This window comes from Pan troglodytes, chromosome 8, assembly GCF_028858775.2.
Source record: "Pan troglodytes isolate AG18354 chromosome 8, NHGRI_mPanTro3-v2.0_pri, whole genome shotgun sequence".
Classification (NCBI taxonomy): Eukaryota; Metazoa; Chordata; class Mammalia; order Primates; family Hominidae; genus Pan; species Pan troglodytes.
Window position 1 is genome coordinate 41623481 of NC_072406.2, and position 71270 is coordinate 41694750.

At 44.8% G+C, this 71270-nt stretch overlaps 1 protein-coding gene, 2 non-coding genes and 1 pseudogene across 5 annotated transcripts; all 4 read left to right on the forward strand.

Moving 5' to 3' along the window:
• The first annotated feature begins 8717 nt into the window (after window positions 1–8717).
• Window positions 8718–39475, forward strand: LOC100611726 (EKC/KEOPS complex subunit TPRKB-like; annotated as a pseudogene).
• On the forward strand, window positions 32642–32767 carry LOC112204686 (U4atac minor spliceosomal RNA). Its single transcript, XR_002938354.1, has one exon. It is a non-coding gene; the product is annotated as a U4atac minor spliceosomal RNA (small nuclear RNA).
• An 8444-nt stretch (window positions 39476–47919) lies between the features above and the next one.
• Window positions 47920–48026, forward strand: LOC112204731 (U6 spliceosomal RNA). The gene has a single exon (XR_002938381.1). It is a non-coding gene; the product is annotated as a U6 spliceosomal RNA (small nuclear RNA).
• Window positions 48027–57526: 9500 nt separating this feature from the next.
• Window positions 57527–62862, forward strand: BAMBI (BMP and activin membrane bound inhibitor). 3 transcript variants are annotated; one of them, XM_016962846.4, is made up of 3 exons: window positions 57527–58006; window positions 61342–61629; window positions 62072–62862. In XM_016962846.4, exons 1-3 carry the CDS (start codon window positions 57931–57933, stop codon window positions 62488–62490), a joined length of 783 nt encoding a protein of 260 aa, XP_016818335.3. In that variant the 5' UTR covers window positions 57527–57930; the 3' UTR covers window positions 62491–62862. The 3 variants fall into 3 exon arrangements, with proteins under 3 accessions (XP_016818335.3, XP_016818336.3, XP_009456442.3); XM_016962847.4 differs by lacking the exon at window positions 57527–58006 and adding an exon at window positions 58054–58401; XM_009458167.5 differs by lacking the exon at window positions 57527–58006 and adding an exon at window positions 58058–58377.
• The last annotated feature ends 8408 nt before the right edge of the window (window positions 62863–71270 follow it).

Here is a 71270-nt window from a genome sequence, read left to right on the forward strand (position 1 = left end):
TTTAGTAGAGATGGGGTTTCTCCATGTTGGTCAGGCTGGTCTTGAACTGCCAACTTCAGGTGATCTGCCTGCCTTGGCCTCCCAAAGTGCTGGGATTACAGGCGTGAGCCACCGCTCCTGGCCAGTAGTGAATTTTTAAACACAGAAAATCTAAAATTTTGTGGAAATATTTTAAATATTGCACCTTAATACAGACAAGGTATCCAGCTCCTAACCTTAACTAGGGAATATCTATTAAAATAAGCATAATGTTCTGGACTGGAGTATTCCTTATCTAGTTGGCTATGGATTTGAACATGTACCTTGGTTTAGATACTTTGAAAATAGAAATACTGAATAGCCTCTAGGGAACTTGAGTGGCCTTTCCCTCCGCCCCCCCCCCCCCCATTTTAAAAGATTAGTAGTCTCTATTCAAACTTTTAAAATGTCGTGGGGTACTGTAACTATATTTGATGAAAGAAGGTTAGAGACTCCCCTGAAGAACCAGCTTTCCTATGCTTTTTATTTTTCTAACTTGTCTAACCTGATTTTAAAATGACTGTAATTCCAGACTAAAAACATGCTTCAGCCCTGTTTCAAGACATTATGCTTCTTTTAACAGTCCAAATTAGTAGTTTTATTTTTCTTCTAAATCTTTGTTTCACACTTGTAAAATCTTGGGAAGGAGGTTCTTAAAACTTTGCCAGGAATTGTTACCCATTTCCAAAAACAGTTTATTATGTTCAAAAACCACCATATCTTTGAGGGACTGTTTCAAAGGGGAGAGGGCAACGCGGGAAATAATTCACTCTGCGCACCGGAACTATTGTAGTTCAGGACTTCCAGCTACTGTATTTAGATGTTGGGTTTGAATATACAGATTTCTTTTCAATACCTGTAAATATGCCTATATTCTTGTATTTGTACGGGAGTGTACAAAATGACACTGAAAAGTAATAAATATGTTTTGACTATATTGTGCAGTTATTTCAGAACTGTGTTTTGAAAGTCTTAGAATGCATAATTTGCATTTGAGTAAGGAAATTTAAAATACAGATTACTGCTGAAATTTTAATCAGTCGGTGTGTTTCAATAGTCTCTGAAACATTTTAGTGAAAATTATGACGTAAAATTGGGATTCTTTAGGTCCTGCTCTAATTTGCAGTACCCTCCTTTTCTTTTCCTGATCACGACCTTTGATAGTGCCCTGAAGTGCAGCCTGTCTAGAAGATCTCATCCTGGCTCTTGGCTCTAAAAACCCCTTCATGTGCTACTTTACATCCCGATTATCTCCAGCCCTGATCTCTTTGAGTTCCCAAAAACAGTCCACTTAGATGCTTTCCTTAACACGGCATGCGCTCCAAAAAGAACTCACGGTTTGTGCCTCAGATTACTCTCTTTCAGTTTTTTAGTAATTGACACCATCATTGTTAAAGTTGCCCAAAACCCAAATCAAGTCATCCTTTTTTTCTAACACTCGATATTTAATCCATCAAGACCCACAAGCTCTTTGAAAATGTTTCCTTAATGTTCACCTCTCTAGTCCAATCCACGATCATCTTTGAACCAAATTCCTGCCACAACGTCCTAACCTTTCTGCTTCTACTCAGATCTCCCAAGGTTTTCTCCACCCCACCTCCGCACACACACAACCTGTTCTCCAGCAGGCTGTTCTGTTCATAATCCTGCAATGATTCACACTCAGAATAAAACCCAGAGCTCATACCATGGCTTGCGTGTTCAAGCCCCTGGTTATTGCCACGTTTTCATCGTTGCAGTCTCTCCTTGCAGGTTTGCTTTCCTCTGCCTAGAAAGCTCGTGATAGAAATTGGTACAGCTTGCTGCCCCTTTATCAGTCTCCTCAAAGAGGCCTTTCCTGGGCCAGGTGCAGTGGCTTACCCTTGTAATCCTAGCACTTGGGAGGTCAAGGTGGAAGGATTGCTTGAGCTCAAGTTTGAGACCAGCCTTAGTGAGACTTTTTTTGTTTTTTAGCCTTTGCTGATGGCTCAGACCATCTAAAAGCACCTCCGTCACTCTTCACTCAGGTTTTCTTCGAAAGAACACCAGATGTGTTGAGTGAATTGTGAATGTTTAAAGGGCTTTGGACGAATCTGAACCTGTGAAGATGTAAAAGGTTAATGAATTTTTTTTCTTCGTTTTGATTTTGGTCTCCTCACCTTGAGAGATGGAAGAGGAACAGCAGGTAGCATTTTTTTTAAAAAAATGATTACACTTTACGATTGGTCACCAAAACCTAACTGCAAACCTGTCCTAAATTGTTAGCATATGTAGTCTCTAAGCAAGGGTAACCAACTAAAGCAGTAATCATAGCCTAAGAGGGACCAGTAAGCATATTCCTAAGAGGAACACGTTTTAGGAGTAAATAAGCCAATGAGAAATGAGATGCTGCTTCTGATGCGACAATCCTGGGGAGATGGACTGGTAGGAGGAAGTGAGCCTGCTTCTAAAGCCAGGATTGGGTGAGGCATGGGGGTTGGAGATTGGCCTGGTTTCACTAGGTCACCTGGTTTCACAGGTTTCACTTGTGGTTTAGAAGATGCTTTGACATCCAACCAGCCCCCTTCTGACTTCTAGAACAGGAACCAGGCACTCATCACATTCTAAGCTGTGTCACCAATAGAACATCTGTACTACCCATACCCATCTTAAAGGAAAAAGGCTAGGATGTAAGAATTGCCTGCCTTTGCAATGGATGGGAAGATTAAGATTGAACAGAACTTGATGCCATTGTTTTTCCCCATAAATGAGCTTCCTTTTTTAAGATGCCTTCTGTTAATTGCCCAATTTGATCAGCGTATCTAAGTGTGCTAGTATGAACTGTTTCTTACACTTTTAGGCAGTTCAAGGGCTTTATCTTGGGACAACAGAATGTAAGGACAGTGATTTTTGTCATTTTTGTGTCTTATGTATCCCCATCACCTAGAAGAATCAACACACGTTGGAGAATCAACAGATATTTGTCAATAAGCCTTTTAAATTTCACGTTTTGCCCCACATTTTGATGCCTTGACATTTTATTACCTTTATGAACTAAAAAAGTGATAAGCTGAAAATACTACCATGGTTGGTGAGGGCTCTCACTTTTAAGATGTCAGAGTCGTTTCAGGCTACACTTGTCTGTATCTTCACAAGCACAAGAGTTCCAAAGATACTACCTAAAATACAGTGGTGTGAAAAAATGCTTGATATCATTAATCAGGGAAATGGAAATCAAAGCCACGAGATATCAACTCCACTTTTGACTGTTATCAGATGAAAAATAACATGCTGGCAAGGACTGGAGAAAAGAGAACTCAATCACTGTTGGTGGGAATGTGACACTAGTACAGCCATTATGGAGAGTGGTATGGAGTTTCCTTAAGAAACTACAAATAGGGCCGGGCACAGTGGTGGATGCCTGTAATCCCAGCTACTCAGGAGGCTGAGGCAAGAGAATCGCTTGAACCTGGGAGGCGGAGATTGCAGTGGGCTAAGATCATGCCACTGCACTCCAGCTTGGGCCACACAGCAAGGCACTGTCTTAAAAAACAAACAAACAACAATACAAATAGAACCACCATATGATCCAGCAGTTCCTTTAGTAGCATTTCCTATACCTAAAGAAAAGCGTGTATCAGAGATATCTGCAACCCCATGTTTACTGCAGCAAGCACTATTCACAATAGCTAAGATAGAGAATCAACTTAAGTGTCTCTCAGTGGATGGATAAAAGTGTGGTACGTATACACAATGGAATACTCTTTGGCCATTAAAAAAATGAAATCCTGTCATTCCCTGGAGGACATTATGTTAAGTGAAATAAGCCAGGAACAGAAAGATACATACTTCTCATATGCAGAACCTAAACAAGTTGGTATCATTGAAGTAGAAAGTCGTTACTAGAGGCTGGGAAGGGGAGAGGGAATAGGGAGAAACTGATTAATTGGTTAAAGGATATAAAATTACAGCTAGATGGGAGAAATAAAAGTGTTCTATAGCACTGTAGGCTGTCTAGTTGATTTTTTTTTTTTTTTTTTTTTTTGAGATAGAGTCTCACTCTGTTGCCCAGGCTGGAGTGCAGCCTGGGCTCACTGCAACCTCTGCTTCCCAGGTTCAAGCTCACTGCAACCATCTCGGCTCATTGCAACCTCCACCTCCCAAGTTCAAGCAATTCTCCTGCTTCTGCCTCCTGAGTAGCCAGGATTACAGGCACCTGTCATTATGCCCAGCTAATTTTTGTATTTTTGTAGAGATGGGGTTTCACCATGTTGGCCAGGCTGGTCTTGAACTCCTGACCTCAGGTGATCCACCTGCCTCAGCCTACCAAAGTGCTGGGATTACAGGTGTGAGCCACCGCGCCCAGCCGAGGGTCCTCTTTTAAATGTGCAAAAAACTTTCCAGTTTGAACACAGTGTGAATTGCCTTCAAGAAATCTCACAGGGATGACGTCATAACAGTGAAGCCCTGCAGGCAGGCCTGGGACAAAAAGATGCAGATCTGGGGAAGGAGAGGCTTCATTACAAAATCCTTTTCACTGCTTTTCCCTCAGTGGGGTTTCCAATTATGTGAACCAATTGCAAAATTTTTTCAACATTTACTTTGGTTAAATGCATGTCTCCCAGAAGAATTTGTCAGATGACGGGAGCGATTAACTTCAGAAATGGACGCACTCTCTGGTTCCCACGATCCTAGTGAGATCTTTTCATTCTACTTCTTCCACACATGCCCGTTCCCCTCTGCCCCAACCCTGCAAGACAAGACATCAAGTAGCACTTTGGGAACTTTAATCGAGTCTCTTCACCTATTGTTATTTTCCATGTGGACTTTGCTGGAGCTAGCATTTCCTGCTTTAGTGTAAAAACAGAAAAGTGTTAGAAAAGCCGCTGGTAGAGAATGAAGCTGAGAACCTAGGAAGAGAAATGTGTCTGTGTCCAGCACTAGAGGAAGGAACTGAGCTGTTCCCATGTAGTTGAACCAGGAAAGAGGAAAACTGTGCCTGGGGACAAGGTCAATGCAAACTGCAGAGCAAATGTCAAGCCTTTCCATTGATGCCTTGGCAGCCATTCATCATGGGGACCCCCTTGTCTGCATCCTCTCTGCTTCCAAAGAATCACTGATGATGGTCAATAGGAGGTTCTTGCTGCAAATCATTCTGGTGAATTGCATTTAATGCCGTGTAAGAATTACCATGTTTTGTTTGGCTGGGGCCACTGAACTTCTCAGGCAGGGGAAGACTGCATATCTCCAAGAAGGTTTAATGCTACCATTGAGTTTCTTGGCTGGAATCCATCCCACATCATTCAGCTTGCTCGTTAGCACCATGCAGTGCCTAGGAGTCCCACTCATATGGAAGGGCACTCATGTCAGCTTTTCTAAGTGTGGATGTTTGACATTCCAGCTGTCCCTCCTCTCTCCTCACTCAACAGTGATGCTGTGACTTCTTATTTTGAAAAATATCAAACGTATAAAAAGTTGAAAGAACTATACAGTGAGCACCTACTCGTATATTCCCCATTGAGATTCAATGATTAACGTGGTCCTATTTCTCTACCTCTCTTTCTCTGTCTCTGTATGCTCTTTTGTTTGAACCATTTGAAAGCCAATTGTAGACATGGTGGGACATACCCCTACACACTTTAGTGTGACTCTCCTAAGAATAAGGCCATCATCCTACATAACTATAATAAGCTGGGCATGGTGGCTCACACATGTAATCACAGCATTTTGGGAGGCCAAAGCAGGCAGATCACTTGAGGTCAGGGGTTCGAGACCAGACTGGGCAACATGGTGAAACCCCATCTCTACTAAAAATACAAAAATTAGCCAGGTGTGGTGGTGCATGCCTGTAGTCCCAGCCACTTGCGAGACTGAGGTACAAGAATCGCTTGAACCTGGGAGGTGGAGGTTGCAGTGAGCCGAGATCGCGCCATTGCACTCCAGCCTGGGTGACAAAGCGAGACTGTCTCAAAAAAAAAAAAAAAAATTTACATATATACTGTCATCACAAAAGCAAACACAATTTGATGGAATTTGGGGACAAGAATAATTAGAGAAATATCCCTATGGAGGTCAAAGCAGAGGAGGTTTCACGTTCTATTGTGCAAGCAGGCTTTTCCAATTACTCCCTACAAGCATACTGAAATGTTTTACAATGAGCATGTTCTTTTGGAGTCAGAACGAAAAAAAATACAAAACCTTTTGAAGCAGCGGTCAGGAACACTGGGTCTCAGCCATGTCTGTGGTGGCCACTGGGCTTGTCATGGGCCTTCAACACCAGGTGGCGGTGTTGAGCTACATTCAGCAAGCCGGTACTAACCGGTGAGAAGCCTCCCTGGGAAACTAGGGATGGGGCAAGAGAAGGGTGGTTGCACTTTCAAAGTAAATGTCAGAACTTCAAGTAAACCCCTAAAGACATAGGAAGGGGAAAATGACGGAGAACTTAATGAACATACACCTCTTTTGGGGGAAGATGTTCTATACATTGTCTCAGGAGGCTGATCTACTGAATTCAAACCCTCATTCTGTCCCCTCCTTGTTGACTTGTCATGTACAAGCAACTTGACCCAGAGAATGCTGGGTTTTGTTTTATCCTATGTAGGATGACTGGCAGGGATACGGGTGACGAAAGCCCTGAGCACAGGGCCTGACACCGTGCAAGTGCATACAACGTGCTGGCTACTTAACCATGATGACTCACTTCTCTCCACAACTGAGCCACTGCTGGCTTTGTCCTCTCGAAAACCTCTTCTGCCTCTGCTCTAGTCACCTTGTTTGCAGAGCTACCTGGGTATGGGTGGACAGTGGCTTCTTTTGCAGAGTCAGGGAGGTGGACAGCACCCACATGTTGAGAGCAGGACTGCGTCACAGGCTGCAAGCACAGGAGAGTTATCCATTGGCCTCCAGAGTCCATCCTGTAGCATAAGTGTACTTACACCTGATGGACAAAGAATCTTGATTTTGGGTTCAGAATATATTGGCACAAAGCCACCCTAGAATGGAAACATTCAGGCCCTCGGCCGGCTTTGCCAAGCTCCCTCCAGAGCATGCACAGTAGCTGCTTTGTTTCATAGGACGGCATCAGCCTTCTCCTAAGAAGCAGGTTGGAGAGGACTCGGGGTCACTGGGTGGCTCATCCCAGCCAGCAAGCTGACCCAGAGCCCTCCCTCACAGCTCTTGCCACTGCCCACGTCCACCCAACGTTGCACTGATTTCTTCTATCTGCTGCCGGTGTGTGCCCTCCCTTGTCAGAGCTCCTCTTGCCCCTTTCTCCTGGGAATGCCCGCCTCTTCCTCTAGGTATCTGCACCCAGCATCATTCAAGAGCTGGGCAAATGCCCCTTCTTAGTGCAGATCCACTCTGCTATCTCCAGCTGTTGCCTCTGCCTGGAATGATCCCCCAAGAGTCTCAGGTGATTGGTTCCTTCACACCTCCTAGGTCTTGGCTGCAGTGCCCCTCCCCGGGGGACCTTCCCTTCCTAGTCTCGCTACCCTGTCACTCTGGGTATTTTCTTTTTCTTTCTTTCTTTTTTTTTTTTTTTGAGATGGAGTTTTGCTCTATCACCCAGGCTGGAGTGCAGTGGCACGATCTCGGCTCATTACAACCTCCACCTCCCAGGTTCAAGCAATTCTCCTGCCTCAGCCTCCCAAGTAGCCAGGATTACAGGCGCCCGCCACCATGCCCAGCTAATTTCTGTATTTTTAGTAGAGAAGGGATTTCACCATGCTGTCCAGGCTTGTCTCCAACTCCCGACCTCAGGTGATCCGCCTGCCTCAACCTCCCAAAGCGCTGGGATTACAGACGTGCGCTACCATGCCCGGCCCACTCTGCGTATTTTTTTCATGGCATGTGGCCCTCTCTAAGTCACTAATTTATCTGTGAGTATCAGGAAAGGTCATTTTATTTTTAACGTATTTATGGTTTCTTTCCTGCTACTCGAGTAATAAATAAACTCCCCAAGGGCAGGGACTTGGTCTTGTTTATTGACTGCTCGGTCCCCACACCTACAGTAGGGCCTGGCACATGAGAGATGCTCCATATGCCAGATGTGGTGGCTCACACCTGTCATTCCAGCACTTTGGGAGGCCAAGGTGGGAGGATTACTTGAGGCCAGGAGTTCAAGACCCTGTCTCTAACAAAATCAAAAATTATCTGGGCACAGTGATACCCACCTGTAATCCTAGTTCCTTGGGAGGCTGAGGCAGGGGTATCGCTTGAGCCCTGGAGTCCGAGGCTGCAATGAGTCATGATTGTGCCACAGCAGTCCAGCCTTGGTGACAGAGCAAGAGCCAATCTCTTAAAAAAAAAGTGCTTGGTAAAAATTACTGAATGAATAAAGACCCCGGCCCCCAAACTGGAAGCAGTCATACACTCTGGCAAACTCCCTCTTGCTCTTTGTCTGAACCTCTCTCATCCTGTGGAAGCTGATAGCTCTGGGGCTCTTCTGTCCAGACAAGCTGGAAGTGAGATGGGAAACAGCAGCCCCAGCACACTCAGCTTTGTGTCTTTGAGAATGCTTGCGTTGTGTATCATTCCTTGGCTGGTTTTGGCTGTCTTTTGGCCTCAGGTTTATCCTTTGGTGTTTACAGGAGTTTTCTGAGCTGGGGAGGATCCTCAAGTCTACCATTCTGGTGACCCTATGCACATGCCACTCAGATCTGCATTGATCCGTGAGCAGTGGAAGCAGTCTAGACCATGCCTAGGACATAGGAAAGGAATAAAGGAGCAAACTGTTTAGCAACATGGAAGCTGCAGGAAGCATCTGCCTGCCCTATTCTAACCACTCTGAAAAACCCAAAGCCTTGTGGCTGGAGGGATCTACTTCCCATTCACTCTCATCGTGTAAGCCGACTTGGCTTCTGTACCTCCATGCCATGGACTGGCTTAGAGGAGAAGGACATAGGGCTGCTGCGGGTGGAACAGGGTTAGCAGTGCAGGTGAGCAACAGCCCAAAGTGGACGGTGATTCTTTTTGTTTGTTTGTTTTGAGACAGAGTCTTGCTCTGTTGCCCAGGCTAGAGTGCAGTGGGACAATCATAGCTCACTGTAGCCTTGAACTCCTGGGCTCAAGTGGTTCTCCCACCTCAGCCTCCCGAGTAGCTGGGACTACAGTTGTGCACCACCATGCCCAGCTAATTTTTTAATTTTTTATAGAGACAGGGTCTCACTGTATTGCCCAGGCTGGTCTGGAACTCCTGGCTTCAAGCAATGCTCCCATCTTGGACTCCTAAGTACATGTGACTACAGGTGTGAGCCACCATGCCCAACTAACAGTGATTGATCTATACAGGAAGATAGCAGCCAGAGGCTGGCAGCAAGTGAGAGGGCAGGAGCCTGTACAGACTAGGAAAGGGGTTAGGTCATGGGTGAGGAGACCAAGGCTTAGTTCAACAACCATGGACAAAATGAGCACCTAGTGGAGGGGCACAAAGGTTCCAGCCCACATGGAACTCACAGCATGGATTTGTGCAAAGCTCTATGCTCAACAGAGTCTGGGTTGGAAGGCAAAGAAACTAAGAAAGGCGAGTGCCCTGAGAGGACTGGGGACAAGCTGAAACTCAGCTGGCACAGGAGGACCTGGGCTTTCTCTACATGTTGAGTTTATAGTACAGGGCAAGGTGGAATTCATCTCCAAAGTGAGCACCAAGTTGTCAGCCAAGACAATCAGTGAAAAGAAATGCAGTGGCTAGGAGTTCAAGACCAGCCTGGGCAGCATAGCGAGACCCCATCTCTACAAAAAAATTTAAAAATTAGCTGGCAAGGTGGTGCACCTATAGTCCCAACTACTCTGGAGGCTGAGGTGGGAGGATTGCTTGAGCCCAGGAATGAGGTCGGGGTTACAGTGACAATGAGCCGTAATTGTGCCACTGCATTCCAGCCTGGGTGACCAAGGAAGACCCTGTCTCTCTCTCTCTCTAAAAAAAAAAAAAAAAAAGAGAAAAGAAAAAAAAAAAAAAGAAATTCAGGTGAACCTGAGTTCAAATGTCAACCCTGCTCATTTCTAACTGTAAGACTGCGCAAATCAGCTCTCGGAGTGCATGTGAGTTCCTCTTGCCTCACCAGGGGACTGGGTGACCTTCTCTGGCTTTTTTGTTTGTTTGTTTTTGAGACAGGGTTTTGTTTTGTCACCCAGGCTGAAGTGCAGTGGCATGATCTCTGCTTCCTGCAACCTTCCAGGCTAAAGTGACCCTCCCATCTCAGCCTCCTGAGTAGCTGGGATGACAGGTGTGGGCACCACCACGCCCAGTTAATTTTTGTGTATTTTTGGTAAAGACAGGGTTTCATCGTGTTGCCCAGGCTGGTATTGAACTCCTGAGCTCAAGCGATCCATCCACCTCAACCCTTCAAAGTACTGTGATTACAGGCATGAGTCACAGTGCCCAGCTGCATAAGTTTCTCTGAATGGTGACTGTAAAAACTTAATGAGATCACGTAGGTAATGTGCCAGCCCAGTGTTTGGCCCATAGAATGTGCTCAAGAAATAGTACTTATTATAGCTAGGATAATTGGGTGAAAAGCAGGCATTAGTAAGATAGTGAAGTTTATTTTTCTAAGGAGTTAGCAAGAAATTAAAACAGAAAAACACGCGTAAAGAGACTGATGATATTCATATGGGCCTGCTTAACTCTGAGCTTTGCTATTTTACTCAGGTCACTTAGAGGAATAAAAGAAAGTAGAATTCAGCTGGGAGAAGCCAAGTCTACTGAATGACACATCATTCTTCTCTTTGCCAAAGACAGAGATGCTAGTTAGTGGGTTGAGCACTCACCAATGAGTAGGTGCTCTCTTACCTCTGCAGAACTGCAAGCATATTAATGACTGCTTTGTAACCAATGCCTGGGAGCTTTTTTTTTTTAAACCTTAAGAGGAGGAAACTTGAAAAATCTTCCTGAGAGAAAAGGCAATATAAGTTGATTTCACAGTTAACACCTGAGAGTGCTTAATTTGAACCAGGAATGTGTGCATACGTGTGTGTGTATACGTGTGTGTGTGTCTCTTTACTGCATCTTCATTTGTTGCTTTCTATAATTAGAAATCATGAAGAGGGGCTGGGAGCGTTGGCTCACGCCTGTAACCCCAACATTTTGGGAGGCCTAGGCGGGCAGATCACCTGAGGTCAGGAGTTCGAGACCAGCCTGACCAACATGGAGAAACCCCATCTCTACCAAAATTACAAAATTAACTGGGCGTGATGGCACATGCCTCTAATCCCCGGTACTCGGGAGTCTGAGGCAGGAGAATCATCTGAACCCGGGAGGTGGAGGTTGCAGTGAGCCGAGATGGCACTACTGCACTCCAGCCTGGGCAACAAGAGCGAAACTCCATCTCAAAAAAAAAAAAAAAAAAAAGAAAGAAAAAAAGGAAAGAGAAGTCATCAAGAGAATTAACATCATTAACTAGTCACTTGTTTTTGCATCAGTGACTGTGTGTTAGGCCGTTCTTACGTTGCTGTAAAGAAATACCCGATACTGGGTAACTTATCAAGAAAAGAGGTTTCACTGGCTCACAGTTCTGCAGGCTGTATAGGAAGCGTGATGCCGACATCTTGTCGACTTCTGGGGAGGCCTCAGGAATCTTACAATCATGGCGGAAGGTGAAGCGGGGGCAGGCATGTCACACGGCAAAAGCAGGAGCAAGTGAGATTGAGGGTGGGGGCAGAGGGAGGTCCCACACACTTTTAAATGACCAGATCTCGTGTGAACTCAGAGCGAGAGCTCACTTATCGCCAAGGGCATAGCCCGAGCCATTCATGAGGAATCCACCCCCATGATCCAAACACCTCCCCAGACCCCACCTCCAAAGTTGGGAATTACATTTCAACATGAGATTTGGGCCAGGGCAAATATCAAAACTGTGTCAGACTGTTTCACGCGCTACATTTCTCTTATCTTTCAGCTTTCCATTCCAGGTCAGTTTGTTTATTTAGCCAGGGCTACCAGACATGACTCAGATAGGAGCAGCTACCCAGCAAGCTGGTGGCGCCCAGTCAATGGTAACGAGCCTCGGAAATGCCCAACCACCTTGTAATGGCAATTACAAACATGCTTCTTGGGCTGAAAAGGCAGATTAAAAGGTTCAATCATTTATCAAATACCTACCATATATTAGGTGGTTGTATATAATAATCTCTATAACCAAACAAAGCCACAACCCTGTGGGGTTGTCATTCACCTGCCCAAGCAGTCATTGGGTGGTTGGGAGGTTAAGCCCGGATTTTACCGCCTATGTGTTCTCTGATACGGAGCCACATCAGAGAGGCTGCATTCAGGGAGTTCTCCTGCCCTTTCTCCTGTTTTCTTCCATCTTTGGGACCAGTTTAATTTCAGTCGTGCAATTATCTCTGAGATTCAGATGTACCTATGAATTAGGAGAAAGGAATATTTTCACAAGAGACTCTAGGACTCACAGGCAGGAGCACAAGCATAGTGGCTTCAACGCCCAAGTGACAAGGTGTCATGCCTATTGGTAAAGAGAGACGGATTTTTTGCTCATTCATTCAAAAAAAATTTTTTTTTGAGACCAAGTCTCGTTCTCTTGCCCAGGCTGAAGTTCAGTGGCGCCATCTCGGTTCACTGCAGTTCGAGATCAAGCGATTCTCCTGCCTCAGCCTCTTGAGTAGCTGGGATTACAGGCGCGTGCCACCATTCCTGTCTAATTTTTGTATTTTTAGTAGAGATGGGCGTTTACCATGTTGTCCAGGCTGGTCTCGAACTCCTGACCTCAAGTGATCTGCCCGCTTTGACGTCCCAAAGTGCTGGGATTACAGGTATGAGCCACTGCACTCAGCCCATTCATTCAACAAATATTAATGGAGCAACTACTTATGTGCCAGAAACTGTCCTAGGTACTTAGGATAGATACATCAGTGAACAACAACGGTAACAAACCCCTGCCATCATGAAACCCACAAGCTTCCACAGTGGGGAATAGACAATAAATGGTAAATATAATAGATAAGCCAATTATGTGGTCATTTAGGAGGTGGGAAATGATATAGAGTGGGACAGGATAAGAAAATCCAGATGTGCATGTGGCCAGAAGAACCAACTGCAATTTTAAATGGAGTGGTCAGAATAGACTTGGTTGAGAGGTGACATTGATGCCAAGACTTGATTTGGCCATTGCTAAGGGAGCGTCACAAAGAGGAAACTGCTTGGCACAGTGGCTCATGCCTGTAATTCCAGCACTTTAGGAGGCTGAGGTGGGAGGATTACTTGAACCCAGGAGTTCAAGACTAGCCTGGGCAACATAGCAAGACCCCATCTCTACAAAAAATTTTAAGAAAAAAAATTCAGCTAGACATGCCTGTAGTCCTAGCTACTCAGGAGGCTGGAGTGGGAGGATCGCTTGAGCCCAGGAGTTCGAGGCTGCAGTGAGCTCAGATTGCACCACTGCTCTCGGGTGTGAGTGACAGAGGGAGATGCTGTCTCCAAAAATAAATAAATAAATACGTACATACATACATAAGAAAAGGAGACTGCTGGCACAAAAGTCCCCAGGTTAGAACAGGACTACTAGTGTGTGGAGGAATGGAGTGACCAGTGTGGAGATGAGGAAGAGAGAAGGGGAGAAAGGTAACAGGGCACACATGGTGCAGATGGTACAGGGCCTGGAGGCCTGGTAAGAACGTTGGCTTTCACCCTAAGCAAGATATGCCCATTGGAGGCTTTTGGTCATGGCAGTGACGTGATCTAACTTACATTTCCAAGGGCTGTGTCTTGAGAACAGATTGAATGGGGGTGGTGGCGAGGAGAGAGGCAGGGATACCCTTCAGGAGGCTACTGCCGTAACCCAGGTATACCTGCTGGTAGCTTGGACCAGGGCAAGGCAGCAACATTGTGACAAGAGGCAGGGTCCTGGGAGATTTTGAAGGCAGCTCAATAGAACTGCCTGCTGAATGGGATGTATGGTTTCAGAGGAAGAGAGGAGTTGAGGATGACTCCAAGATTTTTAGAAGAATAAAGTTGGCAGTAAGTGAGATGGGAGGTTTCCCGGTTCTGCACAGGGTACCCTATAGCTTTGGTGCTGCATTGGAGGCTGTGGATGGCACAGGTCGCTCTTGGCACCTTGCAGCACCGGGGGCTGTGGGGGGCAGCACAGCATCAATGAAGGGCCCAGTGATCCAATGGAGGGACCCTATTTCCACCTCTAGTCTTGGTATCCCTCAAGCCATCGGGAGGAGCAGTGATGTTAGTCTTTCAGAGAAGCTCCTTAGAAAATGACTGAGTGTGGCCAGGTGCGGTGGCTCACGCCTGTAATCCCAGCCCTTTAGGAGGCTAAGGAGGGTGGATCACTTGATGTCAGGAGTGTGAGACCAGCCTGGCCAACATGGTGAAACCCTGTCTTTACTAAAAATATAAAATTAGCCAGACGTGGTGGCAGGTGCCTGTAATCCCAGCTACACAGGAGGCTGAGGCAGGAGACTCACCTGAACCTGGGAGATAGAGGTTACGGTGAGCCAAGGTCGTGCCACTGCACTCCACCCTGGGCAACAGAGCAAGACTCTGTCTCAAAAAAAAAAAAAAAAGGAAAGAAAAAAAGAAAGTGACTGAGTGAGGTTTCAGAGAGCATGGTCCAGCCTTAGACTGGATATGACAGTGCCCATGAAGCTGCAGGAGTGACCTCCCACGAGGCCCTGTCTGTACCTGCAGGCCTGCGCGGACTCAGGGCGGCTCATGTTGCAAGTGTGCATAGAGCAGGGTTTCTCTATCCAGGCATGCTACTGGGCTGTTCCGGTCAGGGGGTTCCTGCAACACCTGCCAAACACACAAAACCAGGCTTGTGAAATAAGATAAAGAACCCACCTTTGTTTTTTGAGCTCTTTTTCAGCCCTCCCTGTTAGACCCCAAAGTCACCCATAAATCCAGTGAGGTTGACTGCTCTTATTTCTCAGGAATTCCTGAGTAGGGCAGAGCAGGTGGGACTGTGCTTCTGTAGGCACTGACCACAGGCCTTCATCTCAGCTTAAAAGCCATGAGCATTTTGGGGAGGGCGACCCTGCAGCCTGGTTTGCTTGGCAATGTTCCACTTATGTCTGTTGAACTGGCACCTCAAGTAACCCTAAATTTCCCTCTCAAAAGTGTTTCTACCATGGGTGCAGTGGCTCATGCCTATCATCCCAGCATTTTGGGAGGCTGAGGCGGGCAGATCACCTGAGGTCAGGAGTTCGAGAGCAGCCTGGCCAACATGGTGAAACCCTGTCTGTACTAAAAATACAAAAATTAGCCAGCATGGTGGTGCATGCCTGTAATCCCAGCTACTCAGGAGGCTGAGGCAGGATGATTGCTTGAACCCGGGAGGCAGAGGTTGCAGTGAGCCGAGATCATGCCACTATACTCCAGCCTGGGTGACAGAGCAAGACTCTGTCTCAAGAAAAAAAAAGAAAGAAAAAAAAACCAGTTTCTGTTTGGATGATAAATTACATGGCCACTGTGAGGGTACTAGTACTGTGTGTTACTGGCTGGGGTCCCAGGGTCCTGGTGAGACTCATGCGTCCTTACCCATCCGGCTGCTAGCCTGAGCGGATCACCTGGTCCACACCAGCGAGGATTTCATTGATTGGAAGAAGATCTGAATTAAGCTGTGACTTGTCCTTGCTTCCAGAGGAATTAGTTTATTTATGAGATTAAACTAATCTGCACCTTCTGCTCCAAGGACTTAGAGTCGAACTAGCTGATTGTTATTTAGGTTGAACCAAGCCAACCTATTCAGAAGGGCTGGGGAGAAGACACAGGGGAACGCAGGGAACATAGCCTCTGCCAGGAGCATTGTAGAAAAAACAGAGCTTTCTGTCTTGGGGGAAAATGCAAAACCAAAATTGGATTTTTGGTAAGTGCTCAGTCATTTCATGTAGAAGGACCACAACTATTTTTTTATGTTTTTGTGAAATGTTTTTTTCAAAGTGGAAAGTTACTACCACTGCAACCACCCCCAATTTAAAGTAAACACATGCTCATTAAAAAAAAAAAAAAAAAAAAAAAAGCCAGATGCAGTGGTTCACACCTATAATCCCAACAGTTTGGGAGGCCAAGGCAGGAGGATCGTTTGAGCTCAGAAATTTGAGACCAGCCTGGAAAACATAATTAGACCCCATCTCTACAAAAATAAAAAAATTGGACATAGTGGTTCACAACTTTAGTCCCAGCTACTCGGGAGGCTGAGGTGGGAGGATCACTTTAGCCTGGAGTTCGAGGCTGCAGTGAGCTATAATAGTGCCACTGAACTCCAGCCTGGGCAACAGAGCAAGATCCCTGTCTCAAAAAAGAAAAAAAATTGCTTGAAAAATATTGAAATGTGTAAGGAGAAAAATAAAACATCCTTTATTTATTCTATTCAAGGATAACCATTGTTTATATATGTATGTATATATATACACACAGATATATCTCCAGATTTTTTAATTAGTTAACTTATACAAACAAAATATATCTTTACAAAACTAGAATCATCCCATCCATATTGTTTTGTTAACTTCTCTTTACACTTAACATATAGATGGATATCATTGCATGTCAAGGAACATAGAACCACATGATGATTTTTACTGCCCACATATTATTCTAAGTACAGCAATATCATCATTTATTTCCTGACAACCACCTGTTGTTAGACATCAAGGTTGGTTTTTTTTTTAAGTTTTTTAATTAAAAAAAATTTTTGGCCTACTTCAATAAGCTAGTCTGGAGGCTTTTCTTAATTTTTTATAGTGCTTTAGATAACATTCTTATACATGTAACATTAGTTGATCGTTTAGTGCTCAGGAGAAATTCTGAGATGCAAAATTGCTAGGCCAAAAGGAATATCTATTTTTAAGACTTTTGACAATGCCAAACTGACCTCCAGCAGTATGGACCAGTTAATCTGGCCAGCAACATTGAAGAGAATGCCCTTTGTCACACCCTTTCTGGCCCAGGCACTGTCATTCTTATTATATATTGGTAATCTGATGAGTGAAAAATTATCATATAAAATGTTGACTTTAGGAAACTCTTTCTATAGGGAAGATCCTCTTTTTTTATTGATGTGTGTATTATGAATATTACTTCACAATTTATGACTTGTTTGTTTTGTTTTCCAAGATATTTAATGACAAGAAGAAAATTGCTTACAATTCAATAAGGGGAAAATAGGTGAAAAAATTAGTGTTCAAGCTAACCCTCATTATTGTATTGTGATAAAAAACAGCTAACATGAAATCTGCCTTCTTAACGCATTTTTTTTTTTTTTTTTTGAGACAGAGTTTTTGCTTTTATTGCCCAGGCTGGAGTGCTGTGGTAGGATCTCAGCTCACTGAAACCTCTGCCTCCGGGGTTCAAGCAATTCTCCTGCCCCAGCCTCCCGAGTAGCTGGGATTACAAGTGCCCACCACCATGCCTGGCTAATTTTTGTATTTTTATTAGAGACAGGATTTCACCATGTTGGCCAGGCTGCTCTTGAACTCCTGACTTCAGGTTATCTACCTGCCTCAGCCTCCCAAAGTTCTGGGATTACAGGGGTGAGCCACCACACCCAGCCATTAACACATTTTTAAGTGTATAGTACAGTATTATTTACTTGCATGTTTTTGTAAAACAGATATCCATAACTTTTTCATCTTGCATGACTAAGATGTTATGCCCATTAAGCAGCAACTTCCCATTTCCCCCTGCCATCAGCTCCTGGTAACTATTTTACTTTCTGCTTCTATGAGTTTGACTACTTTAGCTGCCTCATATAAGCGGAATTGTGCATGCAGTGTGTGTTGATTTGGGACTGGCCTATTGCATTTAGCATAATCTCCTCAAAGTTCATCCATGCATATGGCAGAAATTTTCTTCCTCCTCCTTCTTCTTCTTCTTTTGAGATGGAGTCTCCCCTGTTGCCCAGGCTGGAGTGCAGTGGTGCCGTTTTGGCTCACCGCAACCTCTGTCTCCCGGGTTCAAGCGGTTCTCCTGCCTCAGCCTCCTGAATAGCTGGGATCACAGGCGCCCACCACCACACCCAGCTAATTTTTGTATTTTCAGTAGAGACAGAGTTTCACCATGTTGGCAAGCTGGCCTTGAACTCCTGGACTCAAGTGAACCACCCACCTAGGCCTTCCAAAGTGCTAGGATTGCAGGTGTGAGCCACTGCACCTGGCCTTCCTTCTTTTTTAAGGCAAAGTAACATCCCATTGTACATATATTACCACAATTTATTTATCCATTCATCCCTTGAAGGACATTTAGGTTGTTTCCAATTCTTGGCTATAGGGAATAATGCTGCAATGACCAGGGGAGTACAAGTATCTCTTTGAGACTCTGCTTTCAATTCTTTTAGAATAGCTGGAAACAAGATTGCTGGATCATATGGTGGTTCTAGTTTTAAGCTTTTGAGAAACCTCCATACTATTTTCCATAACAGCTGCACCATCTTACATTCCAACCAATAGTCCACAAGGGTTCCCACTTCTCTACATCTTGTCAGCATTTGTTGTTTTCTGTTGTTGTTTTTTAACATATATAATGACCATCTAAACAGCGGTGAGGTGGTATCTCTTCACGGTTTTGTTTTGCACTTCCCTGATCATTAGTGATGTGGAGCATTGCTATAGTTTGGATATAGTTGCTTGGCACCTCCAAATCTCATGTTGAAACTGGATTTCCAGTGTCAGAGTTGGGGCCTAATGGAAGGTGTTTGGGTCATGGGGGTCGATCCCTCCCTATGAGGGGGTCGGGGGGAGGCTGGTGAATTCTCAGTCTATTTGTTCCCGTGAGAGCTGGTTGTTAAAGAGAGTGTGGCACCTCCTTTGGCTCTCTCTGGCTTCCTTTCTCACCATGTGATCTCTGCACATGCTGATGGGGCTTTGCCTTCCAGCATCAGAGCTCAGAGGAGAAGTGGACAAACTCCCAGCCCCATAGAATTGGGGTCCTGGGTCTCTCATTGACTAGAGTTGCAGTCATGTCATTTAACCTTCTGAGTTTCAGTTTTCTCATTTGTAAAATGCAGATGGCAATATTTCCCTATAAAGCTTGCATGGTTGGTTGTGAGAATCAAATGAGAGAATGTATGCGAAAGTGTTCGAAGAGATATGTGATTGTTGTTGCTATCGTTATTGGTAACAAGTGCTTCACTCCATCCATTTAGTACAGGGACGCTGGATGTTCACAGAGGTGACCCCAGGGAGAGGCAACTGCCACACAGATCAGCAATAAGGGAGGGGAGGGCTCTGGGAGATGCGCAGATGGCCCCCATTCTCAAGCAACTTATGGTCTAGCTCAGTCATCAGAAGATCATACCTATTTTCATTACAGTCTTAGTGTTATAAATATTTGCTAAAAATTATTGGTTAATATATTATGTATTTTTCTAATTTATTTTTTGAGCTGGAGTCTCTCTCTGTTGCCCAGGCTGGAATGCAGTGGGGTGATCTCAGCTCACTGCAGTCTCTGCCTCCTGGGTTCAAGCAATTCCCCTGCCTCAGCCTCCTGAGTAGCTGGGATTACAGGACTACAGGCATGCGCCACCATGCCTGGCTAATTTTTGTATTTTTAGTAGAGATGGAGTATTACCATGTTGGCCAGGCTAGTCTCGAGCTCTGGACCTCAGGTGATCCACCTGCCTCAGCCTCCCAAAGTGCTGGGATTACAGGCATGAGCCACTGTGCCCCGCCAACATATTATGTATTAAATAGCTCCGTTAACCAGAATCATTGGTCTCTTCCCAATTATACCAATTCTGAAAGAGCCTACTGTCTTGCTGTTTTCACTATTTGCTTATTAAAATACAACTCTTCCCTACTTCCTACTAAAAATCTTGGAAGAGGTGTTTCTCCATCACTGTCTCGCACCAGGAAGAGTGAAGTGATCCAGGAATCACAGGGGTTGTTCAAGAGGCCGAGTCACCAACAAAGCCAGTCATGCAGGTGGTTACGTAGGAGGCAGCCCCACAGAGCCCCATAAACTCAGAAACACTGAGGTCGGTCTGTCCCACACTTAGGAAGCCCTTGCCATCAAGGAAGGGGAGAGCCACACTCAGCTTTTAAGTAAGGAAGCCCCTATATGCTTATAAAAAAGAAAAAGATGGGAGGGAAGTTGAAGGGCAGATTAAAAAATGAGAAGATAGGGGCCAGGCACTGTAGCTCACACCTGTAATTCCAGCACTTTGGGAGGCCGAGGCAGGTGGATCACTTGGGGTCAGGAGTTTGAGACCAGCCTGGCCGACATTGTGAAACCCGTCTCTACTAAAAATACAAAAATTAGCTGGGCATGGTGGCACATGCCTGTAATCCCAGCTACTCAGGAGGCTGAGGTAGAATTGCTTGAACGCAGGAGGTGGAGATTGCAGTGAGCCAAGATCATGCCATTGCACTCCAGCCTGGGCAACAAGAGCGAATCTCTGTCTCAAAAAAAAAAAAAAAAAAAAAGAGAGAAGATAGGAAGAAAATCAATGTCTGCATTCAGCTCCTTCTCCCCTCTCCCCTCTCTGCTCCTTTTTGTCTCATTTAGCCTCCGCACCTACCTCTTTCTTCTTCTACTAACACGCTCCTACTCACTGGAAGGTGGAAACTCAAGCAATTAACATTAACACATGAATAAATGACAGATGTTTTTATAACCCAAATTTATAGAACGTGCTGGGGAACTATCTTGAACTCAAGGCTTTGCGCTTCTTCCTTTTTCCAGGAAGCAGCCCTTCTTGGGCTTCTTACCTCCAGCTGTTCTGCCAAGAAGTAAAATCAGTATTTAGGCTGTATGCAGTGGCTCACACCTGTAATTCTAGCACTTTGGGAGGCCGAGGCGGTTGCATCACTTGAGCCCAGGAATTCGAAACCAGCCTGCACTGCATGGCGAGACCCCGTCTCTTCAAAAAAAATACGAATATTAGCCAGGTGTGGTGATGTGTGCCTGTAGTCCCAGCTACTCATGAGGCTGAGGTGGGAAAACGAGGATGTAGTGAGCTGTGATTGTGCCACTGCACTTCAGTCTGGGCAACAGAGCAAAATCTTGTCTCAATAATAGTAATAATTAATAAATAAAAAGGAAATAAGTATTTGGAAGTAAAATAAGCTGGAAGGAGAGCCCTTTATTGAGCCCAGGGTGCTCCCAGAGGGAGTTTGGGTGCAGAACTGGGGGGCCCTCCCTTTACTTCCTGGCTGTGGGGGTGGAGGGTGAGTCCTGCTGCATTCAGCCTACTTGCTGTGAAGTTTGGTGGGTGAAGGATCCTTAGCCATGGGTTGGAGTGCCAAGCAGGTAAAGTCTCTCCTCGTCAACACCCAACTCCTCTCCTCCTGCAGAATGGCAGGGCCCAAGGGTAGGTGGATGAAACTGGCAGAGAGAGGAAGGCTGCCCGTGTGCTCCATCCCTCCTGCCTTGTCTCCTGGAGCCCCTTCCAGGCCCTGCCTTGTGCGTCTGGAGTCTCCACATTGAACCCGAGGTGGTGGCCCTAAGGCTGCCACTGCAGTTGGGGAAGAGCCCTGTCTTGTGAGTAGAAGAAGCACACTCTGAGATGAACATGGTACAGGAAGTTCTTCTCACAAAAGTTAAGGTCTGGGCATTTATTCTTGGCAGAGGAGGCAGAGGCAGCTACTGAAGCTGTCTTGTCCCATCCAGTGTGCCAAGGAGTGACACAGATGGGATCAGTGCTGTTTGCCACATGTAGGGTCCCTGCCTTTCAAGCCCTGCCACAAGCTCCTCTTCTTAATGCTCGGCAAAAGCAGAGTTACCAAGGGAGGTGACATGGAGGAAGGAACAGCAGCACACAGCCTAGGCTCAGAACTGCTAGGGAACTGACTGCGAGCTGAGGGCTGCCAGTTTGCTGTCTTGGTCAGGCCCTCAGCAGACTGAGCATTCAGGGCTGACCTTGGCAAAAAGGGAGCAGTACCCAGAGATGGAAGAGAGGTCATGGGACAGCCACATTGGTGACTAATCTTGGGAAAGGAACTCGAGTGATTAATGTCATTAATACGGCTAGTCCATGTCATAAATGGTCCTCAAATACACGAAGGATTGGCTGGGTGCACTGGCTCATGCCTGTAATCCCAGCACTTTGGGAGGCCAAGGTAGGAGGATCACTCAAGGCCAGGAGTTCAAGACCAGCCTGGGAAACATAGAAAGACTCCATCTCTACCAAAAAATAAAAATAAAAATTAGCTGGATGTGGTGGTGCACATCTGTAGTCCCAGCTATTAGGGAGGCTGAGGTGGGAGGATCACTTGAGCCTGGGAGGTAGAGGCTGCAGTGAGCCACGGTTGTGACACTGCCCTCCAGCCTGGAGGACAGAAGAAGACCCCCATCTTGAAAAAAAAAATACACAAAGGGGTATCATGGGAAGAATGGGAGTCAACTGTCTGTCTCGGCTAAGGTTGATCCAACGGGAAATTTTTTTTTTTTTTGAGATGGAGTCTTGCTCTGTCTCCCAGGCTGGAGTGCAGTGGTGCCATCTTGGCTCACGGCAACCTCCACCTCCCAGGTTCAAGCAATTCTCCTGCCTCAGCCTCCCAAGTAACTGGGATTACAGGAGTGCACCACAATGTCCACCTAATTTTTGCCTATTTGTAGAGACAGTTTCTCCATGTTGCCCAGGCTGGTCTCGAACTCATGGCCTCAAGTGATCTGCCTGCCTCAGCCTCCCAAAGTGCTAGGATTACAGGTGTGAGCCACTGTGCCCAGCCGGGAAATGAAATTTTCAAACTTTGTAAAATGTATGGGTTTGACAAAGGGAAGACTTCCCAGGTAGTGGGAGTCACTAAGCCCGAGGGAACGCAGAGGGAATTGGGGCCTTCTTGACACAGCCTCAAGGCTGGTCCTGGTTTGAGTGTGGGCTGTTGAAGGGAGGAGCTTCTCTCTAGCCTGGGGGAGGGGAGTGTCTGTGGTCTGAGTTAACCAAGAAATGGGTTCAGGGAACAGAAGAACGTGGAAACCAACAGGCAGCTGCGAAATGAGAGTTCTGGTGTGTGAGGTGGCAAAATGAGTTTCAACACTGACACCTGTCAATCAAGAGAGAAGTGAGAGATACTTCTCTTGCCATGCTACTGTGATTATAAACTATTCATGCCTTGGCAAATGACTTTTACTGGTGAAACTTAAGCAGAACTCTTGTTGAGCATCCCCACCGCCTTTTTATAGCAAAAATAAAATAAAATAAAATAAATAAAAGAGGCTCAGAGGTACCATGACAGAGGTTTGGAGGTACCTGAGCAAATACCAGCTCAGGCCTCAGTCAGGAAGTTCTTACACTGGCAGACCTTCCATTGACATCGGATGACGTCCACTCGGGTGAAGCTACAGAATCAGGTCTTGGGAGGGTTTATTTATCTAGAAAACTGAATCAGAGTTGGACTGAAAAGCAGAAGACTGTGACGTATCTACACGGGAGCAGGGAAAAAAAAATATCTTTCCAGTTTTCAGAACCTTATCGGGGCATCTCCTCATGTAGTTTATTTAGAATGGTGATGTTTAAAGTGCTTGGACTTTGCAGAAACCTACTGTATTTTATGGCCTTTGATCACTGATCTTTCGTAAATCTGTACCACAGCCAGCCTGCTCCTTTCTCCTTCCGCTCTGAGGCCTCCTGTAACAGAGGGTGTGTACCTGAAGAAGCTTTGGCTTTGCAGAGCTCCAGGCGTTCAGTGAGAACTTCTCCCTGGTTGAGGCAGGATTAAAAGGTCAGGAATATTCAAAATATAGACTAGGGTGAGCTATGCTGGACATCTAGATTCTAAGCATGGCTTCAGCTGTATTTCACTTTTTTTGTTTTTTTTTTTTTTAGAGTTAGTATCTTGCTCTATCACCCAGGCTGAAGCATAGCAGTGTAATAATAGCTCACTGCAGCCTCAAACTCCTGGGCTCAAGTGAGCCTCCCCACTCAGCCTCCCGAGTAGCTAAGACTACAGGCACACCTGGCTAATTTTTTTTTTTTTTTTTTTTTTTTTTGATACGGAGTCTGGCTCTGTCGCCCAGGTTGGAGTGCAGTGGCGCGATCTTGGCTCACTGCAAGCTCCACCTCCTGGGTTCATGCCATTCTCCTGCCTCAGCCTCCTGAGTAGCTGGGACTACAGGCACCCGCCACCATGCCCGGCTAATTTTTTGTATTTTTAGTAGAGACAGTGTTTCACCATGTTAGCCAGGATGGTCTCGATCTCCTGACCTCGTGATCCACCCGCCTGGGCCTCCCAGAGTGCTGGGATTACAGGAGTGAGCCACCGTACCCGGCCACACCTGGCTAATTTTTTTTTTTTCTTATTTTTTGTAGAGACAGTATCTCACTATGTTGCCCAGACTAGTCTTGGAACTCCTGGCTTCAAGCAATCCTCCAACCTCAACCTCCCAAATTGCTGGGATTACAGACATGAAACACTGCCTGGCTTATTTTGATTATCATTTAGTTGGTAAAAATCTTTTCTAATTTCTCTGATAATTTTTTCTTTTGACCCATAGATTTTTCAGAAGTGTGTGTTATTTATTTTTTGTTGTTGTTGTTTTGTTTTTGAGATGGAGTCAAGCTCTTGTTGCCCAGGCTGGAGTGCAATGGTGTGATCTCAGCTCACCACAACCTCCGCCTCCCGGGTTCAAGTGATTCTCCCGCCTCAGCCTCCCGAGTAGCTGGGATTACAGGCATGCGCAACCATGTCCGGCTAATTTTGTATTTAGTAGAGATAGGGTTTCTCCATGTTGGTCAGGCTGGTCTTGAACTCCCGACCTCAGGTGATCCACCCACCTTGGCCTCCCAAAGTGCTGGGATTGCAGGCGTGAGCCACCGCACCCAACCTGTGTTTAATTTTCAAATATTTGAGGCTTTCCTAATTATTTTACTGTTTTTAATTTCTGATTTAATTCCATTATAGTCAGAGAATATACTTTGCATAATTTCAATATTTTAAAATTTATTGAGGCTTTTTTTATAACCCAGCATATATATATATATAGTCTATCCTGGTAAGTATCATATATACTTGAAAATAATCTGTATTCTGTTCTTGTTAGATATAGTGTTCTAGGAAGGTAGTCAATGGTGTTCAGAACTTCTAAGTATTATTTATTTCTTTATAAAGATGGGATCTCGCTAAGTTGCCCAGGATGGTTTCAAACTGCTGGCCTCAAGCAATCCTCCTGTGTAGCTGGGATTACAGGCATGAGCCACCATGCGTGGTTTTTCTGTGTATTTTCTATTCTTTACCTAGTTGTTCTGTTAATTGCTGAAAGAGAGATATTAAAACCTCTATAATTGTGAAAATGCCTCTCTTCTCTTTAATTGTATCGATATTTGCTTCATGTGTTTCAAACACCTATTATTAGATATACATATGCAAACATATACAAACCATATACAAACATATGGTTATGTCTTCCTGATGAATGGACAATGTTAAAATTTAGTTTATTTTTTAAATTGGCAAATAATAATTGCACATACCTATGGGGTACATAGTGATATTTTGATACATACAATTTATAGTGATCAGATCAGGGCAATTAGCATATCCATCTTCACAAACATTTATCATTCCTTTGTGATGGGAACATTCAATATTTTCCATCTAGCTATTTGAAACTATGTAATATTAATATATTATTGTTAACTCTAGTCATCCTGTAGTGCTATAGAACACTAGAATTTATTCCTCCTTCTTAGTGTAATTTTGTATCCTTTAACAAATCTCCCTATCCCTCTCTTTCCCCTATCCTTCCCAGTTTCTAGTAGGCTCTGTTCTACTTTTTACTTCTATGTGATCAACTTTTATTAGCTTCTACCTATAGGTGAGAACATGCAGTGTTTAACTTTCTGTTCCTGGATTATTTCACTTAACATAGTGTCTTCTAGTTCTTTCGAGGTTGCCTCAAATGACAAAATTTAATTTTTTTATGGCTGAATTGTATTCCATGGTGTATAAATACCACAGTTTCTTTATCCATTTATCTGGTGTTGGACACTTAGGTTGATTCCGTATCTTGACTATTGTGAATAGTACTGCAGTAAATATGGGATACAGGTGTCTCTTCGATATAATGATTTCCTTGTCTTTGGATAAATTTCCAGTAGTAGGATTGCTGGATCATATGGTAGTTCCATTTGTAGCTACAAATGGAAGGCCCTTTTTGAAGGACCTTCATACCACTCACCATAGTAGCTGTACTAGTTTGCTTTCCCACCAACAATGTGTAAGAATTTCCTTTTCTCTACACCCTCGCCAGCATTTGTTACTTTTTGTCATTTTAATAATAGTCCTCCTAACTGGAGTGAGATGATATCTCATGGTGGTTTTGATTTGCATTTCCCTGATAGTGATGCTGAGCATTTTTTTCATATCTTTGTTGACCATTTGTATGTCTTCTTTTAAGAAATGTCTGTTCAGATAATTTGCCCATTTTTTAATCAGATTTTTTTTTTTTTTGAGGTGGTATCTCACTCTGTCGCCGAGGCTGGAAAGCAATGGTGCAATCTTGGCTCACTGCAAGCTCCGCTCCTGGGTTCAAGTGATTCTCCTGCCTCAGCCTCCCGAGTAGCTGGGATTACAGGCATGCGCCACCATACCCAGCTAACTTTGTATTTTTAGTAGAGATGGGGTTTCACCAAGTTGCCTAGGCTGGTCTCAAACTCCTGATCTCAGGTGAGGCGCCCACCTCAGCCTCCCAAAGTGCTGGGATTATAGGCGTGAGCCACCGCGCCTGACCTCAGATTATTTTTTGCTGTTGAGATGTTAGAATTTCTTGTATATTCTGGATATTAATCACCTGTTGGATAAATCATTTGCAAATATTTTTCCCATTCTGTAGGCTGTTTTTTCACTCTGTTAATTGCTTCCCTTGCTGTGCAGAAGCTTTCTAGTTTGATATATCCCATTTGTTTATTTTTGTTTTTGTTGCCTGTGTTTTTGGAGGTCTTATTCATAAAATGTATTCCTGACCAATGTCCTGGAGGATTTTCCCTATGCTTTCTTCTAGTATTTTTATTGTTTCAGATCTTATACTTAGGTCTCTGATCCATTATTTTTATTTTTATTTTTATTTTTTTATGCTCCCCTCCCACCAGCTTTGATCCATTTTGAGTTGAATTTTATATAGGGTGAGAGGTGGTGGTCTGGTTTTATTCTTCTGCATATAAATATTCAGTTTTCTCAGCACCATTAATTGAACAGACTGTCCTTTCCCCAATGAGTGTTCTTCGCACTTTTGCCAAAAATTAGTTGCCTGTAGATATGCAGATTAATTTCTGAGTTCTCTATTTTGTTATATTGGTCTAAGTGTCTGCTTTTATGCTCATGCCATGCTGTTTGGGTTACTACAGCTTTGTAGTATATTTTGAGGTCTGGCAGTGTTCTGACTCCAGCTTCGTTCTTTTTGCTAGGATTGCTTCAGGGTCTTTTGTGGTTCCACACAAATAATAGGATTTTTTCTTCCTATTTCTGTGAAGAATGTCATTGGTATTTTGATAGAGATTGCATTAAATCTGTAAATTGCTTTAGGTAGTATTGTCATTTTAACAATATTAATTATTTCCATCCATGAGCATGGGGTGTTTTTCCATTTGTTTGTATCCTCGGCAATTTCTCTCACCAGTGTTTTGTAGTATTCCTTGTAGGGGTGTTTCACCTCCTTGGTTAAATTTATTCCTAGATACTTTCCTGTAGCTATTGGAAATAGAATTGCCTTCTTGATTTTTTCCTTCAGCTAGTTCATTGTTTGTGCATAGAAATGCCACTGATTTGCCGGGCGCGGTGGTTCACGCCTGTAATCCCAGCACTTTGGGAGGCCAAGGTGGGTGGATCACGAGGTCAGGAGATCAAGACCATCCTGGCTAACACAGTGAAACCCCGTCTCTACTAAAAATACAAAAAAAATTAGCTGGGCATGGTGGCGGGTGCCTGTAGTCCCAGCTACGTGGGAGGCTGAGGCAGGAGAATGGCCTGAACCCAGGAGGCAGAGGTTGCAGTGAGCCGAGATCACACCACTGCACTCCAGGCTGGGTGACAGAGCGAGACTCCATCTCAAAAAAAAAAGAAAAAAAGAAAGAAATGCCACGGATTTTTGCATAAAAATTTTGTATCCTGCAATTTTACTGAATTTATCAATTCAAATGGCTTTTTTGGTAGAGTATTTAGGTTTTTCTACATATAAGAACATGTCATCTGCAAAAAGGGACAGTGTTACTTCCTACTTTCCTATATGGATGCCCTTTGTTCCTTTCTCTTGCTTAGTTGCTATGGCTAGAACTTCTATTAATAATACTGTATTGAATAAGAGTGATGAGAGTGGGTATACTTGTCTTGTTCCAGTTTTTAGAGGAAAAGCTTTCAGTTTTTCCCCATTCAGTAAAATATTAGCTGTGGAACAATTTTAATTATAATTAAATGTCCCTCTTCATCTCTGGAAATATGTTTTTCTTGAAGTCCATTTTATCTGGCCTTAATACAGCCACTCAAACCCTGTTATGCTTACTGTTCGCATGGTACATCTTTTTCCACTTGCTTTTAGCCTATCTGTGTGTTTCTATACTTAAACTGCATTTCTTCTAGAAAAAAATAGAGTAGGCCGGGTGTGGTGGCTCACTCCTGTAATCCCAGCACTTTGGGAGGCCGAGGCGGGCGGATCATGAGGTCAGGAGATCAAGACCATCCTGGCTAACATGGTGAAACCCCATCTTTACTAAAAATACAAAAAAATTAGCTAGGTGTGGTGGTGGGTGCCTGTAGTCCCAGCTACTCGGGAGGCTGAGGTAGGAGAATGGTGTGAACCCGGGAGGTGGAGCTTGCAGTGAGCCGAGATTGTGCCACTGCACTCCAGCCTGGGCAACAGAGCGAGACTCCATCTCAAAAAAAAAAAAAAAAAAAAAGAAGAAAGGAAAAAATAGAGTAAGTTTCCATTCTGACAATCTCTGCGTTTTAATTGTAGTGTTTAGTTCATTCATCTTTAATATAATTATTGATATGTCTGGGTTTGGATCTTCCATTTGGTTAGTTTTCTCGTTTTTTTTCCTCTATTCCTCTTTTCCTGCCCCTCTCCTTTTAATGTTATTGCCATGTCTCATGTATAACACCCAGATTTGTATCTCCAGCCTGAGTCTCTCCCCTGAACTCCAGACTCCTGCATTCAATTGCTTACTCAGCATCTGTGTTTGGATATCTACTAGGCACTTCAAACTTAACACACAAAACTTGAACTCCTGACAGTCCTCTCCCAACTCTTCTCCCAATGGTATCCATCTAAGTCAATGACAACTCCATCCTTCTAGTTCTTCTGGCCAAACTTGGAGTCATACTCAACTCTTCTCTTTCTTTTACTCCCCAGATTCAGTACATGCATATCCTGTCAGCATTATCTTCAAAATATTTACAGAGTCTACCACTTCTCACCACCTCCACCTCTACCACCCCAGACCAAGCTTCATCATCTTCTACCTGGGATACAGCAATCATCTTCTACTGGTCTCCCTGCAGTCTATGCTCAACATAGCAGCCAGAGGGATGCTATTAAAATCTAAATTAAGTCACATCCCTGCTCTGTTAAAATCTTGCAATCATCCCCAATGTTACTCAGAATAAGAGCCACGTCCCAATATTTTTTTGCCGTCTTCTATACTTTCCCTTGCTCACTTCATTGTAGCCACCTTGGCTTCCTTACTGTTTCCCTAACTCAGTGTTTTCCCATCTTTTAAAATTATCACTCTTGTCAGGGGCAAGAAATTTTAATGCCATGGATATATGATGTATGGTTATCTACTGAATCTATATCTGTGCTATGTACATTAAAAGAGTAAGCTGGCCGGGCGTGGTGGCTCACGCCTGTAATCCCAGCACTTTGGGAGGCCGAGGCAGGCCGATCACGAGGTCAGGAGATCGAGACCATCCTGGCTAACACGGTGAAACCCTGTCTCTCCTAAACATACAAAAAAATAGCCGGGCGTGGCATTGGGCCCCTGTAGTCCCAGCTGCTGGGGAGGCTGAGGCATGAGAATGGCGTGAACCCAGGAGGCGGAGGTTGCAGTGAGCCGAGATCGCACCACTGCACTCCAGCCTGGGCTACAGAGCGAGACTCCGTCTCAAAAAAAAAAAGAAAAAAGAAAAAAAGAAAAGAGTAAGTTTTGGTAGAATGTGGTGTCTCATGCCTATATGCCTATTATCCCAGTACTTTGGGAGGCTGAGGCAGGCGGATCACTTGAGGTCAGGAGTTGCAGACCAGCCTGGCCAACATGGTGAAACCCCATCTCTACCAAAAATACAAAAATTAGCTGGGTGTGGTGGCATGTGCTTGTGGTCCCAGCTATTCGGGTGGCTGAGGCACGAGAATCGCTTGAACCGGGAGGCAGAGGTTGCAGTGAGCCGAAATGACGCCACTGCACTCCAGCCTGGGCAACAGAGTGAGACATTGTCTAAAAAAAAAAAAGGCCTGGCATGGTGGCTCATCCCTGTAATCCCAGCACTTTGGGAGGCCAAGGCGCAAGGACCACGAGGTCAGGAGATAGAGACCATCCTGGCTAACACAGTGAAACCCCGTCTCTACTAAAAATACAAAAAATCAGCCGGGCGTGATGGCATGTGCCTGTAATCCCAGCTACTCGGGAGGCTGAGGCAGGAGAATCGCTTGAACCCGGGAGGCAGAGCTTGCAGTGAGCCGATATCGCGCCACTGCACTCCAGCCTGGGCAACAGAGTGAGACTCCCTTTTGGGGGCGGTGGGGGGAAAAGAGTAAGTTTTTCTTCATCTTCCAAGAATGAATTTTCACTCCCTCAGGATGCTGTCTGCCCCGTTGAGAATGCATGCTTTCTCTGAGCATAATTCTACCACAGGGCGTTTACACTTACTGTACCCTCTGTGCAGAAAACTTCCTCCTTATAGCTGGACAACCCGCTCTCTTACTTCCTTGCGGTCTTACTAAAATGGTCACTTTATCAGAGAGGCATCACCTGGTCACTCTGTTTTAACTCACTCGGGACCCCCCATCCCCTTTCCTAGCACTATTCTCTATTGGACCTATTACCATCTGTAACCTCTATATGTTACTTGTCCATTGTGTGTCTCCCTCTGTGACAATGTAAGTTCCATTAGATATTTGTATTCACGGATGTATCCTAGCATCTAGTCCAGGTCCTGGCACATGGTTCATGCACTATTTTTTTTTTTTTTTTTTTTTTTTTTGAGACAGAGTTTCGCTCTTGTTGCCCAGGCTGGAGTGCAATGGTGTGATCTCAGCTCACTGCAACATCTGCTCCCTGGCTTCAAGCAATTCTCCTGCCTCAGCCTCCCAAGTAGCTGGGATTACAGATGTGCACCACCACGTCCAGCTAATTTTTTTGGTATTTTTAGTAGAGATGGGGTTTCTCCATGTTGATCAGGCTGGTCTCCAACTCCCAACCTCAAGTGATCCATCCACCTCAGCCTCTGAAAATGCTGGGATTACAGGCGTGAGCCACCGCACCCAGCCAGTTCATGCACTATTAATATTTGTTGAGTGCATGCATGCCACTCTCACTTGTGCTTTCCTGCTTTCACTCTCTCTCTTTTTAAATCTCCTGTTCTTGCTTTAAGGTCCAAGTCAAGTACCAGCTTCTCCCTGGTCCCTTTCCTGGTTTTATGTGTTCAAGAATATTGTAAAGTTCAGGCTGAGCGCAGTGGCTCACACCTGTAATCCCAGCACTTTGGGAGGCAGAGGCAGGTGGGTCACTTGAGGTCAGGAGTTCAAGACCAGCCTGGCCAATATGGTGAAACCCTGTCTCTACTAAAAATACAAAAATTAGCTGGGTCTGGTGGCACATGCCTGTAATCCCAGCTACTCGGGAAGCTGAGGCAGGAGAATTGCTTGAAACTGGGAGGCGGAGGTTTCAGTGAGACAAGATTGCTCCACTGCACTCCAGCCTGGGCAACAAGAGCGAAACTCCATCTCAAAAAAATAAAAATAAAAATTGTAAAGTTCTTATGCTCTATACTCCTGGCAGGAGTTATAAAATTAATATTAATCATTGAAGAATAAACCTTGTTTCTCCTTGGCCTGATCTGCCTCAAAACTATTCAGAAACTTCCTTATGCACTCACTATTGACACCACCTTTTAGCTTGCAGACACTCTTGGTTAGTCCTGAAACTGCGTATGTTGATATGCCATTGCAAAACCAAGGGGCTTCTGAATTGATTGTGTGGGCACCAGAAAGGAGAGAAAATCATTTAGCATGCAGGCTTGTTAACACTGTTTAGGTATGCTTTGGGTAGATTCAATTGGCCTTGTGCTACTGGAAATAAAGAATAAATATATATTTTTGCTAGTTTTTATTGCATTAGATCATGTTGTTTTAACCCAAGAACCTCAGGAAGTGCAGAGTAAATTGAAACACTCAATCAAATAAAATAAGTATGCTTAAACTGAGTTATAGTTGGTTGTGCCACAAGCGCTAAAGTTCAAGTTGACATTTCAGCCTGAGCTCATAAAGTTATTAGTGGGGAACCCATAGCAGGGAGAGGAACAGAGAGTGTATCAGACTTCAACATGTATGTTGTGACTCTTGTTACTTTAGAAGAAAATGAACCTCACTATGTAATAACCTAACTGTGTTGTGTTTATTCATTTTCTTTCTTTTTTAATTTTTATGTGTTTATTCATTTTCTTCTAAGTTCAAAGGTCATTTCTGGGTAGGAGAGCAAATGTCCTTATATTTTTTCCAAATAGACCATTTGCTTGGTGGGCCTCACCCCAGTGGAATGGAAGTACATTGGCAGCAACCACCATCCTTTACTTGGGGCTGCGTTACTATCCAATGAGCGCACAGCGAGGGTGGAACTGCAAGCGTCTACACAACACACCTGCATCAACTACAGCTTTGCTTTATCTTCGTGCAATTTTTGAAAAAAAGAAAAAAAGCAAAAACCAAAAGTAGTGCATTAGGGGCAATTCCTCCCCCTGCCTCCTCTCTCCGGTGCTGATGGGCTGAGTGTGGGGAAAGGCGGCTCCCTAGTATGGGCGGGCGCTCTGTAGCCTAGTGGCCTCTCATCCCAAGTGCTGGTAGCATCTGAGATTATCTGTAGGTTGTTTGTCAGTAACCTAGGGAACATGAGCAGGGAGTCCAAAACATTTCGGTTTAGAGTAAGTCATACTGAAATGCTGCCTATAGAACACACCAAACACCAGCAATAGAACTTTATTTGAGGAGCTGCATATTCCAAGGACAGCTATGGTAGCCTTTAGGCACAACTGTGAGCAGGAGAAGTCTGTGTTCAGCATCTTCCTGTTGTTCTTCTTTTGAGCTCATTCTCCCGTTCATGGTCCCTTCTAGGATACCCGTTCCATGGAATACCAGTAATGGATCTTTACAGCTTACCAAATGGTTTTTGTTTTGTTTTTGAGACAGTCTTGCTCTGTCACCCAGGCTGGAGTGCAGTGGTGGGATCTCTGCTCACTGTAACCTCTGCCTCCCAGGTTCAAGCGATTCTCCTGTCTAAGCCTCCCGAGTAGCTGGGACTACAGGTGCCAGCAACCACGCCCGGCTAATTTTTTGTATTTTTAGTAGAGACGGGGTTTCACCATGTTGACCAGGCTGGTCTCGAACTCCTGACCTCAGGTGATCTGCCCACCTCAGACTCCCAAAGCGCTGAGATTACAGGTGTGAGCCACTGCGCCCAGACTCCAAATGGTTTTTTTAATCAATTAAATTAATTAATTAATTTTTAGAGACAGCACCTCCCTCTGTCACCCAGGCTGGAGGGCAATGCTGCAATCATAGCTCACTGTGTCCTTGAATTCCTGCGCTCAAGTGATCCTCCCTCTTCAGCCTCCCAAGTAGCTGGGACCACAGGTGCATGTCATCATATTTGGCTAATTTTTAAATTTTTTTTTGTAGAGATGAGATCTCACCATGCTGCCCAGGCTGGTCTCGAACTCCTGGCCTCAAGCAATTCTCCCGCCTCAGCCTTCCAAAGTGCTGGAGATTATAGGTGTGATGTGAGCCACCATGCTCAGCCACAAATATGTAAATATTAACCTTCTCTTTGGAGTTTAAGGTAGTGGATATTGTAGCCCATCTGAATTTTCCTAACTCTTATTCCCATAATTCTGAAATTTCTTCAGAATGTGGTGCGTTTTATTGTGCTACTATGTAAGATGAATAATTAGGTATTAAAATTATTTTTTCACTGAAGGAGAGGCCTGACTTTCACCAAAGCTATGCAACCAAATTTAGGTGAGAAGGTAGTTGATTGAGTGCATAAAATCCAAGAATGGGGCCACAGAATGTTGGCTCACGCCAGTAATCCCAGCACTTTGGGAGGCCGAGGTGGGCGGATCACCTGAGGTCAGGAGTTCGAGACCAGCCTGACCAACATGGTGAAACCCCATCTCTATACTAAAAACACAAAAAATTAGCAGGTCATGGTGGTGAGCGCCTGTAATCTCAGCTACTCAGGAGGCTGAAGCAGGAGAGTCACTTGAACCCAGGAGGTGGAGGTTGCAGTGAGCTGAGATCGCACCACTGTACTCCAGCCTGGGTGACACAGTGAGACCCCATCTCAAAAAAAAAAAAAAAAAAAACAAACGAGGAAGATCTCAAGGCAGAATCATCCTGTTCTGGATGACTCTCAACCAGTTTGCTAAAAAATGCATTCTGTCAACTCATTGAGGACTTTGGGAAAGTTTGGTTCCTGCCCCTGGCCCTGGTGCTCCTGTCCATGCCCTCGTCATGCATCAGGGCGGCCTTTTCCCTACCTCTCCCTACCTCTGCTCGGCCACTACTGCCCTTCTGGGCTCATCTCTGTCTAACTGCTGCTCAAGACCAACTATCCAACCTTCACATTGTCCAGAGGGCTTGAGGCCACAGCATTTCCCCTTTCCTCTCTCTCCTTAGAGTCTGGTCTTAGGGAAATAGGCTTGCGAAGATGGGGTTTTGACTGTAAGACCAGAAAGCCCAATTCTCTCCATCCCTTGTGGCTTGGGAGACTTCCACTGGTCAGAACTGACACCCTATGCCCCACTCATCTCTCAGCATCACTGATGAGGAATGCAGGACCCTGTGATGGGGGGAGAATCTCAGGATGAATGAACATGGTTTTTAATCTCTCATTCAAAAGGCCTATGTTGGCCAGGCATAGTGGCTCATGCCTGTAATCCCAACACTTTGGGAGGCTGAGGCAGGTGGATCACCTGAGTCAGGAGTTCAAGACCAGCCTGGCCAACATGGTGAAACCCCGTCTCTACTAAAAAACCCCGTCTCCCTCTGCCCGGCCACCACCCTGTCTTGGAGGTGTACCCAACAGCTCATTGAGAACGGGCCATGATGACAATGGCGGTTTTGAGGAATAGAAAAGGGGGAAAGGTGGGGAAAAGTTGGAGAAATCAGATTGTTGCTGTGTCTGTGTAGAAAGAAGTAGACATGGGAGACTTCATTTTGTTCTGTACTAAGAAAAATTCTTCTGCCTTGGGATGCTGTTGATCTATGACCTTACCCCCAACCCTGTGCTCTCTGAAACATGTGCTGTGTCCACTCAGGGTTAAATGGATTAAGGGCGGTGCAAGATGTGCTTTGTTAAACAGATGCTTGAAGGCAGCATGCTCGTTAAGAGTCATCACCACTCCCTAATCTCAAGTACCCAGGGACACAAACACTGCGGAAGGCCGGAAGGCCGCAGGGTCCTCTGCCTAGGAAAACCAGAGACCTTTGTTCACTTGTTTATCTGCTGACCTTCCCTCCACTATTGTCCTATGACCCTGCCAAATCCCCCTCTGCGAGAAACACCCAAGAATGATCAATTAAAAAAATTAATTAATTAATTAATTTAAAAAAAAAAACCCCGTCTCTACTAAAAATACAAAAAATTAGCTGGGTGATTAGCCAGGTGTGGTGGTGGGTGCCTGTAATCCCAGCTACTCAGGAGGCTGAGGCAGCAGAATTGCTTGAACCCAGGAGGCGGAGGTTGCAGTGAGCCAAGACTGTGCCACTACACTCCAGCCTGGGCGACAGAGCAAGACTCCGTCTCCAAAAGAAAAACAAACAAACAAACAAAAACCTACGTCAAGAGTCAATGTTTCACCATAGGACAAGCATAGTTAAGTCATTGTAAGATGGTCCATTTGTCCTAAAGTAGAAACATTTAAGGTGATAGGTGATTGTGAGTGTGTGTGTGTGTCCATCCTAGTAAACTGGGCTGAATTCCCTTTAACTACACTGGGTCATTCATCATGAAAGACAGCAACAGCATCCTCTCCACAGCTGGCATTCCCTGAAGGACTGATCAAGAATGAGCCTGACACATCACTTAAGTAACATTATTTAGGAAGTTCCTAATAGTCAATGCAGAAGAGTTACCTACAGAGGAGAATGAGCTTATTCTGTTTGCAGTCATCACTTTACGTTAACTGTCTGCCAAATACTTCTAAGAACTTGCTGTTCATTATGTTCTGTGTGGACAGAAAGGAATTAAGAAAGTGATCAGAGCCAGATGCGGTGACTTATGCCTGTAATCCCAGCACTTTAGGAGGCCAAAGTGGGTTGATCGCTTGAGCCCAGGAGTTCAAGACCAGTCTGGGCAACATGGCGAGACCCCATCTTTAAAAAAATAAAAAGAAGCCTGTAATCCCAGCACTTTGGGAGGCTGAGGCAGGCGGATCACCTGAGGTCGGGAGTTCAAGGCCAGCCTGACCAACATGGATAAACCCCATCTCAACCCAAAATACAAAATTAGCCGGGTATGGTGGCACATGCCTATAATCCCAGCTACTAGGGAGGCTGAGGCAGGAGAATCACTTGAAGCTGGGATGTGGAGGTTACCGTGAGCTGAGATCATGCCATCGCACTCCAGCCTGGGCAACAAGAGTGAAACTCTGTCTCAAAAAATAAAAAAAAGAAAGTGATCAGGGATTTGAAAAATCAAAACTGAGAACTAAGTATCAAAATGTATCTTTGGACAATCCTATCTAGAGAGTTGTTCTCCAGCACATTGGACAGTACAGAAAAACTGACACCAGTGAGGACAATGACTGAAACACAATGAAAATTAATTCACTATTTCACCAGACTATTTCCATGCCATGTTCTAATGCAGGAGCAAGGGCTTCCAGGTCAGGTTTCTACTGGGATTTGCAATGGAACCAGGGAAAAATGGCCGTCTGAATAACACAGTTTTGCATGTGTTAAAATGATCCCTAATTAGCACCTCAATAAGTAGTTTTCTGGTCAGAAACAGTGCCCCAGGGCTGGGCGCGGTGGCTCACACCTGTAATCTCAGCACTTTGGGAGGCAGAAGTGGGTGGGTCACCTGAGGTCAGGAGTTTGAGACCAGCCTGGCCAACATGGTGAAACCCCATCTCTACTAAAAATACAAAAATTAGCTGGACGTGGTGGCACATGCCTGTAGTCCCAGCTACTCAGGAGGCTGAGGCAGGAGAATCGCTTGAACCCAGGAGGTGGAGGTTGCAGTGAGCTGAGATCACACCATTGCACTGCAGCCTGGGCAACAAGAGAGAAACTCTGTCTCAAAAAAAAAAAAAAGAAGAAAAGAAAAGAAAAGAAAAGAAAGAAAGAAAGAAAGAAAGAAAGAAAGAAAGAAAGAAAGAAAGAAAGAAAAGAAAAGAAAAGAAAAGAAACAGTGCCCCAGCCTGGGCATGGTGGTTCACATCTGTAATCCCAGCACTTTGGGAGGCTGAGGCGGGCAGATCACTTAAGGTCAGGAGTTCGCGACCAGCCTGGCCAACATGGTAAAACCCCGTCTCTACTAAAAATACAAAAAAATTAGCCAGGGGTGGTGGCACCCAACTGTAATCCCAGCTACTCAGGAGGCTGAGGCAGGAGAATCACTTGAACCTGGAGGTGGAGGTTGCAGTGAGCTGAGATGGTGACACTGCACTCCAGCCTGGGTGAAAGAGCAAGACTCCATCTCAAAAAACAACAACAACAACAAAAAAAACCCCCAGTGCTCCAGTAAACCAGAAGAGTAGATTGAAGTGCAGCTTGGTAAAGTACAGAGATCACGGATGACTCAAAAGACCTGGGTGAGTCCTGGGTCCCCACTCCACCTCTTTGTAGCTGCATGACACTCGTCCAAGTCTTGACCATGACACTCATCAAAGACTTGACTTGACTTTTTTTCTCCAAAAATGAAGATACGGTATCCATATCACAGAATTGTGAGGAGAAACAAATGAAGTAAAGTGCAGCTCTCTGAAAACTATAATGCACCGTGTGAATATTAGTTATCATTGAACAGTCTCCATGAGACTGACCTTAGGAAACAGGTTGTGTCAGAATCTGTCGTCAGGTATAGGGTTAGGTGTCTGCCTGTAGGAGCCTTCTTATTGCTGGCAGAGTAGGGTTCCAATCTCTTGGCATGTCTTGTAAGAAGTGGAGAATACCTGGTGCCTCTAGCTCTAGGCCAAGGTTCTCAAAGGGTGGTCCTCAGTTGGCAGCATCAGCATCACCTGGGAACTTACAAGACCTGCAGGAGATGCACCAGAGACTGGACAGGTGATTGGATGGGTGACTGTTCTATTTTTTCTTTTTCTTTTTTTTTGGAGATGGAGCCTTGCTTTGTCACCAGGCTGTAGTGCAGTGGCACCATCTTGGCTTACTGCAACCTCTGCCTCCTGGGTTTGAGCAATTTTCCTGCCTCAGCCTTCTGGGTAGCTGGGACTACAGGCATGTGCCACCATGCCCAGCTAGTTTTTGTATTTTTAGTAGAGACAGGATTTCACCATGTTGGCCAGGCTGGTCTCGAACTCCTGACCTCAGGTAATCCACCCACCTCAGCCTCCCAAAGTGCTGGGATTACAGGCATGAACCACTGTGCTCGGCACTTTTTTTTTTTTTTTTGAGACGGAGTCTTGCTCTGTCACCCAGGCTGGAATGCAGTGGCCCGATCTCGGCTCACTGCAACCTCCGCCTCCCAGGTTCAAGTGAGTCTCGTGCCTCAGCCTCCCAAGTAGCTGGGATTACAGGTATGTGTCACCACGCCTGGCTAATTTTTGTATTTTCAGTAGAGACAGGGTTTCACCATGTTGGCCGGGCTGGTCTCAAACTCCTGACCTCAGGTGATCCGCCCGCTTCAGCCTCCCAAAGTGCTGGGATTACAGGAGTGAGTCACCGTGCCCGGCTGACCCTTCTATTAATATTATTTAAAGACGTAAAAAATGTGGGGAACTTGAGAAAGAAAGCCATGGAAGGTATCATTGATGGCTCACTGATACATCCTGCAGTGATTGTCAATCCATTTGACATATTTGCAGCCACAGAGAAAGCAGTTTGCCTCTACAAACTGGGAGAAATGAAGACAAGAGCTCTATCTACTGAAATTATTTTCAACCTTTCCCCAAATAACAATATTTCAGAGGCATTGAAAAAATGCCTCAGCAAATGACACTTAAATTCCAATTGTTTACACTAACGAGGGAGAAAAACAAATAAATCAAGGATATCTAATATCTCAAATAGAAGGTCAGCAGGTTTCTCTGAAAAATCTTCCTGAAATAATAAATATTACAAAAGTCAAAAAGAAATATACACTCCCTCCACAAGAAGAAAGCATTGGGAACATTATTGGATGGTATTTGTAGAATGTCAACAAAGAATGTTTTGTGAAAAGGATGTTTTGTGAAAAGAATTATTTGCAGAAATTTTCGACATTAAAGAAAACACTGGGCCTGTAATCCCAGCACTTTGGGAGACCAAGGTGGGCAGATCACCTGAGCTCAGGCGTTCAAGACCAGCCTGAGCAACATGGTGAAACCCCATCTCTATAAAAATACAAAAAATTAACTGGGCATAGTGGTGGCGCATCTGTAATCACAGCTACTTGGGAGAATTGCTTGAACCCGGGAGGAGGAGGTTGCAGTGAGCCCAGATCGTGCCACTGCATTCCAGCCTGGGCGACAGAGTGAGCCTCCGTCTCAAAAACAAAACAAAACAAAACAACACAAATGTATTTTCCTTTGCTGATTAAAATGTTATTTATTTTTTTTTTTTGTAGTGATGGCATCTTGCTATGTTGCCCAGAGTGGTCTCAAACTCCTAACCTCAAGCGATCCTCCCACCTCAGCCTCCTAAAGCACTAGGATTATAGGCATGAGCCACCATGCCTTGGCCCCACCTCTTTTATTGTTTTAAAAGATAACCACTGTTACTATTATTTGTTAGTGCCTTCTAGTCTTCTACTTCTATTCAAATATATTTTATTTTTATGTAATTGGAATAAAAATTGCAAACACTTTTAAAAAAGAAGAAATGCAAATTCTCCAGGCCCTACCTCAACCTTACTAAATTGTACACTGTGGAATGGGGCCCATGAATCTGTTTTTCCAAGCACTCCAGATGATTCTAAAGCATGCTGAAGTTGGAGAGTCACTGACCTAGGTCTTTGGAGCCTCTGCAAGAACCAAGAACGAGGACTCCACTTTAACAGCCTTTTCATTATCTTGCATAGTGTGAGCAAGCCGCACAAAAGAGGCTTCAACTCCTAGAGCCAGGAGGGACTTGAGAAGCCATTTCTCAGGTCAGTTTGTTTTGTAGCTGAGGACTTTGCAACCGAAGGGGCTAAGTGAAGTCTGACCCAGAGCCAGGCCAACAGCTGATGTCAAGGCAACTCTCAGCCCAGGGCCCTTCCTGTGTGTCCTCTCCCTGTCTTGTAGTCAGAGCAAAAGCACCATGCGGTTGTGACCTGAAGAGCTTGAAGGAGCAAGGTCAGGTGGAGAAGCTGGGTTTAGGTAGACCCACTTCGTTCTAGCCCAGAGGGTGGGGCCCCAGGGGAAGTTACAGCTACCTTCCTTGTTCTTGGTCTTGTAAATTGCCTGATGGGTTCTTCCTGCCTGCTACAGACAAAACCAGTTCGCTGAGACTGTGGTATTGCAGTAAAGAAAGAGTTTAAGCTGTGTGTGGTGGCTCACACCTGTAATCCCAGCACTTTGGGAGGCCGAGGTGAGCAGATCAATTGAGGTCAGGAGTTTGAGACCAGCCTGGCCAACATGGCAAAACTCTGTCTCTACCAAAAATACAAAAATTAGCCAGGCGTGGTGGCTTGCACCTGTAATCCCAGTTACTAGACAGGCTGAGGAAGGAGAATTGCTTGAACCCAGGAGGCGGAGGTTGCAGTGAGCCAAAATCACGCCACTGTACTCCAGCCTTGGCGACAGAGCAAAAGCAAGAGTTTAACTGACTTGAGGCTGGCCACGTGAAAGAACTGGAGTTGTCACTCAAATCAGTCTCCCAGAAAACTGGGGTTAGGGTTTTTCAAGGATAGTATGGTGGGCTGGAGACTAGGGAATGGATGCTGCTAACTGGTTGGTGATGAAATCACAGGGTGTGGAAAAATGGTTCTTGTTCACTGAGTCTGCCTCTGGTTGATGGCCACAGGACTGGTTGAGTCATGAGTCACGATCCTGGGTGGGGCCAGTCGGTTGCCAGAATGCAAATATCTGGAAAACATCTCAAAAGACCAATCTGAGCTTCTACACCAGTGGTGTTATCTATAGGAGCAACTGGGGAAGTCACAAATCTTGTGGCTTCTGGCCACAGAACTCCTGAGCAGTAAGGGATTATAGAAACTATTCCTACATTTTAGCAGAGTTCAGGACCCTCCCATAGTTTTAATCTCATCGCCTTTCATTAGTTTTTGGTCCCTGAGCAAGGAAGGGGTTACTTTGAGGGAGGGACCATTATCATTCTTGCTTCCAACTTAAACTATAAACTAAATTCCTCCCATGGTTAACTTGGCCTATGCCCAGGTGTGAGCAAAGACAGCCAGCCCGTGAGGCTAGAGCAAGATGGAGTCAGCCATGCTACACCTCCCTCACTATCGTCATCTTTCAAAGGCAGTTTCAGCCTGGAAGATAAAATCATTTCCAGGTCCTTAGCGATTGGTGGGTCTCCCATTTATGGTCCTTGAAATGGAACCAGGTATGGACCCCAGGGGCCCTGGGGTGTCCCTTCCATGGAAGCCATTTCCCTGACTGGTGTGAGGGTCAGGAATTTCCCATAGAGCATTTTTCCATAGGAGAAGGCCAAGCTCTGAGCAGAAGGACCTTGCAAATAAAATGAAGCATTGGAGAAAGCAGCCACTGACAGCTCCCTAGACAGGTTGCTTCCTGTAACTGAAAGCTGAAATCCAAGAATGACCTAAAACTCATTCCCAGAATTCCTTACTTTAGGCTCATAGAAACTGAGACAAGTTTGGGAGTGGTAGTTATTTAATCAACTCAAAAACAGCCCATATTTTCAGCTATAAAGGCTCTCCCCTTCCTCTCCTTCCCCTCTCCTCCCTCTCTTAACAATTTCTTGCCACATCCTGTTCAAGGAGAAACAAACCACTATTTGCCAGTGATGATCCCTTCATAGCTTCCCAGCCTTTGAGATGGAGGGTGGTGTCCTGAACTCAGAGCTTCGGTGCAGTTGATGTGACCTTGAGGAAGCCATTTAACCTAGTCTTGGTCCCCTCAACTGTAAAATCAGAGACAGATGTGATCTTTCTTTTTTTTGAGATGGAGTCTCACTCTGTCACCCAGGCTGGAGTGCAATGGCACAATCTCTGCTCACTGCAACCTCTGCCTCCTGGGTTCAAGCAATTCTTCTGCCTCAGTCTCCCGAGTAACTGGGATTACAGGCTCCCGCCACCACGCCTGGCTCATTTTTTGTATTTTTAGTAGAGACAGAGTTTCACCATGTTGGCCAGGCTGGTCTCGAACATCTGACCTCAGGTGATCTACCTGCCTCAGCCTCCCAAAGTGCTGGGATCACAGGCGTGAACCACCGTGCCCAGCCTCATTTTTATTAATTAATTAATTAATTTTTGTTTGTTTTTTGAGAGAGGATCTCACTCTGTTGCCCAGTCTGGAGTATAGTGGCATGATTATGGCTCACTGCAGCCTCAATCTCCATGGCTCAAGCGATCTTCCCACCACAGCCTCTGAGGAATTTGGGACTACAGGCACATGCCACCATTTCTGGCTAATTTTTGTATTTTTTTGTAGAGACAGTGTTTCACTATGTTGCCCAGGCTGATCTCAAACTCCTGGGCTCAAGTAATCCACATGCCTCGGCCTTCCAAAGTGCTAAGATAACAGGCATGAGCCACCGCATCCAGCCCCCATCATTTAATTTAAAGAGTGGCTGATGTGGTCTCACATAGCTCTTAGCATCCGCATGAACTATTTGATTAATATGATCAGTATAGACTGGGGATTAATGTAGAGTTAGAGGCTGATTTTTCCTGTTAGTCTCTTGGCTTTGGTCTCCAACTGGATAAGAGTTCCTGTTAGTACAATGCTGTCAGTTTCAGTTAGGGACAAAAATTCAGTCGCCCATCATTTGGTGTTATATAGATCAGGAAAGGAGGGGATCATTTCTTAATTCATCTGTTTGGGGGCTTCCTGTTTGTTTGCTTTTTAAAGTCAGAGTCAGTCAAAAAGTTTGTATTCAAGACCAGCCTGGCCAACATGGTGAAATCCCATCTCTACTAAAAATACAAAAATTAACCAGGCGTGGTGGCTAATTCCAGCTACTTGGGAGGCTGTAATCCCAGCTACTTGTGAGGCTAAGGCAGGACAATCACTTGAACCCGGGAGGTGGAGGTTGCAGTGAGCCAAGATCACACCACTGCACTGCACTCCAGCCTGGGCAACAAGAGTGAAACTCCATCTCAAAAACAAACAAACAAAGAAACAAAAAGTTTCTAAATTTGTAGGAAAAAAAAAAAGGCCAGGTTTAGATCATAGAGATTAGGAATGATGCCTTGTACTGTTCAGTTAGCACATTTCCATTCAAAAATATTAAGACCCAGAAATGAACTCGGATGGCCCAGAATAGAAACTCTCCCTTCTGGTGGGTGACACACACTCTCAGGCAAGGGTGATTTATTTAGAACAATGGCCACTGTTGCACTTCATGGCATATATGCACCTGCTGGAGGTAACACCACCTCTTCTCTGTCTCATGCACAAAGGGAATCTGGCTCATTATTGTCTGAAGCCTTAAAAAGACTCTGGGAACAGGGGTCACAGTCCTCTTTTACTGAGATCATTGCATGACATGGAGACAGAGTCATTAAAATATCAAGTCTAAATATTCCCTAGAACGACCTTGCTTCTTGTATCAACAGCAAACAGCAGCTGCTGTCTTCCCAGCTGAGCGCTGCTTCCCTCTCACCACAAGAGGGCGAGAAAGACCCGCGACAGGACCTCTCCCTCCCTGCGGGAGGATGGAAGAGAAAGCTCTGGGCTCCGTTAAGAAGGCATTTTATTCTCTGGAAAATAAAAGTAATAAGAGATGCCAAATTCCAGTGTTGGCTTAAGAAACAGTGGTTACCCTGGTGGGGTTTTTGTTTGTTTGCTTGCTTCCCCTCGCCTCAGTCTTTTAGAGCTTGGAACATAATTATTCTCTAGAGAATGAACACAGCATTATTATTTATTATTATTATTATTTAGAGACAGGGCCTCACTGTGTTGCCCAGGCTGGAAGGCAGTGGTTTGAGCAGAACTCATTGCAGCCTCGAACTCCTGGGCTCAAACAATCTTCCTGCCTCAGCCTCCCGACTGAGGGGCTACAGGAATGCACCACCATGCCTGGCTAATTTTCATATTTTTTGTAGAGAAGGTTCTCACTATGTTGCCCAATCTGGTCTTTAACTCCTGGCCTCAAGCAATTCCCCAGTCTGGCCTCCTAAAGCTCTGGGAATACAGGCATGAATCACCAGGCCTGGCCTGAACACATTATTTTAAGTAACTTGAATGATGTACGTGTAAGAATCCAAACATTTGATAAAAGAGGGCTTGAGGCCGGGCACGATGGCTCACACTTGTAATCCCAGCATTTTGGGGGACCAAGGCAGGTGGATCACGAGGTCAGGAGTTCGAGACCAGCCTGGTCAACATGGTGAAACCCCATCTCTACTAAAAATAAATACAAAAGAAATTAGCCGGGCATGGTGGTGCATGCCTGTAGTCCCACCTACTGGGGAGGCTGAGGCAGGAGAATCGCTTGAACCTGGGAGGCGGAGGTTGCAGTGAACCGAGATTGTGCCACTGCATTCCAGCTTGGGCAACAGAGTGAGACCATGTCTCAAAAAAGAAAAAAAATAAAGAGGGTTTGATGGTTTGGAGCATAAGCTGCTTCTCTTGCTACCAGGCTATGTGATGTGCAGAAAACTTGGGAGGGGACTGGGGAGGACAGTGTTTTCAAGAGAAGAAAAGCCAAGAGGCTGGGATATGGTGATCTATTCCTGGTACTGGAAGGTCCAGTACACCTCCAGTAGGTACACCTCAAGAGGTACTTACCAAGGAAAAGTGTTAGCAAAAGCAGGGAAAATAAACTATGACTGCTCCTTAAAGAAAGATATCAGATCTACTTGGGTTTTCCTTCCTCTCTCTCCCACCTCCTTCCTCTGCCTTTTTTGTCTGGAATTATGATACGATATGAAATGATTTATTTTTTAGACAAAGTTTCACTCTTGTTGCCCAGGCTGGAGAGCAGTGGCACAATCTCAGCTCACTGCAACCTCCGCCTCCCATGTTCAAGCGATTCTCCTGCCTCAGTCTCTCGAGTATCTGGGATTACAGGTGCCCACCACCAGGTCTGGCTAATTTTTGTATTGTTAGTAGAGACAGGGTTTCACCATGTTGGCCAGGCTGGTCTTGAACTCCTGACCTCAGGTGATCCACCCGCCTCGGCCTCCCAAAGTGCTGGGATTACAGGTGTGAGCCACTGTGCCCGGCCATGATATGAAATGACTTATAAGGAAGATTGGTAGAGCCTGCCAGACAGAATTTACCTTTAATCCATTGAAAGTTAAATCTGTCCAGTTGTTGACCAAAACAAAATGGACATGAGGCATTGTTTAGAGACTGGTCAGAAAAGGGAGAGAGAAAGTACCTTTCAGTCATACAGAATACAGGTTTGGGAGACTCCCATTGGTTTAAAATGGATCCTAAACGTGAATCAAGATCCTGCTTATGGGCTGGGCACGGTGGCTCACGCCTGTAATCCCAAAATTTTGGGAGGCTGAGGTGGGCAGATCATGAGGTCAGGAGATCAAGACCATCCTGGTCAACATGGTGAAACCCCGTCTCTACTAAAAATACAAAAATTAGCTGGGCATAATGGCGCGTGCCTGTAATCCCAGCTACTTAGGAGGCTGAGGCAGGAGAATCGCTTGAACCAGGGAGTCAGAGGTTGCAGTGAGCTGAGATCGCACCACTGCATTCCAGCCTGGGCAACAAGAGCGAAACTCTGTCTCCAAAAAAAAAAAAAAAAAAAAAAAAAAGATCCTACTTACAGCTGTCTTCTGTGGGCCCTCTGCCCTCTGCAGCCCTTCCTGTAATTATTCACTCATGAGCAGGCCTGCTAGGTTAGGGAGGGCTGGGTCATAGGAATGTGATGGCCCCATCTCATGCCTTTTTTTGTTCCTCTTAAGCAGTCGCAGCCAGCCCTGGTTCTCGGCCTGTTCTGAAGTGAGTTGCGCACCTGCCCTCATTTCTCTCCGCAGTTGGGCATCTTGGGTCTTGAACAGCTCAGGAAAGTCCGAGCTGACACTCAGTTCTTACTCCTTAGATGAGATCCAGTGCGCAGCGCTCTTCCTAGTTGTGAAAAATCATTGTCATCTCTAATATTAAAGGAAATGATAACTAGACGATGTCGCTCTTATGACAACATCTTGACATTGAAAGAGATTTTATATGGTCACTTGGTTCAACAATTAGTCCATGTGTCCCTTGCTGGACTTCTCCTGGTGCTTGGGAACCACAGCCTGTGCTGTCTTCAGACAGAATTAATTCCCAGAAGTTCTTCCTTATCTTAAACCTATGTGATGCCTTTTCCCTGGCACCCACTAGTCCTTGTTGTGACCTCTGCAATTATACAAATGAAGTCTCCTTTCTTATCATGTAAGTCCCTCCTTCACATTCCCTGTGTGAATGTGGTATTAAGTGCTTTTACCAACTTGATCACTCTGCTTCATTACAGAATTTTTAAAGATGCCACACTTTCCACTGGGTTGACTGTTCTAGAATGGTGTGATCAGAATGGTCATCGCCTTGGACTGGACTTTTAACATGTATTGGCACTTGCCAAATATTTGTGTTATTATTCACATCTGTTTTTAAGAGACAGCGCTCCTGAAAGACAGATGGAGTCATAGATCTGCTTTTCCAACGCTTTCTTAAAGCATTTCTAGGAAAGTAGTAATTCCACTTTATTCGACTTGGTGGAGAAGTTCATGCCACTTGTTTTGGACGCAGAGTTGATTTCTGAGGTTGCCTTTCACAGAGCCGAGAAGGGATCTTAGAGGTCATTTTATTAGTCATATTTTACAGGTGACAAAATGAAGTCTAGAGAGGTTTAACAATGTTTGCCCGAAGCCACACACTGGTAAGTGACTAAGCCCCCAAGCTAATGCTGGGCCCCAGGTACAGGAGCCCACCTCGCCACTGCTTCCTTATGTCTGGTTCTGCCTTGGGAACTGGCCTAGGAACAGACTCCCTGCCACCTGCCACAGCCACAGACGTTTTCACGATTCTTTTTTGTATTTTCCAAGTTTTCTACAGTGATCCATTACTTTTACAATCAGAAAACAATCAACTGGTGCAGACGAGGTAGCTCACACCTGTAATTCCAGCACTTTGGGAGTCCCAGGCGGGCGGATTATTTGAGGTTGGGAGTTTGAGACCAGCCCGGACAACATGTCAAAAACCCATCTCTACTAAAAATACAAAACTTAGCTGGGTGTGGGTGGCGTATGCCTGTAGTCCCTTCTTCTCGGGAGGCTGAGGCAGGAGAATCGCTTAACACAGGCAGACGTTGCAGTGAGCTGAGATTGCACTACTGCACTCCAGCCTGGGCGACAGAGTGAGGCATCAACTCAAAAAAAAAAAAAAAAACAAAAACAAAAAAGAAAAGAAAGCAATCAATTGGCCAGATATGGTGACTCAAGCCTGTAATACCAGCGCTTTGGGAGGCTGAGGCAGGAGGATCACTTGAAGCCAGGAGTTTGAGACCAGGCGGGGCATAAAAGCGAGACCCTGTCTCTATTTAAGAAAAAAAAAGTGCTTGCTTTGGCAGCACATATGCTAAAATTGGAAGGATACACAGAAGATTAGCATGGCCCCTGCGCAAGAACGACACGCAAATTCATGAAGCGTTCCATATTTTTATCTGCCAGCCATCACCACCCGATTTTGATTGTATCCTTCCTCCCATCCTTTAATCTGTTCACTGCTTTGTCTGGGGGAGGTGGGGTCGCTGGCTCAGACGTTGGCGTTTGTTCTTTGATGGATGAACGAACACTCCAGTTTTCTTTCCCGTGGAGGTTGTTTCAGCCACAAACCACTTCATTTTGCTGTTTCAATTTCAAAATAAAAGGAAACATATTGAAAAAAAAGAAAGAAAAGAAATCAATCAACCAACCAAACAAACAAAACCCAGTAGTTTTGAAAAACACACCTCACTCATACCAAGGCCAGCCCCTAAAGTCCCTGGGTCTGTTCTCTGAACCTCTAGGTCAGGGAAACTGCTGTTGCATATCTCCTGACTCCTTAAAATTCAGTGACTCAAAGATCCCATTTTGGTCAGAAGTTGAACAACAATAAAACCTTTTCCTATCCTGTCGGCCACATTCACGAACTCTCGGGCTCCCACGCGGTTTATTTTTAAGACGCTGGTTTAAATTTCTCGAGTTACGGGGGGAAGGGTTTGCGGTGGGAGCGAGACTGAGAACCACAGAGCGAACAGGGGCGCATTGGTACCAGGATCGGTACAGGGATGTCTCCAGTTCCTATAGACTCTAGCCTCGGGGGGAGTCTGTCCAGACTACAAGTGTCTGAGCCCGTGTTTTATTTTGAGACAAGTCGGGGTCGCTCAATGAGTCAGCACAGAGGAGGCAGTGGGGGAGACAGACAGCGGCTGGGACGCGCGGGACTGGGGCGCGCCTTGCGCGCTGGGCACCCGAGCTGCGCACGGGCGGCCCGGGGCGGGGGCCCCAGAGAGCCCGGGAGGGCGTGGACCCGGCCGGGGAGGGGCGGGCCCGGGCGCGTCTGGGTTGGGGCTGGATGATGTAAAACAGCGCGGAGCTCCTTGGCGCCTCGGCACCATTACCTTCAATTATCATAATTGGTGCCTCTCTCCAGCGTTTGCATTTCCCCCGAGGGATCTCTCACTAGTTCCCGTTCCTTCTCCTCGCCCTCTCTCGCTCACTCGCTCTCGGCTCCCGATCGCTCTCCCAGCCTCGCCCTCCCCTAGTATCGATCTTTTTGGATGTTCTCCCTGCCTAAAACGGATGCTAATATCTCTTCGATTGAACCGAAATGGCGCTGCGGCTGCTACTTTTCCATTGTCAATAGAAACTTAGAGGGACCCGGGGATCAGCATTTATCTTATACTTAAACTAATTTCTCTAAGTACTTTTCTACTTGTAGTCCAACGAACCGGGAATTAGTAACGATGTGTGGAACCTGGAGTACATTTTCCCGAAACTTCCCGATCTGTCAATAGGAAGGTTAATCTTCCTGGACACCCCCGTCTCCCTCCTCCCACTCTCTTCGCTGGAGTCGTGCTGGCTGATGGGAACGAAAAGACTTCAGATCTGAAAAGGCTTTGATTGTACCTTGAGACATCACCTTGACAAAAATATAAAAACATAGGCTCTTCTCTCTGCACTGTCTGCGTCTTTCAGGGGCTGGACTTCACCTGTCTCCAGAAAAACTGCGGATCTTCAGGTATGACTTGAAGGATTAGTAAAAAGAGAAGTACCAGTGCCCCTTCCCATCATTCCTACAGATCTTTGTTAACATTAGGCAGTCACCTGAAAAAAAAAAAAAAAAAAAAAGGGCAGGTGGATTAGAAGCATTTTGAGGGCAGGAGCCGTTTCAGAAATCTCTTGATCACCCCTAAAAAAAAGGACAGCTCATGAGTAGAGTTCATGGCAAGTGTATCCATAATTAATCAGGATTTTCTTGGGAAATGCTTCCGTTTGAAAGTGAATAAGCAACATCAGACTTCTTCGAAAAATGCCATGGGATAGGAGATGGGTTATCTCAAGGTGTCACGTTGCAGGGTGGAAGATACTTCTTGTGTTTTCCAGCAGACTAGAGGCACGAGTTATGGTTCCATGAGAGCAGCTAAGTTTCTTGCGTAATGATAAGTTAGGCGACCAATTTGTCTCAGCTGATTCTTGGACTATCACCAGTCATGGGAGCAAACGTTTGTTGGCAAGATTCCGCGTTTTTAGAGAGATACTATCACCCTGCCCAGGCTGCAGGCTGACTTGGCAGTAACATTATTTGCACTTCAAATCTTCAGCTCCAGGGAGGAGAAAATCCTGAAACCACCTGGGAAGTCCTGAAGCCATCATAAATACATTCAGATATTACAAATTTTTTCCTTAGACCGATTTCTAAGGAAAATTGGTCACCATTTCTATAGAGATTCACAGTTAACAAAACTTACACGAAGACCTCAAGTTGTACTAGTAGCAATCTCTGGAGCAGGCAGGCTACCAAACACTCTTGTTCTCATTTTATGGGCAAGAAAACTGAGTACCAAGGGGCCAATTGATTGGCTCATAAAAACTCATTGAGTATACTGGGCATGGAGGTTCATGCCTGTGATCCCAGCACTTTGGGAGGCTGAGGCAGGCGAATCACTTGAGGCCAGGAGTTCGAGACCAGCCTGGCCAAAACGGTGAAACCCTGCCTCTATCAAAAATACAAAAGTTATCCAGGCATGGTGGCAAACATCTGTAATCCTAGCCACTCAGGAGGGTGAGGCACGAGAATTGCTTGAACCTGGGAGGTGGAGGCTGCAGTGAGCTCGCTCCACTGCACTTCAGCCTGGGCAATGGAGCAAGACTCTATCTCAAAAAAAATAATAATAATAATAATAATAAAATAAACAACCAGCTTGGGCAACATGGCGAGACCCCGTCTCTACAAAATATTTAAAAATTAGCAGGGTGTGGTGGCATGCACCTGTAGTCCTAGCTACTGGGGAGTCTGAGGTGAGGGGATCACTTGAGCCATGGTGGTGGAGGCTGCAGTGAGCTGAGATTGTGCCAGTGCACTCCAGCCTGGGTGACAGAGCCAGGCCGTCTCAAAAAACACATAAACAAAACATTGAGTAATGGAGTGTGGATACAAATGCAGGACTTCAGTTTCTTACTTTAGTGTTACTTTTTCCTTGCTCTGTTACCCAGGCTGGAGTGCAGTGGTGCGATCTCGGCTCGCTGCAGCCTCCCCATCTCTGGCTCAAGGGATTCTCCAGCCTCAGCCTCCTGAGTAGCTGGGATTACAGGCATGCACCACCACACCCAGCTAATTTTTGTATTTTTAGTAGAGATGGGGTTTCACCATGTTGCCTAGGATGGTCTTGAGCTCCTGGATTCAAGTGATCCACCCTCCTTGGCCTCCCAAAGTGCTGGGATTATAGGTGTGAGCCACCATGCCAGGCCCAGGGAACTCTTTTTATATACTCCTGTGATTTTATGAGGAACAACTGAGTGGTATGGGGTGGAGCCGAGTGGATGGACCTCCAAGGAAACAAGTGACTACTTTGACCCTTTGGCTGTAATATTGATGGATTTTGCTCATGTATTCCATACAGACTGGCAAGCAATGTCATTGCTCATAGACATTGCATCATGGGCATCTTGCCTGCTCCTCCCCCCAGCCACTATATGTGGAAAATGCCAGGTTGACTATTCACTCCAAATACTCATCTTTCTCAAGAAACTAATAAAAAGCTCTGCTCGTTGCCATGGCCCCACTAAGAAGACAAGACGTTCAAGATTGTTGTATATTAAAAATAATCCAGGAGTTCAAAATGGTCCTGGACTCTGGAAAGTCCTGTACTCTGCAAGGTTCTGAGTCTTCAGTCTGTTTAAAATGGGCTGTCTTCAAGTGGCTACATTAAGTTATTTTAGATGATAGCAAACACTCAAGTGATAAAGTCACACAGAAGTAATAATATGAAGGAATGATTTTTTTTTTTTTTTTTTGAGACAGAGTCTCACTCTGTTGTCCAGGCTGGAGTGCAGTGGCGCAATCTTGGCTCACAGTAACCTCCGCCTCCTGGAGATTCTCCTGCTTCAGCCTCCCCAGTAGCTGGGATTACAGGCATGTGCCACGATGCTCGGCTAATTTTTATATTTTTGGTAGAGATGGGGTTTCACCATATTGGCCAGGTTGTTCTCAAACTCCTGACCTCAAGTTATCCATCTGCCTCAGCTTCTCAAAGTGCTGGGATTACAGGCATGAACCACCATGCCTGGCTTGGAGGAATGATCTTAATTCCACTCACTAATCACTTCTCAGCCTTTTGGCTAAGGTCAAAATTCACTCACTAATATTTTTCTTTTCTTTTGAGATGGTCTCTCTCTGTTGCCCAGACTGAAGTGTGGTGGTGTGATCTTAGCTCACTGCAGCCTGGAACGCCTGGGCTCCAGTAATCCTCCTACTTTAGCCTCCCAAGTAGCTGAGACTACAGGCCTCTGCTACTGGGCTTGCTGGTCTCAAACTCCTGAACTCATGTGATCCTCCCACCTCAGCCTCCCAAAGTGCTGGAATTACAGGTGTGAGCCTCTGAGCCTGGCCTACTTTATTTTTCTTTATAGGTGAATTAACTTTATATAATATGACATGCTTTATGGTGCCAGCCTGCCCATATCTCTTTCTGTGTGTTCTTTCTGGCTCACACCCTTGCTGAGAGCAGTACCCAGGTTTTATATTAGCCAGAACCCTATCCAAGCCCAAGAGATCACAGACTGAGTATTTGGGGATGGTGTCTCCGTAAGCTGAACAAACGACTGTGATAGTTTGCAGTAGTGATAGAAGGTGAAACCATCTCTTGGGTAGTATCTCTCTGTATAGGAGACTTATGCTTGGACAAAAAAAAAAAGCAGAAATTATGAGAGTAAAAACTACAAATAAGGAGAGGATGACAGCCCACTGGCAAAGAGGTGAGAAGCAAAGACAACCCTGAGAAAAAGAGGCCCAAGTCTCTGGCTTCTGGCTCCAGGAAGGTTGGCTCCCCGAGCTGATAAGTGGTGCTTGTCAATCACCAGTTAGTAGTAACCATACCATAAGCCTATTTTGTCCATACCACATACCCCTCCTAAATTAATCTTTAGTGTGTCTCTCTTCCTTTTAATTAAGCAAGTTGACCAACGATGTACTATAAATGTTTTATTTTTATTTATTTATTTATTTATTTATTTGCTATTATGTTCTGGCCACTGTCATCGTTTTTATTTCATAATAATTCCTGAGAAAATAACTAACTATATAGTATTTGTTTTATCATTTACAAAGTATCAAGACACACATTATATTTGATGTGTGAGTTCAAGCCATGAAATAAAATGCCAGCCAAACGTGCATATCTTCAAATATTTAATGCATTTTAACGAGATTTATGGGCAGAGGTTATGAAGAGAGTACACCCTAAGTGAGGTCATCAATGAACACAATTCTTGTTCTTATCCTTGGTATTAAGGGAAGAACTTCTGATGCACTTTTCTCAGATTGAATAATCTTCATTTGTTCTATCTGGTCACCTAACAAATAAGCTCCTATTCTGCTATGCTATGAATCCCTTAAACACAAAGAACTCTCTGATAAGATAGTCAAGCTCACACCTGTAATCCCAGCTACTTGGGAGGCTAAGGTGGGAGGGTCACTCGAGGCTAGAAGTTTGGGACCAGCCTGGGCAACATAAGGAGACTCTGTCTCAACAAAAAGTATAGAAATTAGCCCCATGCAGTGGGGAGCACCTACGGTCTTAGCTACTTGGGAGGCTGGGGCCAGTGGTTCGAGGCTACAGTGAGCTATGATTGCAGCGCTGTACTCCAGCCTGAGTAACAGAGGGAGACCTTCGTCTCTAAAAAAGCAAAAGCAAAACCAAGTAACTCTCTACTCTCCCATTCACAATTTAGTGCCATTTAGTTAAATGTTTAGCCTATAATTTCAAAGACATCATTTAAAATCTTTAAAACATCTATATGGCCAGCATGGTGGCTCACACCTATAATCCCAGCACTTTTGGAGGCTCAGGCAGGAGGATTGCTTGAGCCCAGGAATTCTGAGACCAGCCTAGGTAACATAGGGAGACCACCATCTCTACAAAAAAATTAAAAAATTAGTCGGGCATGGTGGCTCGCGCCTATATATATACATATATATCTCCCATGGATAAATTGTATCTTGAATGCTGTTTGAAGGTAATAAAAAACTATTATACTGTTTAACGGTTTCAGTTAGGTCTAGAATCAGTTTTCTGTTCTTGGGTATAGAGAGCTTGTTCCTAGGTATTTTCGGAATCCCTTTGTAGATGTAAAAAGAATTTTGGTCGTTGATTTCATTTCTTGCTTTAAACTTCAAAAGGACAGTAGATTGTACTATTTTTTTTCCCTCTACTTATCAACCTACATGTAGGAAAGTAATAACTGAATTATGTGCAAAGCATAAGTAAAATTCTCTAGAGAAGCAATTTTCCTTAAGAATCTTAAACTGAATTAAAATTGTTGCCTATTCTCTCAACTATTGATATGGCCTTATGATTGACACATTATCCCTAAACTGATTTTGATATTCTACATTGATTCAAACACTCTGATTCATTTACTTGAAAAGTCCATGTCTTCCCCAGAACCATTAGATAAAGTGCGGACTTGTTTCTCTTTAATTTCTGGTCATTTAGAAAGTTTGCCCATTAATAATAAAAACAAAATAGTTGAAATCATTGTCTAAAAAATGGATCCCAAGTTCTTATTCAGAATTGGACTTGGAACAAAAAAAATATATACAACCTGGAGTGCTCAAAGTCAACATTAATTCAATAAAATACAAATATCTTAGTTTGGTTTCTTTGGGTTGCAAGGAAAAGAACCTTAAGTAAAAAGGGGACTTCATTAAGGTTACTGAGTTAACCTAAGGACAAGAAGTGAGGCTGAGTGCCTGGAAATCCATTTAGATTTATGTATTTGCCACTTTGCATATCTTCATTATTTTTCTTCCTCTGCAGACAGGTGGACTACAGCTGCCCCAAAGCAAAATTTTTATGTCTCCCGTGAAATGACCTCAAGGGACTGAGCAGCATGTCTGCTCAAAGACACAGAAGAGAGAATCTAACTGACCTAACCTGGGTCATGTGACTAGCTATGGCCAGAGATTAGGAGATCAGAGTCTCCTAATCAGGTTGCCAACGCCCACTCCGGGAAAAGGGACATTCTCTGACTTGGGCTGGGAGACACTCAGAAAGTATCTACTAGAATGCAACTTTCACCAACACATTCCCCAGACCCCTTCCATTAAATAAGTATTTATCTGCATCAAAGGGAAGTATAGTTCATTTCTGATACGTCTCTGTTCACTTCTTCACATTTTATGCTGCAATCACAAAGACTTGCTTGTCATCCCAACTACCTGTTCGCTGCTTACCACTCCTACTCACCTACACAATCATATTTCATGCCTAAGTCCTGTGGTCCTCTGTGCTTGTAATGGTCTTCTTCCAATCCTTAATGTCATTGCTTCTAGACTTTACCGGCTCTCTTTACCTTCCTAGGCTAGTTAACCTCTTTCTTTTAGGCATTGTAACATCATGCACATAAATCTCCATTATTGTCCAGCTCCATTGTTTTGAGATTTACTATCTAGTTTCTGACATCTTTATAACCCCAGACATTGCAAGCCTCGCCTATGGTGGGAGGCCAGGTTGAACGAACATACCCTGAAAGTTTCCTTTTAGCTAATAATTGACTCTCTAAAAGAGAGTGTAATCATTACATAAAAAGTATTGTCCTCTGGGCGCGGTGGCTCACGCCTGTAAATCCCAGCACTTTGGGAGCCCGAGGCGGGCGGATCACGAGGTCGGAAGTTCGAGAGCAGCCTGACCAACATGGCGAAACCTCGTCTCTATAAAAATACAGAAATTAGCCAGTCGTGGAGACAGGTGCCTGTAATCCCAGCTACTCAGGAGGCTGAGGCAGGAGAATCGCTTGAACCCGGGAGGCGGAAGGTTGCAGTGAGCCGAGATCGCGCCACTGTACTCCAGCCTGGGCGACAGTGCCAGACTCGTCTCAAAAAAAAAAAAAAAAAAAAAATCTTGTCTGCATAAAACCCTTACAACTGTTAACTTGTCAAGGTTCTAGTAGCCAGGAAGTTCTAATCAAACTCGGCCCCAGGACTGCCTTGTCAGCACGCCCCTTGAGAAACTTGTCTGAGAAACCTGCTGTTTACCTGGTGCCCTAACCAGTTTAATTTTCTTTTAAAACTTCTACTGGATTTCTCCTTCTCTCCTTTTAGATGCAATTTTGATCTAGAGAAGTAATGGTCTGAGCATCAGTTTATGAAATTATTTTATTTTTCTGCACATAAACATTATTTTTCAAAGACAATTTCATTAACTACATCCTGCAGCTCTGCAGACTTTCAACAACTTTAAAAGGTTAGGCGTTTGAGATATGTTCGCCTTGACTTTCAGTCCTCACGACATATGTACATTTTTCTTAGTCTTAAAGCTCATGTCTGCACTCTAGTCCTAAAGGATTTGTCTTTATAATTCTCACCTTAGCATGAAATGTGCTTCTCTTTCTTTCCTTCCCCACCCCCCACCCCCTTTTGACATATCCGGTAGGGAAGCTCTGGCAGATTCTCAAGAAGAATTTTGCAAATGGTCGACTTTTGTTCATCTCAGGTTTTGGAGGGAGAGGATAGAAGAACATTCCCTCAGATAATGAGTTTTAAGCTTAATTCCTTCCAAAGAGGAGGGGAAACAAAACTACAGCAAGACCACCTTGAGTACCTTGGGAAGGGCAGCCCCGCGATCCCTAATAAATGAATTAGCATCTCAAGGAGGAGATCACTGCGGGGCTGATATTGATCAGGGTCAGCCGGCGTGTTTGCCAGCCATTGTTTGGGGGGTGGTTAATTGAGTGTCAGTCTCGGCCAGTGTCGTCTCGTTGGCGCCGGGTGCTTTTGGATTTGCTAATTTTCGTTAAGTGTCTCTAGCCGGCTACTCGTCCCGCGTACCCGGGAGAACCTAGCGGCTCCTAACGGATCAACAGTCGGTCTGTCTGGGCTTTATTGATCCCATGGCGGGCAGCTCGAGGCGGACACGCTGAGGGGGTGGGGGGCGAAGGCTGAATGCAGACCCCAGCGCTGGGCCGCCTCCCCCGGGCTCCCACCCGAACCCTCCTCCGCCACCTGCACAGGCCGGGGCATTGTCACTCGCCCCTGGGGGCTCCAGAAAACGCAGTGCGGCCGGGGAGGACGACCACACCGACCCCCTGCGTGTTTCGGGGGGCACCCAAAAGAAGCCCCGCGCTGGGGAACGCTGACCACCCGAGGCTGAGCCGTCAGGGTCTCGGAGGCGGGTTCCCGAGCCGGTCCCGGGGCTGGGCTCCCCCGGCGCCTCGCGAAGGTCACTGACGCGCAGGCCTCCGCAAGGGGGAGCGCGGGAGACGGCAGCGCACCAGCCGGGCGCCCCAGCTGGGCGCCCCAGACGCCGGCGCCGCTCGGAGCCGCCGGGCAGGTCCCTCAGCGCTCGCGTCTGGGCCCGCCCCCCGCTGCGGGGCGGATTGACAGGAGCCCGGCGGCCAATCGGACGCCGTGGGGCGGGGCGAGGCGGGGCGGTGCAGGCCGGCTCCAGGCGCGGGGCGCTATTTACGGCGCGGAGCCGGCGAGACCTGGGCTGGTGCGGGCGGGAGCTGCGGCGGATACCCTTGCTCGCTGGGGAGACCCTACTCTCTTCGCTGAAAACGGCCGCTAGCGGGGACTGAAGGCGGGGAGCCCACCCCCGGCCCGGGGCTAGCGTGCGTCACTAGAGTCGAGAGGGGCAAGGGAGCCGGTGGCCGCCGAGGGGGGACCGGGAAACTTTTCTGGGCTCCTGGGCGCGCCCTGTAGCCGCGCTCCATGCTCCGGCAGCGGCCCGAAACCCAGCCCCGCCGCTGACGGCGCCCGCCGCTCCGGGCAGGGCCCATGCCCTGCGCGCTCCGGGGGTCGTAGGCTGCCGCCGAGCCGGGGCTCCGGAAGCCGGCGGGGGCGCCGCGGCCGTGCGGGGCGTCAATGGATCGCCACTCCAGCTACATCTTCATCTGGCTGCAGCTGGAGCTCTGCGCCATGGCCGTGCTGCTCACCAAAGGTGGGTGCCGGGGGCGCACGGGGCCCGGGGTCCCGTCCCCGCCGCGGGGCTTTGGAGCCGGCTGCAGAGGCTTTGTTAGCGGCGGGCGAGGCTCCCTCCTGCGCCGGAGCCGCAGGTCGCGACAAGTTGCTGTGTTCTTAGAAGTCGCGGCGGTGGCCTGGCGCGTGGATGCGGACTCCAATCTAAGGGCAGGCGCTGATCAGAGGGTCCTCCTGGCTCTGCCTGCGGGGAGCGGCGCGTTTGCAGCCCAGCGGGGAGCGGGGCCGGCGTCTCGGCCTCGACGCCGCCGCTTCCGCACCCTGGGGGCCCGGGCGGCCGGGAGGAATCGCAGATCCTGGCCTGTAGCTGCCGCGTGCCCTCAGCGTGTCTGTGTGAGTGCCTCAGGATGTATTTCTGTGAGTGTGTTTCTGAGTCTCAGTATCCCTAAATGCATTTTTGTGTCTCTGAGTGTCGTTGTGTTTCTGAAAGTGTGTCTGAACCTCTGTATCACTCAGCGTATCTCTGTGTCTCTTTGAATGTATCTCTGAATGCATTTCTGTGTCTCTTTCTGAGTCTTTGTGTCTCTGAATGTGTGAGTCTCTGTATCTCTGATCTTGAGTGTGTCTTTCTGAATGCATTTCTGTGTTTGTCTCTAAGTGTCTTTGTATCTCTGAATGTGCATCTGAGTCTCTGTGTGAGTGTGTTTCTGCGTACATCTCTCTGTGTGCGAGCGAGTGTGTGGGTCTCCCTGAGAGTTTAGGTGTCCGAGGTGTGCAGAAGTGTGTGTTGTGTTGCTTTTCAGTAGCCGGGAGGAGTAGGCTCTGTCAGCGTCTCACTCCCACTCACCTCATATTTTACAAACAGGACCAAAAAAAAAAAAAAAAAAAAAAAGGCAGCGGGTCAGTTTCTTCTTTCCTCTGCAGGCTTTCACCTTTTAGAAAGAAATAACCCGAACTGTCTCCGAATTTCAAGGTTCTCCTCACCTCCCTGCTATGAAATCTACCTACTGTTCTGTGAACAGATAATTTTTTTAAGTAGGAAGCACTGTTTAGTCTTTGCAGCCCCCTACTTCTCTTTAATTGCTATGTAGCAGGCATGAGGTTAAAGCATAAGCTAGCCCAGCGAGGATGATGTGCTACAGTATTTATTTATTTTGGAAGGAAGGGTGTAATTAACCCTAAATAACAGCCCTTGTGGCTTGCAGAGGGGAGCCTCCTGGCCCTATCAAAGGCGGGCAGAACAGGGAGGGACTGAGGCTGACATGAAGTCACAGATACCGAAACTATGTGCCTGATAATGATATAATTAGGGGATCAGAGATTTCTGACGGCTGCGGACTTCAAAAGCTTTAAAAGAAGCCAGCAGTCTCTCCTGTAGCCGTCTTGACTAAAGCAGACATTTTTGTTTAATCACTACATACAGTAACGAGAAGGGGGCAGAAACAGAAGGGCATTGTTCCACAGTTTCAAAATACCAGTCCCCTTTCTGGCCTTTTGCATGCCACAGGAAGAAACTTTATGAACGACAGAAATATAGTTTTAATACAGTGGTACAAAAGTCCATTCTCCTTGCTTAAAATGTGGCTCCAATTAAAAAAAAAAAAAGGTAGTTAGAACTTTCCCAGTTACCTGTCAAAATTTTATTAGGCTGTTTTTAGGTCATTGAAAATACAGTATTTTAAATAGGCTCTCATAAACATTTAAGCAGCATTTTACTTGTATTCAGTCTTCCTTTTCTGTACAAGGTCTGAAGCTAATAGGGTCAAAATGGGCTTTTAATCTGTTTTATTTATACTTTAAATCTATATATGGAATTTGTCAAACTAGGGATATGTAGTCATCACCCCAGAAGACTGTTGAGCTTTATGTGGAAAATAAAGTGAGCTCGGAGGGAGGAGGAGAAAGAGCAGAGAAGTGGTTCTGCAAAGCAAGGTTCTTACTTGAAGCAGAGAAGGAACTTGGGCCCAACCGCAGGATGGCGAGTGCAGATTTAGGAGCAAGACCCCTAGCTTTGGACTGTTAAGGGTTGCCAAAGATCTGTGTTTAGCGGGCTGGTTTTCCTTAGAACCGAAGCATTAGCAGCGTCCGGTGAAAACTGAGCATACCATACCGTGGTCTGGAATTTGGAGAGATAATTAAATGAGACACCTTACTGGGGCCTTCAGAGAGAGGGGGAAGAATAAAGGTGTAAGGGTGGGAAGAGGTTTGTAAAACAGCAGATCCCGGTGTTTAATTTCAGAGTGGAGGTTTCGGATCTTCAGACAGGAAACTGGAAGAGGCGTGTGCATTAGTTTAGTTTACTCGCTGTGGCATGTGACAGCGACCAGGGTCCACTAGGTGGATATTGTATTAGTGAGAACTTTAAGACCCAGATTATTTCAACGAGAAACTGATATTAAAGCCTCCAATCTTGCCCTGCGACAAAATGTGAACGGAGCCATGCAACTCACAAAATAAGTTTTTATAAAGGAAACTTTTAATCACTTCCTGTAGAAAATTTGAGGTTTCCTTAAGGATTTTTCATTCAACCAGCAGAGGATTTTCAGTTTCAGTGTTTCCCCTTTTAGATCACATGTCGAATTACATGTAAAACTTGTGAGGAGGAGGAGGAGGAGGAGAAGTTAGCCTTGCAGTTTTATACTCCCCCCACCTTTTATGACTTTCCATTTGGGCTGAAAGAAATTGACTTTGGCAAGCAAACCACTAATTGTAAACTGCCTAGTTCCTGTTTTACAATATACTGACTAAAAGCTCCTCTGCATGAAAAGATCTTTATAGGCAAAAAGTTTGCCTTTTCTAGAGAGGTTGCAAATAGCTGCCTAGTTTCATAGTTTTAAAACCTCCTGACCTGGGCAGTTTCTAGATTGTCGTGTTTCTAGTTAATAACTTTATAAGGTGTTAGCTAAAGCTCTTAACTCTTGGCGCAGTCCTGTGGGATAGTAAACAATTCAGTAGTTCCGATCAAATATTTATACTGACAAAATCAAAAAGCCTAACATTTTTATGTTGTATGGTCATGTAGGATTAAAATGAATAAATAATGTGTTATACCTTATGGTAGGAGAAATTATACTCATCATTACTATTTCCTTCAAAAAGCAAAAGTTTTTTTAAAATGACTCTAAACTCCTCAGAAACCTGCTATTGGGATTACTACATTGCCAAAATGACGTTTAACTGGATTGAAACTTACGCACTGGCTGCAGGAAGGGCTTCTCCAGGCTCTGTAGGCTGGAGCCCTCAGCTTGGTTGATCTAAAAGTTTCATGCCTTTGAATTTGGGATTTAGCAGTTGCCTAAATAGTTGCTTTATCTGGTTTCTGGAGCAGAGTTTGAGGTGGTTTCTCATTGTTTTCAGGTGAAATTCGATGCTACTGTGATGCTGCCCACTGTGTAGCCACTGGTTATATGTGTAAATCTGAGCTCAGCGCCTGCTTCTCTAGACTTCTTGATCCTCAGAACTCAAATTCCCCACTCACCCATGGCTGCCTGGACTCTCTTGCAAGCACGACAGACATCTGCCAAGCCAAACAGGCCCGAAACCACTCTGGCACCACCATGCCCACATTGGAATGCTGTCATGAAGACATGTGCAATTACAGAGGGCTGCACGATGTTCTCTCTCCTCCCAGGGGTGAGGCCTCAGGTAGGTGGAAGCCGTTTCTAACCAATATGCCTGCCTGAACTATAAGACCTGTGACAGCCACGACTTTGTATGTCTACTATTGATTTTGTTGTTAATGTAATTAGAGACACCAGAGGGAGAAGCCTGGCTGGATGCAAAGATGCATCTTGATTGAGTGGCTTTTATGTCTGTCTGAGCATTAGATGTCTGTCTACATAATAGGTTTTGCCTGTTTTTTCAACATTTTGAAGACATTAAAAGGCCATTACATCTCAGTAATGACAGTCTGTAAACAAATGCGTTTGTAAGCTTCTTTAGATAGTTTTGCCATGTTTTCTAAATATCGTTGATTTAATTGTAAGCTTCTTTTTAATGGAATTCTTGGTTAAAATGAATTGATGATTATGAATATCCCTAGGAGGAGTTAGCATGGAGTTTGATCATTTTCTTTGTACTCCTTTAGGACAAGGAAACAGGTATCAGCATGATGGTAGCAGAAACCTTATCACCAAGGTGCAGGAGCTGACTTCTTCCAAAGAGTTGTGGTTCCGGGCAGCGGTCATTGCCGTGCCCATTGCTGGAGGGCTGATTTTAGTGTTGCTTATTATGTTGGCCCTGAGGATGCTTCGAAGTGAAAATAAGAGGCTGCAGGATCAGCGGCAACAGATGCTCTCCCGTTTGCACTACAGCTTTCACGGACACCATTCCAAAAAGGGGCAGGTTGCAAAGTTAGACTTGGAATGCATGGTGCCGGTCAGTGGGCACGAGAACTGCTGTCTGACCTGTGATAAAATGAGACAAGCAGACCTCAGCAATGATAAGATCCTCTCGCTTGTTCACTGGGGCATGTACAGTGGGCACGGGAAGCTGGAATTTGTATGACGGAGTCTTATCTGAACTACACTTACTGAACAGCTTGAAGGCCTTTTGAGTTCTGCTGGACAGGAGCACTTTATCTGAAGACAAACTCATTTAATCATCTTTGAGAGAGACAAAATGACCTCTGCAAACAGAATCTTGGATATTTCTTCTGAAGGATTATTTGCACAGACTTAAATACAGTTAAATGTGTTATTTGCTTTAAAATTATAAAAAGCAAAGAGAAGACTTTGTACACACTGTCACCAGGGTTATTTGCATCCAAGGGAGCTGGAATTGAGTACCTAAATAAACAAAAATGTGCCCTATGTAAGCTTCTACATCTTGATTTATTGTAAAGATTTAAAAGAAATATATATTTTGTCTGAAATTTAATAGTGTCTTTCATAAATTTAACTGGGAAGTGTGAGACAGTACATGTTAATTATACAAATGGCCATTTGCTGTTAATAATTTGTTCTCAACTCTAGGATGTGGCTTGATTTTTTTTTTTCTCTTTTCTTTTTTAAACAAGACCAAGATCTTGCTTATTCTTCCATGTGCCTGTGTAATTTTCTTACAGTGTGGAGTTTCTAAATATATACTGACCATCTTTTAGTGTCTTACCCACATTCTGGTTATAGGATAACTCTGGTTTTAGCTTTCATCTAAGAAGGAGATCTGGAATTTATGTGTACCAGGTCAGATATGATTGATCAATTTCTGGAGTTGACTTAGCAAAGGTCATTTTGATCCAGGTGTTCTGGAATACCTTTTCCAATGTGTATACCTCCACCCAAAAAAGAAAAAAAAACCAACTAAACAACTTTCTTTGTTCAAGTCAGTCACTGTCTCCTTTTACTGTTGATTAATTGGCCAGTTTATTTTGTCCTAAGCCAAATTAAGTATTTTGGCTCCCCAATTAGCCAAACCTTACTGTACAACACGCTTAATTTTAAACCTTGTGCTTCAACAGTGTGATGCTTTTTTTTTTTTTTAATACTTATTCCTTAGAAAGCTTTTCTGTAGTGAACACGATACACCAATTGATTTAAATAACTGCTACTAGGTTTCATCCTCCCAAATGATCCTTTATGTAACCAAATAGACCATTGGCTTTAGGCAGTAACTAATACAGCTAGGAAACAATGCTTCCTCCTATAAGACTTTCTGTCCTGGTAACATTGCCCATCCTGAATTTAAGCATATGCTTTATTTGTGTACTTCCCGTGCCCCCAGTGGATCTTTCTTATTTTAAATGTGAGAATATTATGCCATGGAGGGTATCTTCTGAATTCCTTTGTATATGTGAAATTTTTGCTTAAAAGTTAACCTGTAGGCCGGGCGCGGTGGCTCACACCTGTAATCCAAGCACTTTGGGAGGCCGAGGCAGGTGGATCACAAGGTAAGGAGTTCAAGACCAGCCTGGCCAACATAGTGAAACCCCGTCTCTACTAAAAATGCAAAAATTAGCTGGGCATGGTGGCGTGCATCTGTAGTCCCAGCTACTCGGGAGGCTGAGGCAGGAGAATTGCTTGAACCCGGGAGGCGGAGGTTGTGGTAAGCTGAGATTGTGCCACTGCACTCCAGCCTGGACAACAGAGGGAGACTCCATCTCAAAAAAAAAAAAAAAAAAAAAAAAAAAAAAATTACAGCCTGCATATTCGAGTATGGGGTTTTCTTTTATTAATATTAATAGACCACCTGCCCCAAAAAACTAAGCTGTGGAATAAACACATATTAATAAATGATAGCATTCGTATTGTCCCTTTTAAGATGAGCAGCTCTTGCATGCATGCCTTATATTTTATAAAAGATGTTAAGCTTTATGTATGTCAGATTTGGAGGAAGCCAAAGAATTGTTGAACCCAACCCTTCAAACCTGTCAAGGGAATTGATCAAAGTTGTCTGTTGGTGAAATTTCCACCCTCACCTCCACCTCTGGCTCTTTGAGTCTCACTCTGTCACCCGGGCTGGAGTCCGGTGGCGCCATATATATCACTGCAACCTCCACCCCACTCCCCACACACCACGCATGGTGCACACCACCCTGCCCCCTGCCCCGCCACGGGTTCAAGCGATTCTCCTGCCTCAGCCTCTGAAGCAGCTGGGATTACAGCCACCCACCACCATGCCTGGCTAATTTGTGTATTTTTAGTAGAGACAGGGTTTTCACCATGTTGGCCAGGCTGGTCCCAAACTCCTGACCTCAAGTGATCCTCCTGCCTCAGCCTCCTAAAGTGCTGGGATTAAGGTGTGAGCCACTCTGCCCAACCCCACTCTGGCTCTTGATCACATTATAGTAGATTGTAGTTTGGAGATGAAAGGACTTCTTGCTCCTTGTACATTCTCATTTCATGTACGACATTATGCAAGCTCAGCAATTCTTCAAGTGGCCAGTTTTTATATCTGTTACGTAGTCAGAGTTTCTTTTCTCTGCTTGCCCTGATGAGGGCCGGTTCACCTCATTTCTTCTAAGTACAGGTTAACCAGGAACTCTGCAGTTCTTTAGGAAATAAAACAATGAAGGATTTAAAGCCATGTGCTTTGAAACACTTTGAAATCAGTGAACCCCTTCCTCCCAGAGAGGCCTATGGCTGGGCTGGTGTTACCACAAACTTCATGGAGGATGCATGCAGCCTCTCCACTTGATCTTGGGCCTTTGTTCTTCCTATTGTGTATTCACGAGGCTATTTACAGCTCCCTGTACTGTGGGGAGGTGGCACTGTGCCCATGGCCTCTCAGTTTTCTGGGGCTCCGCTTCTAGCCACATAATAGGCCAGCCCTGCCTCTTTTCCTAAAAAAATCCTCTCCCTTTTGATATTCATTTAGTTTTTACACGTGTCCTCACCACTAGTCTGAAAGTCAGATCCGCCTTCTTATGAAAATACTGCAGGCACCTCAACTTTGGATGTAACTAAGAACTACATATAGATTTTACTTTTGCTTCCCTGTGAGAGTGTAGAAGTTGCCAGGAGCCAGAGATAAGGACTAAGATAAGGTCCAGGGTCTACCTGATTCAGTGATGTCAGAAATGGTGGTGGTGACTGGTTTATTTGTTTTTCCCTCTTAGAGATGTTTACTGTTACTTTGAGGTGTCACAGGGCCAGGCTAACCAGGAACAACCCTTGCTTAATATTGTCATAGAACTCCCCCCAAAAGGAATTTTCCTTTCTGAGTGGAAATTTGCCCAAACTAGAGACATGGGACCAAATTTGCCAAGATGATTTTCTATCTACAACTCCTCACATTCTACCACTGTTGAAAAAATTGATCTGTGCATGGTTATGTCTTTTATGTTATTTTTTTTCCTTTTATTTTGAATGGCTTGGAGGCTTCCTAGAAATTGACTGGTGTGTCTCTAATTTCTGCTGAACTGATTTTATTAAAAACACTACACCGTAGGGGGTTTGACCTTATAAAATACCAAACATGTCTGCTTTAGAAAATCACAAAGCTTTCCTCTGAAGGGCTCATAAATCTGGTTTCAATATGGGTTGATTATAGGCTAAAAGCTTGAAAGCAGTGGCATCTAGTATCATGACTAGGGAACTGGCTCTTTTGGGGCCGGGATAGCTTTTTTTTCCCTTACAGCCTCTAATTGGTCCTCTTCTCTGCCTCTCAGCTCAAATGTCTTTAAACCTCCACAGCTGTGCGAACTTCGGCAAATTATGTAAGCCCTTTGAATATTCACTTTTGTTGCCTGTGGAATGGGGGCCATAGTAACACCTTGTAGGATTATTGTGAAGAGACATTGTAGCTATTTTCATTAATATACACAACAGTCTTGCATAAACTGTGCCCACGTAATATTCCTTAAAATCTGAGAACTTGTGCCCATTATTTGTACCGTACATTAATATTGCTTTTTAATATTTAAGATCTTTGCATACTTGAGACTTGCCAGTCACCTGCAAACTGGATATAGCATTTTAAATATTCATTTTCAGTTTATTATTTTTGGCCTCTCATGCCTATTAAATAGGTTCATTTGTAATTGTTTCCTTCTGGAATAATACAGATGGCTGCTGATGAGAATGTTTTAATCATATAAACTTACTTCAGTTTCTAGTAGTTGATAGAATGAAGTTCCCTTGGAGTTTCAGCTGCTCCGAATGGTCAATCCATTGAGAAAATCAATGGATTTGATAGGTAGCAGATAATGTGTCCATATTGTTTGCGTGGCTTATGTCTGATTGGTACATTCTCAACAATTGATTCTCAATGCCACAATCAATTACAGCCTGCCCCACAGGTGCTCCCAACAAAATACAAATACTTCTAGAACTAGTTTTTAGAACTTTGTGAATTTGGAAGTGGAGGAGCGAGTTAAAAATCATTTAATTACCCTGGATGAAATTAATTTAGTTACTCTATGGGTCACAGTTATAATAGAAAAATTAAATGCTCCAGATACCAACATTTATAATAGAAAAATTGACTGCTCCAGATCCCAACTGACTCCCCTTCCCTCTACCCAATTCATCCTGTCAATATGACTCTATCTGCTGCCTCAAAAAAAGCAGATCATTGATTTTTGGGGGGAATTAGAGATCCCATAGAATGACGAAATTCAACTCTCAAATTTTGGCAACTCTTTATTTGGAGTACAGTTTACACTCTGAACATGTCCTTGTTAATCTGCTAACACTGCACTGTTTTGCAGCGTGGTGGTGTAATTCATTTGTCTGCCATTCCAGGAATTTGAGGATAGAATCGGGAAGGTGGCAGAGCTGAGATTAACCAGTTGGGGATTTACTTCTTCCAGCAAGGCAGCAGTTTTCCAAGGGATGTGCTTTTTTAGAATTTCAGAGTATTTATTGCTAGGGAAGACCTATCAGCCAAACTTCTGCAAACTTTTCCCATTCTTTGAATATGAAAAAGGTAACAGGAAAGGCATTGATAAGCAATCTGGGGAGATAACTTGGGTAAGCAGTGAGATAATATCTCAAGGCATTTGTCATTCCTCAAGACTTTTAGGAAATTCATTCTATCTAGGAGCTAATGGCCCGCTGACCTCTCAGGGGCAATTTCAAATGGTGTTTAGCTCCCTGTATCTTGCAGATTAGATTGATGTTGGACTAAATCTGAATAGAAGTCAGGAAAGATCAGCTGAAAACTATGCATGCTGTGTGTGTGTGTGTGTGTGTGTGTGTGTGTGTGTGTGTGTTTGTATGCCATGCTAATTGAATAGACTTCGTAATCCTGGAATAACTTTACATTTAACAATTTTCAAGGCATTGCATAAGTACATTTGGAACTTGCAAGAAGTCAGCAATTTGTTTTTAGACACGTGAAGACTAAGTTGTGATGAATTAATAAACTCAGAGGCTGTTGTGTCAATTCACTCTGAAAGATCTCACATTACAAACCTAATGGAACAAAAATTGTTTTAGCAGTTAAAACCAAGAGAAATACAAAAAGCTCTTTATCCCCGGTTTCTTCCCCTTGGAATTTCCCTAGGGAACCGATGAGGACAGTGGAAAAACACCACACTTCTCAAAGCAAGTTTCTTACTTTTTAAGTGTTACAAGTTCATGGTGGGGTGTTTTTTTCCCCCTAAATTTAGTGGATGTGGTTTTGATACCGTAGCTTTAATTCACAGTTGCCTTGGTAAATGAGGGCCTTTCTCACCTGGATTTGGGGATTAAACTGTGAACTCCCCGTGGGCAGGAGCTGTGATCAATAACCTTTGTACATTTCCAAAATCCAAAGGAGAGAATTAGATGAAGGACAGATTAAGGCCTTTTGTTTTCAGGCACCTGTTTCTGGTTTTTAGTAAATAAATGTTGTCTTTCTCTTTTATTTCTCTATCCTAACTGATTGTTTTACAGATTTATAATTTTTGTATGGAGAGCCTCAAGGAAAACAAATTGCTAGTGAAGGAAGTTGAGAAAAAATTCCAATGGGCCTGAACATTAACGAAACATTGTTAAGGTCAAATATCTGAGTCTACCTTTTATATTTGGTGCAGGCTCTAAGCTCATTTAAGGACACTAATTCTCACCCAGAAGTGTATCACTATTCTCCTTTGAAGTAAGAGTTGTACTTTCATTTTAGTATTTAAAGATAATCCAAAATTTCCACCATTGTCTCTCCAAGGAGTTAAGAACAAGCCACTGAGAGTTTTGTTGATCAAAAATGTTGAGAACCTGGAATACGCTACCTGATTTAGTATTTCATCCTCAATGGCTTGACAGGCCCTGCTATACCAGGGCAACTTTGGCAAATTCTCTTTTCTTCTCATGGAAATGAACCTCTGCCCAGAGGCTGTAATAAAAGCAACAAATAGCTCCCTGCCTCTTTCATTCAAGGACACACCAAGTTATAAATTCCCTTCCCTTCACAAACACTTAGCGTCTTCATGAAAAGTTTACCTTTAACTTCAAAATCCAAATAGCTCTTGTGCATCCATTGCAGTTTTATAATTCACACTTTTATATTTTTCTTTTTTTTTTTTTTTTTGAGACGGAGTTTCGCTCTTGTTGCCTATGCTGGAGTGCAACGGCGCGATCTCGGCTCACTGCAACCTCTGCCTCCCAGGTTTGAACGATTATCCTGCCTCAAACTCCTGAGGAGCTGGGATTACAGGCATGTGCCACCATGCCCGGCTAATTTTGTATTTTTAGTAGAGACGGGGTTTCTCCCTGTTGGTCAGGTTGGTCCCGAACTCCTGATCTCAGGTGATTCACCTGCCTTGGCCTCTCAAAGTGCTGAGATTACAGGCATGAGCCTGGCCTATATTTATTTATTTTATCACATTATTATATAGTGTTCTTTTACGAAAATTACTTATTTTCGTAAGCCCAGCCTGTAGGTCAGGCTGGAGTGCAGTGGTGGGATCATAGCTCACTGCAGCCTTGAACTCCTGGACTCAGTGATCCTCCTGCTTCAGCCTCCGAGTAGCTGGGACTACAGGCACATGCCACCATGCCTGGCCTTATCTCATTTTTTTGGTAGAGGGAGTCTCCAGGCTGGTCTCAAACTCCTAGGCTCAAACAATCCTCCCGCCTCAGCCTCCTGAGTAACTGGGACCACAGCTGTGCACCACCATGCCCAGCTAATTAAAAAATTTTTTTTTGTAGAGGTGAGGCTCTCACTTTGCTGTCCGCACTGGTCTCAAACTCCTGGCCTCAAGTGAACCTCCCTCCAGAGCCTCCCAAAGTGCAAAGATAAATTTTGAAAAAAGAATGTATATGTTGGGCACGGGTGGCAGGAGCGGAAGAGAAGGGGAGGTCATTCTTGACTTCACAATCCTTATACAGTATTTTTTCTAGTGTCCTGTGTTCCTTTTATTTATTTATTTATCTTAAAATATTATACATATCTTTATATTTTCTGAGTCCTGGCTCAAACCAGTGTCAACCTGCTTCCTGCTTTTTTTTTTAATGTTTTAGATTTTAAAAAATTGATACACGATCGATATACATAATTTGGGGGCACATGTGATAATTTAATACATTCATGTAATTTGTACAGATCAAAGCAGTATAGCTGGGTATCTATCACTTTAAATATTTGTCTTTGTTGTATACTAGAAACATCTGGATTATTCTCTTCTAGTTATTTTGAAATATGTAATAGATTATTATAAACTATAGTCACCCCACTGATCTGTCAAACACTAGGTCTTATTTTTTTTTTCTGTCAAACTATCTATTGGTACCTACTAATCAAGCTCTCTTCATCCCCCTCCAGTGGTGCTTACTAAAAATTGAATAAACGTGGAAAAGAGAAAATCTCCCTCTTTAAAAGGAACACTGTTGTGGACATTTTAAAATGCAAACGCCTTGGCTGGAAGTCAGAAATCGTGTTCTCTCTGCTAAACCTGGTGTAGCATTTAACACGCTTGAAGTGGAGGCATCTGGTCACCAATTTCACAGCCTGGACAGAGCAAGAAGGTGCGGTTGGTTTAGGAGGTGGCCTGCCGGGGGGATCGTCTGTCCATCTGGGCTTGGTAAATGTCAAGGGTCATTTCCCTGTCCTGACATTTGATTGTGAAGCAGGTTGCGAGGTAACTCTTTCAAGGGACTGGACTGTGACAGTCACCATAGTTAGACAATAAAACCCGAACATCCTTCACCATCTTCTTTAACAATGGGAGGTTGTTTGTTGGCATTTGTATGCAAATTGGCGTGAGTAGCTAACAGGTTGCTTTGAAATCCTCAATTTGTTTACCCCAACCTGGGAAGCCTGACCTTTTCTTCAGAGGCAGATTTATGGAGCTATTTTTCATGGCTCTCAGCAATGAATTGGGTTCAGCAGGGTCCCTAGGATTTTCATTAACTCAAGTAGGCTTCAGAAGCAGAAGAGCTCTGCTGGTTCCCTGGACTAACACAGACAGTGGTGACCACGTCCTGCAGTTCCTCTAGGGCTCTGCTGGCTAGTCACAGCAAACTGCTGTGACATGCCATGTTTGCTGGCATGTGACAGCAAACAACTGCTAGGGGGAAAAAGAAAACCCTTTCTTCAGAATATCCATACACAAATACCTCATCTGGAGAAAAATACATTGGCCATTTTTTTTTTTGGTCTTCCCGTTTCTTCTGGGAAGTCACACCTTTGCACCTGGCCTAAAGAAGAACCTGCCCTTTTTTCTGAAGCTTTTTCTGAAAGTGCTTATCCTAATTTTTTTTTCTTTTTTGAGACAGGATCTCCCTCTATCGCCCAGGCTGGAGTGCAGTGATGGGATCTTGACTCACAGCAGCCTCAACCTTCCAGGCTCAAGCAGTCCTCCCACCTCACTCTTATGAGTAGCTGGGAATACAGGTGCACACCACCACACTCAGGTACTTTAAAAAATT

What these genes read in the sequence shown, in the direction of transcription:
- BAMBI (XM_016962846.4), top strand. Translation starts at nt 57,931, where the DNA reads ATGGATCGCCACTCCAGCTACATCTTCATCTGGCTGCAGCTGGAGCTC. An exon ending in GGCCGTGCTGCTCACCAAAG is followed by an intron (nt 58,007 to 61,341) that starts GTGGGTGCCGGG and finishes CATTGTTTTCAG; the next exon opens with GTGAAATTCGATGCTACTGT. An exon ending in TCCCAGGGGTGAGGCCTCAG is followed by an intron (nt 61,630 to 62,071) that starts GTAGGTGGAAGC and finishes GTACTCCTTTAG; the next exon opens with GACAAGGAAACAGGTATCAG.